Genomic DNA, 60948 nt, shown 5'->3' on the forward strand with positions numbered 1-60948 from the left:
ACACAATAAACCAGTGTAAAAGAGAACAGGGCCAGGCATGGTGGCTCCTGCCTGTAATCTCAAAACTTCAGAAGTCCAACGTGGGCAGATGGCTTGAGCCCAGGAGTTCAAGACCAGCCTGAGCAATGTGGTGAAACCACATCTCTACAAAAAACACATAAATTAGCTGGGCATGGTGGCTCGTACCTGTGGTCCCAGCTACCCCGGAGGCTGAGGCGGGAGGATAGCTTGAGCCCGGGAGGTTGAGACTGCAGTGAGCTGAGATCACACCACTGTGCTCCAGCCTGGGCAACAGAGGGAGACTGTCTCAAAAAAAAAAAAAAAAAAAAAAAAAAAAAAAAAAAAAATCCCATTCTTCACCTATTAGTGCCCTAATGTTCTCATAAGAACCTTGGTGACACAGTGAATTCAACTGTCCTTCTAACTCAGCAACCCACACACTTAAGTTTGTGTTTGATTTTCAATAATATCGCCCTGGGGATACAAGAAATAAGGAATTGTGTTTGGGCTATCTTGGAAGTTCTCTGGATCTTAGACCATGACTTATGCTGAGAGGTAAAAACTTGAGCTTTTTGTTTTTCTCTCTGTAAGTGCTCAAGTGCAGCAGTCCCCAATTTTTTTGGCACCAGGGACCGGTTTTGTGAAGACAATTTTTTCACAGACTGGGGGCAGGGGTCAGTTTTGGGATATTTCAAGCACATTATATTTATTCTGTACTTTATTTCTATTATTATTACATTGCAATATATAAGAAATAATTATATAACTCACCATAATATAGAATCAGTGGGAGTCCTGAGCTTGTTTTCCTGCAACTTCCCATCTTGGGATGATGGGAGACAGTGACAGATTATCAGGCATAAGATTCACATAAGGACAAAGCAAGGTAGATCCCTTGCATGCACAGTTCACAATAGGGTTCATGCTCCCATGAGAATCTAATGCTGCCACTGATCTGACAAGAGGCAGAGATCAGACGGTAACGTGGGGAGTGGCTGTAAATACAGACGAAGCTTCGCTCGCCCACCTGCTGCTCACCTCCTGCTGTGTGGCCCAATACACACCTGTGACCAAAGGATTAGGGGCCCCTGCTCAAGTCATCCAAAAGGACCCTTCCCACACCAGTCTTCATAGTGGTCAAGTGCAGCAGTCACTTAGCTCCCAAGGCATGTGCCTCAGCTGGCATTTCATCACAATCAACAGTAAGTGGTAGCTTGAATCATTGTGAGGTCACTTCCTGGAAATCACCAGCATCCCATTTCCCATTGGCAAGGAGCTCAGCACTGCCCCTTGGATAACCAAACCTATGCCCAAATCCCATCTGTGTGGGTCTATCTCCCAGGACCCTTCCTAGCATCAATTCTGTATTTGTCAGAGTCCAGTCAGGAGACATAAACCACTCAAAAGTTTAAAGTGGTAAAATCTAAAATAAAAAATTTTTAATTATAACAGGGCAACAGCATAATGAGAGACTGGCTACCAAAAAGTAAAGAGAACTCTAGAGAACACAGGACTAGCAGAGGCCAGGCATGATGGCTCATGCTTATAATTCCAGCAATTTGGGAAGCCAACTCATGAGGACTTCTTGAGGCCAGGAGTTTGAGATCAGCCTGGGAAGCACAGTGAGGCCCTGTCTCTATCAAAAAAAAAAAAAAAAAAAAAAAAAAGCTGGGTATGGTGGTGCACACCTGTAGTCCTAACTACTTAGGAGGCTGAGGTGGGAGGGTTGCTTGAGCCCAGGAGATCAAGGCTGCAGTGAGCCATGATTTCACCACTGCACTTCAGCCTGGGCAACAGAGGGAGACCCTGTCTCAAAAAAAAAAAGTATAGGACCAGCCGATACAACGAGCAGTGACCGTCCCTACTGTCCCTATGCTGAGATAGAGTGACAAAGGAAGGGACTCCCCACTAGGGCTGAGATCCAGGCCCCCTTGGAGAGGGCACAGTCATGGGTAATTCAATGGCAGAATTGCTGCATTACCACATGGTGGAACATGCTAGCAATCTGCTCTCTGGAATTCGCTGAAAATCCACCCTTTTGGGTACTAGATTAAGCTATTAATGAACAGTTGTCTCACTACAAAACCATCCAGGCAGGTACAGAGAAACTGCTGGTTAGTGGGTGCTGCTGAGTACCGTGCAAGGCAGGAGCCTGGTGCTGGAGAAGCTCAGCGCCTGTGGAGATTCACAAACCACAATCAGAAAGAAAAGCCTCTTAAAAAGTCCCACTAGCACCATGTACTGACAACATTTAATAATGCACCAGCTGACAGAGGAAGCATTTAAGGAACCCACCTCTATGTTTGCAGAGCAGGCAGTGAAGGACGAATTGGAACTGATGGGCAGTCATTGGATGGACCGCTGGTACATGACATATTTCCATCTACCAAGGAAAAAAAAGGAGAGAGAAAAGAAAGAGAGGACAAGGTATGGTGGTTCACACCTGTAATCCCAGCAGTTTGGGAGGCTAAGGCAGGTGGGTCCAGGAGTTCAAAACCAGCCTAGGCGACATAGTGAAACCCTGTCTCTACTAAAAATAAAAAAATCAGCTGTGTGGTGGCATGTGACTGTAGTCCCAACTTCTCAAGAGGCTGAGATAAAAGGATCACAAGTGTCTGGGAGTTTGAGGCTGCAGTGAGCCGTGATCGCACCACTGCACTCCTGCATGGGTGACACAGTGAGATCTTGTCTCAAAGAAATGTTGGTGAAAATGTGGAGAAATTAGAACCCACATACGTTACTGGTGGAAATATAAAATGGTTTAACCACTTTGAGTGTTTCTTTTCTTGTCATGTTACTTTGATTTTTTTTAAATTGAGACAGGGTCTCGCTATCTTGCCCAGGATGGTATCTTTTAACTCATAGGCTCAAGTGATCCTCCCACCTCAGCCTCTCATGTAGCTGGGATTACAGGTGTGAGTCACCACACCTGACTGGTGTAACCACTTTGGAAAACAGTTTCTCAAAAGGCTAAATGTACAGTATCACAGAATGCAACAATTTCTCTCCTATGTACATATCCTAGAGAAATAAAAATATATGTCCACACAAAAACTTGTACATGAATCTTCATAGCAGCATTATTCATAGTGGCCAATACATGGAAACAATCCAAATGTTTATCAACTAATGAACAGATAAGCAAAATGTGGTGTGTCTCCACCATGGAATATTATTCAGCCATAGAAGGAACGAAATACTGACACATGCTATGACAGGAAGGAACTCTGAACACTGTGCTAAGAGGGAAAAAAAAGCCAGCCACAGAAAATCTCATATTGCACAATCCTATTTATATAAAAGGTCCAGATTAGGCAAATCTATAGTGACAGAAAATAGATTAGTGGTTGCCTATGGGAGCACAGGCACATGGAGGCAGTAGGAGCTAGTGGATAAGAAGTGTGGATTTCTCTACAGGGTAATGAAAGCTTCTAAAATTGATTGTGGTGACAGATGCACAGCTCTGTGAATATTCTAAAAATCACTAAATTGCACACTTTGATAAATGAATTACACGGTATGTGAACAACATTTCAATAAAGCTGTTATTAAAAAAAGAAAATAGGGGGCCAGGCACAGGTGGCTCATGCCTGCCTATAATCCTAGCACTTTGGGAGGCTGAGGTAGGAGGATCACTTGAGGCCAGGAGTTCCAGACCTCCTGAGCAACATATAGCATGATCCCATCTCTACAATAAAAAATAAAAAATTTAAGGCTGGGCACGGTGGCTCACGCCTGTAATCCCAGCACTTTTGGGAGGCCCAGGCGGGTAGATCACGAGGTCAAGAGATTGAGACCATCCAGGCCAACATGGTGAAACCCCCTCTCTATTAAAAATACCAAAATTAGCTGGGCGTGGTGGCGCGTGCCTGTAGTCCCAGCTACTTGGGAGGCTGAGGCAGGAGAATCGCTTGAACCCAGGAAGAAGAGGTTGCAGTGAGCCAACATTGCGCCACTGTACTCCAGCCTGGCAAAAGAGCGAGACTCCATCTCAAAAAATAATAATTAATTAATTAATTAAAAACACAAAAAAATTAAAAATTTAGATTTATGTGGTCGTGTACGTCTGTAGTCCCAGCTACTTGGGAGGCTGAGGTGGGAGTATTGCTTGAGCCCAGGAGTTTGGAGCTACAGTGAGCCATGATCACACCACTGCACTGCAGCCTGAGTCACAGAGCAAGACCCTGTCTCTAAAAAGGAAAGAAAAACAATGCAAGTTTTTATCACTTTGTGAGAGTAACAAAGTTTGAGGACAAACAGAGAAGAACCAAAGAGCACTTAATGGTGAGGGTGGGTGGCTGGTTAGGCTCAGTTCCTAGCTAAGTGGCTTCTGAAAAAGTAATTAGTAAAATCATAGCTCTAGGGGTCAGTCATGCAGTCAAATAATGAATGCTAAATCCATTACAAATGCTCATCGTCTTTCTTTACATGCCTTCTAGTGAAAAATTCCTAACTTCCTAAATAGCAAGTGGTCTGAAACGATAGCAGCTGTTTATTAAAGAAATAACATCTCAGCCAGGCGTGGTGGCTCATGCCTGTAATCCCAGCACTTTGGGAAGCCGAGGCAGGCGGATCACCTGAGGTCAGGAGTTTGAGAACAGCCTGGCCAACATGGTGAAACCCCCGTCTCTGCTCAAAATACAAAAAATTAGCTGGTTATGGTGGTGGGCGCCTGTAATCCCAGCTACTCAGGAGGCTGAAGCAGGAGAATCACTTGAACCCGGGAGGCAGAGGCTGCAGTGGGCCAAGATCGTGCCATTGCACTCCAGCCTGGGCAACATGAACGAAACTCCATCTCAGAAAAAAAATAAAATAAAATAACATCTCAATTTTTAAAAACCATGAGTCATATATTATTTTCCTCCTCCCATTTTACAAGTGTACAACCTAAAGAACAGAGAATTTAAGTAATTTCCTAAGTGGCAGAGCGCAGATTTAAATACTATCACTTTGGCCTCAGAGTTTGTGCTTTATTTTATTTTATTATTTTAAAATTAATATTTTTTATTATTTATTTATTTATTTATTTTTAAGACAGGGTCTCATTCTGTCTCACAGGCTGGAGTGCAGTGGTGCAATCTCGGCTCACTGCAACCTCCGCCTCCCGGGTTCAAGTGATTCTCCCGCCTCAGCCTCCCCAGCAGCTAGGATTACAGGCACATGCCACTGCGCCTGGCTAATTTTTTGTATTTTTAGTACAGACAAGGTTTCACCATGTTGACCAGACTGGTCTTGAACTCCTGACCTCAAGTGATCCACCTGCCTCAGCTACCCAATGTGCTGGGATTACAGGTGTGAGCCACCGCGCCTGGCCAAATTAATCTTTTTTAAAACCAAGAGACTTACACAAAATTCTGCTAGGATTTAAAAAAAGCCTCTTGCTTTTCCTGACCATGGGTGCAGGCAGGGCTCACACTGCATTTTCTTTACTTACGTATGTCCTGCTTGGATGGAGACATGATGACAGGAGCTCCCTCAGTCACCATGCACCAGAAAGAAAAGTGAAGAGAAGCAAAAGGAAGCCAGTCTTACCATCTTTGAGCTACTGAACCAATGTCAGCCTCAGCCTACCTGCGCAATTACTTTTATGTGAGAAAAACAGGCATCTCCCTGTTTGGAAAATCATGACTGGCTGCAGCAGCAAACAATCCTCAAGTTACTCCTGGTTATATTATTCCTACAGCCCCAATTTGTCTCCAAAAAAAAAAAAAAAAAAGATCCTAATGCAGTTATTTCCTTTTACATTTATGAGGTGATAAAAGAAATACCCATATTTGATGGTTGGTTGGCAACTGTCTTTGGTATTGTATAAAGTATTTTAACACTGTAAACACGAGAATCCTGAAGATCCCGCGGGCATGAAGAAAAGGAAGTACATTACGGGGTGTTGTAGGAAATACTTTCATTTCAGGCACTGCTATTTAAACTATGCCTAAACTTTCTTTCCTTAAAATAATAGAAAAAACATAGAGGACAAAAGATCAAGAAACATTCCACGTGACCCTCTGTACCCTTATTTGTTGTAATAAAGGAAAAGCATTTTAGGGATTTTCTTGAGTGTAGTTTATGATGTGATCCAAGTTACTTATTTTCTGTTAATGATTTTCAAAATTTCTATTAAAAACATTCAGAAATTTAGCTTTATCAAACGCAGTTGTTCACATGTACAACTAGTTTGGTTAACCTCATCTGTATAAACATGTAGCTAGTGAACTGACATAACTATTAAACTGGAGAATCAACAGAAACATGCCAAGGACTGGCCCTTACCTTCCGCAGTGACCTCGATTTCAGGAACCTTTTCATTACTCCCAGGGCTTCATGGTCTTTTTGGGGACTGCAAAGCTGTAAAATAAGCACAGACTTACTTTAGTATATTGTAGGAAAAAAAAACACAGAAGGAGATGCTTTATAAGAGCAGAGTACTAAAATACATAGTTTGGCTCTTTTCAAAGAAATCTGCAGAATTAAACTTGTAGTGTAATCCTCCACAGGGGGGGCTCAACAAAGCCATGGAAACATGAATGAACTGGGATTGCAAATATGACACTTCCAATGAAATTAAAAAAAAAAAGAAAGAAAAAGAGGTCCATTACATAAAATACCTTAAAAAGCCAAGAAACTAACTGCAAGTCCCACAAAGATATTGGCCAATGATTCTGTATGATTTAAGGAATGGTGATAAAAAATGTCTTAATGTAGTGAAATATAATACGAAGAACATGTAATCTCTTACCTTTAGTGTTTATTTTACTAGCTGTTCCAGGAGGCAAGTGGGAGGTAACTAGTTCAGGTCTAGAAAGAAAACCAAGAAATGTTACAGTAGCCAGTATAATGGTGGTCTCACAGCTAGTAAAACAGTCGTGATATGACCAGGGTTTTTTCCTAAAGGCATTCAGAGTCATCCTGTAATGTAACAATAATTCCTATCATTTTGGACGAAAACCTTGACTTTTCCTTCCCATGACTGACAAGTAATTATATGAAGAATAAATTACTTCTTTCATGAAAAAGAAAATTCACACTAGTGTACTTTCTTCAGCCACTAAAATTCTGCAGAAACATAGATATAATAAGAAACTCAATCATCCTATCAGGCCAGGTGCAGTGGCTCACATCTGTAATCCTAGCACTTTGGGAGGCCGAGGCCTGAGGTCAGGAGATCGAGACCAGCCCGACCAACTTGGTGAAACCCCGTCTCTACTAAAAACTAAAAAATTAGCTGGGCATGGTGGCACATACCTGTAATCCCAGCTACCTGGGAGGCTGAGGCAGAAGAATCACTTGAACCCGGGAGGCGGAGGTTGCAGTGAGTCAAGATTGCACTCTAGCCTAGGCAATAAGAGCGAAACTCTGTCTCAAAAAAAAAAAAAGGAAAAAGAAAGAAACTCAATCATCAGTATTTAGTCCCTCACAAAACTGACCCAGGAATAACAGAGCAGATAAAACCCAGCAAATTAAATTTCATTCAAGTGCCTCTGAACACCGTGGAGACAGTGGTCACTATTCTTGCACTGAATAGTGCAAGAATTCACTATTCTTGTACTGAATAGTGCAAGAATTCATTATTCTTGTACTCAGTTGAAGACAACTGAGTACAGGGTGGGGGACTGCAGAGGCAACAGAGTGTGCCAGGACTGCAGCTCAGAGCCAGACTTTTCCATCAAGGACTTACAGCCACGCCTGTCACCTCTAGCTAGAAAAAAATTTTAGTAGAAATGTCATTTTATTGTTTTAATTCCAGAAATGACTATGATGACAAATAGAACTTTTTTATTGTTGTTGTTGTTGAGGCAGAGTCTCACTCTGTCGCCCAGGCTGGAGTACAGTACTGTGATCTCGGCTCACTGCAGCCTCTGCCTCCCAGCTTCAAGCGATTCTCCTGCTTCAGCCTCCAAATAGATGGGATTATGGGCGCCAGCCACCATGCCAGGCTAATTTTTTGTATTTTTAGTAAAGATGGGGTTTCACCATGTTGGCCAGGCTGGTCTCGAACTCCTGACCTCAGGTGATCCATTCGCCTTGGCCTCTCAAAGTGCTGGAATTACAGGCATGAGTCCCCACGCTGGCCTAGAACTTACTTTTTAACAACCAACTTGATTTTATTACTCCTATGGACGATCCTTTCAAGTCATGGAACTCCAAACCAGGTAGGGCTTCGAAAGAAAATCCCCTCTCGTAAGCCTTCTACATACAGGAACTCGGGGTTTGATTCAAACACAGGATATGGTATTTTTACTGCCTCAGTGAGTCCAAGAGCTTGAGCTGAAAGTGCAAGAGAATATAATTTGTGGAAGATAAAATTTACAGACATTCTTTTATTTGTATCTGCATCCTCAAGTACATTATGGACAAGTTCCATACAATCGAGCAATATGCACAATATCTACTTCATATTGAGGGCATTTTGCTGAGGATATTGGGCAAATCTGAAGGACAAGCATAAAAGATAAGTACTTCTAGGAGGAACATTTAACACTTTTTCTTTTCTTTTTTTTTTTTTTTTTTTTTTTGAGACAGTCTTGCTCTGTCGCCCAGGCTGGAGAGCAGTGGCGTGATCTTGGCTCACTGCAATCTCCACCTCCCAGGTTCAAGTGATTCTCCTGCCTCAGCCTCCTGAGTAGCTGGGACTACAGGCACGCACCACCACGCCCAGCTAATTTTTTGTATTTTTAGTAGAGATGGGGGTTTCACCATATTAGCCAGGATGGTCTCGATCTCCTGACCTTGTGACCTGCCCACCGAGGCCTCCCAAAGTGCTGGGATTACAGGTGTGAGCCACCGCGCCCAGCCTATTTTAACACTTTCAATCAAAAGGAGAGTTATTAGTCAAAATGACCTCTGTGTTCTAATCAGAAATGACCAAAGGCCATTCCATACAGCAGTGATCCCTGGAAGCCTTTGCATTCTCATCAAGAGGCAGGGTAGCTGTTCAAAGACAGGTGGTTTCTATGATGCAACTAAACACCACTCAGTAAGTTCGAGTCATCAGACGCAGAGTAGTCAGGATTCCCGTTAAGGGACAGGAAACATCAACACCAGGTATTGAGATAATGGACAGGAACGCCCCAGGAATGCTGCGAGCGCCCCCTACTCCTTACTTCCTTCTCCATGACAGACACACCCAATCAACTGAAACGCACCTTCTTGCTGAGCCTCCTCAGAATCGTTCAAGACAGCATTCCAGGAAACCACTGTCAATAAATCTTAAGTATTTGCCACACGTGTGTTAGCCAGATTAGAAGTATAGACAGTGGAATGACACTTATCCCAACACCTCCCTTCCTCTCCCATTCTGACATATGAGAAAGCTGAATCCAAGAGAAATTAAATTGTCTGCTTGGTTTCAATAGCAAGTGTAGTAGTAGAAATAAACCAAAGCCTGGTTTCTAGGACCTTCCTTTTTTTTTTAGGTCCTGAACTTTTATAATTCATTCAGACATGACCCTTCATTGATATGTTATTAAATTAAGGACATACAGTAGGGGAAGGACTATGAGTCCCTTCATGTTCATATGAAAGAGAGAGACTCTTGTCTCCAAAAAATAAAAAATACAAAAATGTTTCAATTAAAAAAAAAAAGTGTGATGGTCTTTGGCAATATTTAAATAGAAAATAAGAGTATCACTTTCAAATAAGCTGATACTTTCTGAACATGTAGTAACCAGGGTCACAGAATCACAGAGGCCAGTAAGAAGATTAAAAAGTACCCCTGTGAGCCCCAGTGACACATATACCATCAGGAAAATTTCCTGTTCCTGTCCCTCCAACTAATCCACGCAACATAATGTCAGCAAGTGGCATGATCTGCCTCCCCTACCTCCAGGCAAGAACAAGAAAAGTGGAGAACAAAGGGATCATTCCTGTGTCACTGATAAGTGAGGCTCAATGAGAAACACGAAGCACGAGGGGCACCCAAAGGTAGAGGACCAGTTCAGTGTCTCTCCTTTGTTTTCCTGCTTCAGGTATTATCTGTATCTTCTGCTCTTTTCATAAGGAAGCAGCAATAGCATGCCTACTGTGGAAATGTGAGACTACTCATCAGGCATCATGGAACTTATTGTAGAAGTTTATACAACCCTGGGAGCTTTCAGAACCTGGTCTCCTAACACGTACATCTAAGTTTTCTAAGGCTCTTGACCAGGCAGTAGACTGTGAACCCGAGTTCACACAGGTTTTCTAGGGTCTTCACACTGCTAACCTCAGTCATGGCAACTCCTTCATTTTCTTTTTAAACAATTGTTTTCCCAATTATTCCTTTAAAATTGGGCACTTTAGGCTGGGTGCAGTGGCTCACACCTGTAATCCCAGTATTTTGGAAGGCCGAGGTGGGCAGATCACTTGAGGTCAGGAGTTTGAGACCAGCCTGGCTGACACGGCAAAACCCTGTCTCTACTAAAAAATACAATAATTAGCTGGGCATGGTGGTGGATGCCTGTAATCCCAGCTGCTCAGGAGGCTGATGCACGAGCATCCCTTGACCCCAGGAAGTGGAGGTTGCAGTGAGCAGAGATTGTGCCACTGTATTCCGGCCTGGGCAACAGAGCAAGCCTCCATCTCAAAAATAAATAAATAAAAATTGGGCAGTTTAGAGCCTCTGATATAGCAAGTGAGAGTGCACAATGATTAGTGGTGATGAGCTAATAAACATCATTAACTAGGCCATGGTGGTTTTAAAAATTGTGATTGGCCAAGCGAGGTGGCTCACGCCTGTAATCCCAGCACTTTGGGAGGCCAAGGCGAGCAGATCACCCGAAGTCGGGAGTTCGAGACCAGTCTGACCAACATGGAGAAACCCCATCTGTAGGAAAAATACAAAATTAGACAGGCATGGTGGTGCATGCCTGTAATGCCAGCTACTCGGGAGGCTGAGGCAGGAGAATCACTTGAGCCCGGGAGGCGGAGGTTATGGTAAGCCAAGATCACACCATTGTACTCTAGCCTGGGTAACAAGAGCGAAACTTTGTCTCAAAAAAAAAAAAGAAAAGAAAAATCAGGCCAGGCACGGTGGCTCATGCCTGTAATCCCAGCACTTTGGGAGACCAAGGCGGGCAGATCACAAGGTCAGGAGTTTGAGACCAGCCTGGCCAATGTGGTGAAACCCTGTCTCTACTAAAAGTACAAAAATTAGCCGGGCATGGTGGTGGGCGCCTGTAGTCCCAGCTACTCAGCAGCTGAGCCAGGAGAATCACTTGCACCCGGGAGGCAGAGGCTGCAGTGAGCTGAGGTTGCACCACTGCACTCCAGCCTAGGTGACAGAGCAAGACTCTGTCTCAAACAAACAAAAAATCAATACCAAGCAGATGGTGAGGCATCGACAATGTGACCAGGTGCCAAGGAATGTCCGTAAGGGTGGAACTGCAGTCAAGTCTGCTGAATTTCCTTCCTTGGGTCCCTTCCCTGGGCCCACCCCTACCCATATAACCACATCCTCACTCTTCTCCCCCAAACACAAATCGAGGGACACTCAAAGCAAGCATTGTACTCACTTCTTAACCGATCCATCCCCTCCTCCATCCCCAACACATGGGGAGAACTTATGTTAGCCTTGTAAATAAGAAACACTTACCACCCCACAGTTATTTTTCCAGTGTGCCTTTTTTTAACCATTTACCTGGCAGAAACTATTATTCTCCTGGCCAGCAGCTGTTTGTAAAACTGGTCTGCCTCCCTATTTTTACACTGAAGATACTAATTTTTTAGTAGAAAAGGCAGTATTCTAAATCAGACAATTGACAAACTACCTAGAATCTCCACCCCCTCCAAAGAGGCACACAAACAAAAGAATTAACCCAATTTGTTGAATATAATAAATAGGATGTTCTACCCACCACTGAGCCCCAGAGGTTGTTACTAGATGACTAATCCCTGGTAGTAATGGCTACAATGGTCCAGTTCCTTATTTTATTACTGTGTGCAGAAATTTTAAAGGCACTCCTCTCCCACCCCCATCTTTCCTTACATACTTTTGCACATCAATCCACTAAGAATCTAAAGTGTAATTTATCTTACTCGCTATTATCCTGTTAAATTACTCTACAGCTGCCATGGGAGTAACTGCAGTGATCAGTGATTCAGACTTCTTGAGCAAAGGGCCTTAAGTAGGTTTCATTATTAAAATTTCCAAAGGATTTATTATTGAAATAAACCTGAGATAGAGCAGTATGCCTCCATGGGGCAGTCATACTAATGATTCTTAAGTTATGAAGGGATGTCAGACTCATCTCAGTGTCGCGCTTCTGAGTACGAGTAACTGGGAATTTGTTAACCAATAAAAACAACTGGCATTCTAAGAATGAAGCCTTTTAAGTAGCATATGCAGTGCTGTGCAATCCTTTAAAAAGCTGCCTTTAGCCCGGCGCAGTAGCTCACGCCTGTAATCCCAGCGCTTTGGGAGCCTGAGGAGGGTGGATCGCCTGAGGTCAGGAGATCAAGACCATCCTGGCTAACATGGTGAAACCGTCTCTACTAAAAATACAAAAAAATAGCCGGGCATGATGGCACATGCGTGTAATCCCAGCTACTCAGGAGGCTGAGGCAGGAGAACTGCTTGAACCTGGGAGGTGGAGGTCGCGGTGAGCCGAGATCACGCCATTGCACTCCAGCCTGGGCAACAAGAGCAAAACTCTGTCTCAAAAAAAAAAACAAAAAAAACTGCCTTTGGTCAGTCCGTCTCCAAAAAAACAAAACAAAACAAAACACCTGCCTATGGCCAGGCACAGAGGCTCAGGCCTGTCAATTTCCAGCACTTTTGGGAAGCCAAGGCGGGTGAATCACCTGAGGTCAGAAGTTCGAGACCAGCCTGACCAACATGACAAACCTCATCTATACTAAAAATACAAAAACTAGCTGGGCATGGTGGCGCATGCCTGTAATCCCAGCTACTCAGAAGACTGAGATGGGAGAATCGCTTGAACCCAAGAGGCAGAGGTTGCAGTGAGCCGAGATCGCACCACTGCACTGCAGCCTGGGTGACAGAACAAGACTCTGTCTCAAAAAAAAAAAAAAAAAAAGCTGCCTTTGTTCACTGAAGTATTGCTTGTAAGAGCAAATACTGGAAATGACTCAAGTGCACATGTATAAGGCACTGATTCAATAAAGCAGGAGGCAGCCATCTACACAATGGAATACTACGCAGCTCTGATTTAAGAATGAGAAAGCTTTCTCTCCCAACAAGGAAAGATCCTCAAGACATACTGTTAAGGACAAAACAGTAAACAATACGTTATATAATGAGCTACCTTTCATGCTAAAAGACCATGAAGGGGGTAAGAACATATGCTCATATTTGCTTTTATTTATATAAAGAAACACTGTATAGAATATAAGGAACTTTTTTTTTTTTTTTTGAGACGGAGTCTCGCTCTGTCACCCAGGCTGGAGTGCAGTGGCGCAATCTCGGCTCACTGCAAGCTCCGCCTCCTGGGTTCACGCCATTCTTCTGTCTCAGCCTCCCGAGTAGCTGGGACTACAGGCACCCGCCACCACGCCCAGCTGATTTTTTTTGTATTTTTAGTAGAGATGGGGTTTCACCGTGTTAGCCAGGATGGTCTCGATCTCCTGACCTCGTGATCCGCCCACCTCAGCCTCCCAAAGTGCTGGGATTACAGACATGAGCCACCGCACCCAGCCAGGAACTATTAAGAGTGACATATAATAAGGTACAGGGGTTCTACAGGGTGCACCAGACAGGGCTGGAAATAATATTAAATATCTCAATATATGCCTTTCAAAATAACTTTTCATATTTTTAATTTACCTTTACTACCTATTTGTTTGGGTCAGGGCTCCATTTCCTCCACTTTGGGACCAGGTAATACGGCTTCAGACTACCTACCTCCACCTGTCAGAAGTCACTAACCTCATGACAGAAATAATTTAGGTTAAAGGAGTAGCAAAGCTATTACTCAACTATTTCCTCAGAAAAAGAAAACCTGGGCCGGGCGTGGTGGCTCATGCCTATAATCCCAGCACTTTGGGAGGCTGAGGCAGGGGGACCACGAGGCCAGGAGACCAAGAACAGCCTTGCCAACATGGTGAAACCCCATCTCTACTAGAAATACAAAATTAGCTGGGAATGGTGGTGTGTGTCTGTAATCCCAGCTACCTGGGAGGCTAAGGCAGGAGAATGGCTGGAACCCAGGAGGCAGAGGATGCAGTGATCCGAGATTGCACCACTGCACTAGAGCCTGGGTGACAGAGCGAGACTCTGTCTCAAAACAAAACAAAAACAAACAACAACAACAACAAAAATGGAGAAACTGGTAAAACATGTGGGTCTCTAAAATTCGAACATTATATGCAAGACTTGGTTAAAATATGTTTAAAACACATCTCCTAAAAATTGTACAGGCCGGGCTCAGTGGCTCACGCCTGTAATCCCAGCACTTTGGGAGGCCGAGGTGGGCGGATCACGAGATCAGGAGATAGAGACCAGCCTGGCTAACACGGTGAAACCCCATCTCTATTAAAAATACAAAAAAATTAGCCAGGCGTGGTAGTGGGCGCCTGTAGTCCCAGCTACTCGGGAGGCTGAGGCAGGAGAATGGTGTGAACCCGGGAGGCGGAGCTGGCAGTGAGCCGAGATTGCGCTACTGCACTCCGGCCTGGGCGGCAGAGCAAGACTCCATCTCAAAAAAAAAAATGTACAAACTGCAGAGGTGTGACAATATGCTAAAAATCTTTGAGGGAAGTGGAAGATCAAGACAGTGGTCCTCCTTCCCTGCTCCTTTTATAGTGTGATTTCATCCTTGGCTTTTCATACTGGTCTTTTGTAAAGAGGGGATTTCCTAAAATCTGTAATCCTGGAAGGTCTGGGATTACAACTATAGATTTTTGTTCGTTTGTTTGTTAAGAGTCTCACTCTGTCGCCCAGGCTGGTATGCAGTGGCACAATCTCGGCTCACTGCAACCTCCACCTCCCAGGCTTAAGTGATTCTCCTGCCTCAGCCTCCTAAGCAGCTGGGATGACAGGCGCCAGCCACCATGCCCAGCTAATTTTTGGATTTTTTTGTAGAAACGAGGTTTCACCATGTAGGCCAGGCTAGTCTCAAACTCCTGACCTCAAGTGATCTACCTGCCTCGGCCTCTCTAAGTGCTGGAATTACAAGCATGAGCCACTGTGCCTGGCCTGGATTACAACTATTTTAAGACCACTTTCCACACAACTGCTTTTTTTTTTTTTTTTTCATTTTTTTAATTTTTGAGATGGAGTCTCACTCTGTCACCCAGGCTGGAGTGCAATGGCACAATCTCAGCTCAATGCGACCTCCACCTCCCGGGTTCAAGCGATTCTCCTGCCTCAGCCTTCAGAGTAGTTGGAACTACAGGCGCCCACCACAACACCCGCCTAATTTTTTGTATTTTTAGTAAAGACGGGGTTTCACCATGTTAAGCCAGGCTGGTCTCGAACTCCTGACCTCAGGTGATCCGCCCGCCTCAGCCTCCCAAAGTGCTGGGATTACAGGCATAAGTCACCACAACCGGCCACAAGTGCTTTTTTATTAAATACTTCTGTTGACACAAGAACTGGAGCGAGCGCAAAGCAGAGCTAGATCTAGGATTAATGTGCTTGGGCCCAGCTCCTCACTACTTACCTATGAGTCCAGTTCTGGAACCCAAGTAGAGGGTGTGGAAACAAGGCTCCCGGCATTTCCCTAATGTCTGCATCTCTTTCACATTTCTCATCTCCTTGCAAAGAAACTAAATAAGCTCGACTAAGATAACTAAATGATTAAACCCTATACAGAGAATCTCCAAAGATTCACAAAACTTCATCAAGAATGTTATACAACCTTGAGGATGACCTGATCTAACAGTGATCTACAATATTTGAGATCATTCGAAATTCCCATCAAGCATCTGCCTATATCAACACGGGAGCCAAGGACCAACCATTCAAATACGCCCTGCTGTCCAGCCTTTTGTTTACAATGCCATCTCTTCATATTGTTCCGTTTAACAAAACTGCAGCCCATCATCTATCCTTAAGTCCCTTTGCAAATGGTACAGAGCCAGAGTATGCTACTCCCTAGCAGGAAATCAACAGGATGACCTACTAAACACCATTCAGAAGATGCTAAGACCCATGAATTACAATAGGAAAGAAAAGACAGAGAATTAGCCAGGTACATGCTGTGCCAAAAATGCACTACAACCCCCACCCAATTCTGCCTAATCCTAGCTGGGCTGACACCAACCTGACGAGACAGGCCTATAAGATCTCAAACTAAAACAGAAACTCCTGAACTGGGTTCTTTCTAACCCAGGAAGCAGGAGTAAACCATTAAAGAACAGATAAGGTCTTGATGAGGTGAGGGAGAGTTTCAGATAAATGGAATGCTGTAGAACACAGGGCCCAAAGGAGCAAAAGTTAACCTAAGCCCAGGCAGAACCTTGTTTACTAGAGTATTAGGCACGGGTTGGGGCAACTGTTCTAACCATAGAAATTGGCTCCAGTGAGGGCAGGTTGGCAATCCAAGGTACAGCTTGCATAGGGCTGGCAAAATTCAGGGTGACTGAAGCAAAAGCTTCAGAACCAAAAAGACCACATCTGGCGGTAGAACACAAAACTCTCAAGAGATGAATCTTTCTAAGAGTGAGGCAGAACTACATAGCAGTTTTAGATCTGTTGGTGCCCAGCAAGAGCTCCAAACAGGCTATATGCAGGGATGCAGGCTGTAATCTTAGGAGAGGAGGTTCACAAAAGTAATTCAGTCCAAAACCCCAAACTGTGTTCTCTACTAAAAGGAATCAAGGCCCCCTAGAGAAATGGCTGACTTCATGTATGGTGCAGAATATAGATCCTGGAACATCTTTTTTGCCAGAAAGCAAGGAAGACATCAAAATCCAACAGGATCACATCAAAAAGACATGAGTCAACTTGAACAGATAATTATTAACCTAGATGAGACAATGTAAGCATCCAAAACAATAAAGACTGCAATGGCCTGAAATACATCAAATGCAAACAATAATCTATGGGTTCATAATGATATTAAAAAAAAACTATTGGTCACTAGAGTGGAGGTTACTAGGTCACTAACTTATTACTCTGAAAAGTGACTTAAAATGGGAGGAGGTAGGGTGGACAATTAGGTATTTATCCAGTTTTTCCTGTACAAACATAAATTTTTAGGGAGATTGAAGCAGATGAAACAAATCTGGAAAAATGGAGGTAACTGCTTAATCTGCGGGTTCGGTACATGAAGGTTCATCATATTTCTTTTGTGTATATTTGAACTCCCTACAAAAAGCACACGACAAAATGTGAGCCAAGCAGCTCAGGGTTTAGGCAAGGCTTCTGCCTACATGAGACACTAGGATATGAGGGGTAGTTTTAGCCCTGATGGGCTGAGCCAACTGGAGGTATATAGGGAGGTGCTAAATTGCAGAGGTATCATGTTGCCCAGCACTTGATCAAATCCTAGATCCTAGGCCCACTTGGTAGCATGTTTCCTAGATGGTGGATCTGAGGCTACCTATAGAACTTCCTTTGCAGTCATAATTCGCTCAGAACTACAAAAGGGCTTGCTCTTGAAAATGGAGCCTGTCTTTGTCCATTTCATGCCGTTATAAAAGAATGCCACAGGCTGCATAATTTACAGAAAGGAAATAAGGAAGGAAGGAAGGAAGGAAGGGAGGGAGGGAGGGAAGGAGGGAAGGAGGGAAGGAGAAAAGGAGGGATAGAGGAAAGGAAGGGAAGGAAGGGAAAGAGGGAAGGAGGAAGGGAGGGAAGGAGGAAGGGAGGGAGAAAGGGGAAAGGAAGGGAGGGGAAGGGAGGAGAAGGGAAAGGAGGGAGGAGAGGAGAGGAGAGGAAGAAATTTATTTCTTACAGTTCTGGATGCTAGAAGTCCAGGGTTGAGGGGCCTGCATCTGGTGAGGGTCTTCTTGCTGCATCATCCCACAACAGAAGGCAAAAGGACAAGAGAGTGCAGGAAAGCAACAGGGCAAAAGGGGCCGAACTCTCTTTTATAATAAGCCCACTCTGATTACTAATCTATTACCACAATAACAACATTAACTCATTCATGAGGGCTCTCTTATTAGGCCCCACATCCCAACTGGTGCATTGAGGATTGAGTTTCCAGCACATAAACTTTGGGGGACACAGTTAAACCATAGCAGAGCACTTATGTAAATTCAACCAAGAGGAGCTGGGAAAATCAAAGGCATGAGAAAGACAGCAAAGGCTGGCAGAGAAATATGTGCAGGTTTAGGAAAAAAGTCACAATGAATCCTGTAGTGCAGACTACTTTATCAAAGACACTTAAAAAAGATCTCATTAACTCCCCCAATTCACCTCCACCCACATCTAAAGAGCCACACACAGCACTACCAAAGGCAGCACAATGAGAACCGTGTTCTCAACAGATGAGGTGTGAGTACCCAAAGAGACACCCGACCTCAAAAGCTCCAGAACAGCCCCAGGAGAGCTCCTCCCTAACCACCACTCAAGTCACCAGCTGGCAAAGTATTCAGAAAACCCACATCCTGACACACCACTACCAAACAACTTGAACAGCAAAGAACAACCCATTTAAACAGCAATGCCAGCTGCCAGGAAAAGGAGGGACAATCAGTAGAGAAAAAGCAGACCTCCTGGGGTCTGCCAAGACCCAGTCTCTCAGCTTCAGCACTTTCAAATGCAGAACCCATATACCTCTGGGGCCTGTGGAGCTCCACGAGGCATGTTGTCCTCAAAGATAAATGAGCAGGCAAGCTGGCCAGAAAACCACTAAGGGTATTACTCTTTAAAGAATCTTTATACGGACAAAGAGGAATGGGTCTTACAGGCTATGTGTATTCCCCACAGATTCTGAGGATGTCAGTATCCCTTTCCAGATGTGTTTAACACTTTGCGGTCACTTGTATTCCTGCAAAGCACTGAGTGCCAGTGCTTTGCTAATTTGAACTGATTCCAGCTCACACTGACCCCAGATCCCTGGATCTGGTTACCATTAGCCAAGACTGTCATCCATACCGTACCCTTTCAAAGAGTCCTAAAAACAGCTCTTCACCTACTCTTCCAAGATGAGTAAAAATGTCTGCCAAAAAAATGGGGAAAAAAGATTGAGAGAGAGAATACAATTAACATACTAACAAGAGAAGGGAGAGAAAAAACTAGGAAAATCATATGTGGGCTCACACCTATTTCCAAAGCTGGGCTAGTATCCTTTCACTTGTGTCTGAATAAAGCGCCAATTTTAAGCTGCTAATGAAAAAAAAGAAAAAGAGAAAGAAAGAAGCAGGCCCAGGCCTGGCCCAGTGGCTCACGCCTGTAATCCCAGCACTTTAGGAGGCCGAGGCAGGTGGATCACCCAAGGTCAGGAGTTCTAGACCAGCCTGGTCAACGTGGTGAAACACCATCTTTACTAAAAATACAGAAAATTAACCAGGAATGGTGGCACATGCATGTAATGCCAGCTACTCAAGAGGCTGAGGCAGGAGAATCACTTGAACTCAAAAGGCAGAGGATGTGTTGAGCTGAGATCACACCATGGCCCTCAAGCCAGGGCAACGAGAGTAAAATTCGGTCTCAAAAATAAATAAATAAATAAAATAACTCAGACTTAATTAAATATAACCCTAGTCGTGAATGAATATTGGCCAACAATAAAAAAGATGTATTACTCAGAACAGAGATAAGAGTCAAATAAGAATCCAAGAGTCTTACCTTTTAATAACAAAACGAATCCCTTCCTTTGAAAGTAATATCCTCTCCAGGCCAGGAATTCCATTAGTAGACAGCCTTCTTAAAAAAAAATTCCTGCTTTTTTTTTTGCTTAGGCCCGCGGCACGGACAGGATGGGCAAGTGTCGTGGACTTCCTACTGCTAGGCAGCTCCGTAGTCACTGATGAGACCAGAAGTGGCATGATAAACAGTATAAGAAAGCTCATTTGGGCACAGCCCTGAAGGCCAACCCTTTCGGAGGTGCTTCTCATGGAAAAGGAATTGTGCTGGAAAAAGTAGGAGTTGAAGCCAAACAGCCAAATTCTGCCATTAGGAAGTGTGTCAGGGTCCAGCTGATCAATAATGGCAAGAAAATCACAACCTTTGTACCCAACGATGGTTGCTTGAACTTTATTGAGGAAAACGATGAAGTTCTGGTTGCTGGATTTGGTCGCAAAGGTCATGCTGTTGGTGATATTCCTGGAGTCCGCTTTAAGGTTGTCAAAGTAGCTAATGTGTCTCTTTTGGCCCTATACAAAGGCAAGAAGGAAAGACCAAGATCATAAATTTTAATGGTGAAAACACTGTAGTAATAAATTTTCATATGCCAAAAAAAAAAAAAAAATTCCTGGCCGGGCGTGGGTTCATGTCTGTAACCCCAGCACTTTGGGAGGCCGAGGTGGGAGACTCACTTGAGGTCAGGAGTTTGAGACCAGCCTGGCCAACATGGTGAAATCCCATCTCCACTAAAAATACAAAAATTAGCCTGGCGTGGTGGTGGGCACCTGTAATCCCAGCTACTCGGGAGGCTGAGGCAGAAGAATCATTTGAACCCAGGAGGCAGAGGTTGCAGTGAGCCAAGGCTGCACCACTGCACTCCAGCCTGGATGACAAGAACGAAAACCCCATCTCAAAAAAAAAAAAAAAAAAAGAAAGAAAAGTCCTTTGGGAAGGCCTTCTACATAAAAATCTTCAACATGAGACTGAAAAAGCGTATGGGATCATCACCGGACCTTTGGCTTTTACAGCTCGAGCTATAAGGACAAAAAAAAAAGGGATAACATTTAAACACAATATGAAGAAAAGAATAATTATTGAATCTGTACTGGTCTTTACCTTTCACACTTTGGTCTTTAATTCTGTTATTGTAATTGAGTCCAAAGAAAAACAGTATGAGTGAAATAAAAACAACACCAAAAATGCTAATATTCTGTTTATCAAAGTCTGCAGCAAAATATCCCATTAAAGCCAGATGCAGTGGACTCACACCCGTAATCCCAGCACTTTGGGAGGTGGAGGTGGATGAATCACCTGAGGTCAGGAGTTCAGGACCAGCCTGGCCAACATGGTGAAACCCCAACTCTACTACAATTGCAAACATTAGGCAGGTGTGGTTGCAGAGGCCTGTAATCCCAGCTACTTGGGAGGCTGAGGCAGGGAGAATTGCTTGAATCCAGGAGGTGAGCTTGCCACGTGCTGAGATCACACCACTGCACTCCAGCGCTGGCAACAGAACAAAACTCCATCTCACAAAAAAAAAATTAAAAAAGATCAGCTAGCAGGTGACATTTGCTATGGGGAGACAAGTGATATGATATTGCTGCAATCCTTCCATTTTAGTAAATCTAAACAGTGTGATTCCATTCTGTTTCATCCCCACTCCACTCCAGAGCCAAAACAAGTAAGAAAATCTATTATTTCTATTTCTTTCAAAACATACCTAACAATTAAAAGATGATACGCATGACTCCATACTCTAAAAGAAAACTTCTCATGTCCTGCGTATCATGGACATTTCATGAATGTTTGTTCAGTTGACTGGTGTAGACTTCAATAACAACCTGTTCAATGCATTATGCCAGATAAATCTTCATCTCAAAAGTAGGACAAACATTGTTCTTTCAGTTCTGTCTACCCATAGATGCAATATTTACATGTATTTATAATGGGTTAATAAAAAGAAAATGAGTTTATCATTCTAGAGAGTATGAGAATTTTGAAAACATGCATTCTCCTGTCCTGGCACATAATTAATACTTAGAGGCATATTATTTCATGTGGAAGCTACCATTAAAAGAAATCAATGTTAAGCATCAAGTAATTATTCCACATAATCTTCTAATTTAAGACTGAAGACCTACCTCACAAGGCTGGCTTATCAAGCTGTACATCTTCACGAGTTGAATTCATAAGTTCATGCCTGAAGACGAGAATAAATACTTAATATTCACTAGGAAATATTCAGCAAAGTAATATCCACTAGTATATATTTAACATTTCATCACCAAGGGTGGGTGTGAAAAGAAAAGACAGGGTGGGCACAGTGGCTCCCCAAGTTGAAGCACTTTGGGAGGCTGAAGCAGGTAGATCATGAGGTCAGGAGCTCAAGATCAGCCTGGCCAACATGGTGAAACCTCGTCTCTACTAAAAATACAAAAATTAGCCAGATGTGGTGGCAGGCGCCTGTAATCCCAGCTACTCGGGAGGCTAAGGCAGGAGAACTGCCGGAACCCAGGAGGCAGAGGTTGCAGGGAGCCAACATCACGCCACAGCACTCTAGCCTAAGTGAAAGATCAAGACTCCATCTTGGGAGGAAAAAAAAAAAAATTAAGACAATCTGGATAATTGTGCACAACTACATCTTCTTTTGAGCTTTCTACAGAGTAACTACACAAAGTAACAATTGCAAATGGTCTCATAAGGTGCTTTGTGGTGCATGTGCCCTCACAAGTAAACTGGTAACTTTGCAACCTGCAGGTCTTTGAAGCATATTACAAAAATCTTAAATGGGATCCTTTTATATCACATTGCATTCAAGACTATCTTCCTCTACACATCTATAAAAACAATCATATATTCCCACATAGGCTTTAAAATCTCAGGCCTAAAAACAAGACATGGATACTATTCTCTTTAGCAAAAGTAGCAGAAAATCATGAAAGAAAATATGAGTTCCATGCCAGTCAGGTGCAGACAGTGTTCATGTTTCAAAAGCTAACACCGGCATGACTGACTCAATGTTGGACCCAGATAAATTAAAAAGTGGAAGATAAAAATACATAAAATAGGCCAGGTGCGGTGGCTCACGCCTGTAATCCCAGCAGGCCAAAGCAGGCAGATCAAAGCAGGCAGATCAAAGCAGATCAAAGCAGAGCTGAGGCCAAAGCAGGCAGATCACCTGAGGTTGGGAGTTCGAGACCAGCCTGACCAACATGGAGAAACACCATCTCCACTAAAAATACAAAATTAGATGGGAGTGGTGGTGCATGCCTGTAATCCCAGCTACTCAGGAGGCTGAGGCAGGAGAATCGCTTGAACCCAGGAGGCAGAGGTTGCAGTGAGCCAAGATCGCGCTATCGCACTCCAGCCTGGGCAACCAGAGCGAAACTCCGTCTCAAAAAACAAAAAAGAAAAAAAAAACCATGAAATAACTCAGACTTAATTAAATATAACCCTAGTGGTGAATGATTATTTGTCAACAATAAAAAAGATGTATTACTCAGAACAGAGATAAGAGTCCAATAAAAATCCAAGAGTCTTACCTTTTAATAACAACATGAATCCTTTCCTGTGAAAGTAATAACCTCTCCAGGCCAGGAACTCCATTAGTAGACAGCCTTCTTACAAAAAATTCCTGGCCGGGCATGGTGGTTCAAGCCTGTAATCCCAATCTGGGATTACAGGCCTGGGGAGGCCGAGGCAGGAGGATCATCTGAGATCAGGAGTTCCAGACCAGCCTGGCCAACATGGCGAAACCCCAGGCTAATACAAAAATTAGCCTGGCATGGTGGTGGGCGCATGTAATCCCAGCTACTCGGGAGGCTGAGGCAGGAGAATCGCTTGAACCCAAGAAGCAGAGGCTGCAATGAGCCAAGATCACACCATTGCACTCCAGCCTGAGCAAGAAGAGTGAAAACCCCATTCCCCCCACCCCCAAAAAAAGTTCCTTTGGAAAGGCCTTCTACATAAAGATCTTCAACATGAGACTGGAAAAAAGGGTATAGGATCATCACTGGACCTTTGGCTTTTAAAGCTCAAGCTATAAGGGCAAACAGAAAAAGGGATATCATTTAAACACAATATGTAGAAAAGAATAATTATTAAATCTGTATTGGTCTTTAACTTTTATACTTTGATCTTTACTTCTGTTATTGTAAGTGAGTCCAAAGAAAAATAGTATGAGTGAAATAAAAAGAACACCATAAATGCTAATATTCTGTTTATCAAACTCTGCAGTGAAATATCCCATTACAGCTGGGTGCAGTGACTCACACCCATTAATAACGGCACTCTGAGAGGCCAAGGCAGGTGAATCACCTGAGGTCAGGAGTTCGAGACCAGCCTGGTCAACACGGTAACACCCCATCTCTACTAAAAATATAAAGAGCAGCCAGACGTCGGGGAGGGTGCCTGTAATCCCAGCTACTCGGGAGGCTGAGGAAGAAGAATCGCTTGAACCTGGGAGGCAGAAGTTGCAGCGAGCTGAGATCACGGCATTGCTTTCCAGCCTGGGCAACAAGAGCTAAACTCCATCTCAAAAAAAAGAAAAAAAGAAAAAACAGTAAGAGAAAACTGGAGCTGACTCCTACTCATTGTATTTACTTACCTAAAATAAAACAACATTTAAAAAAAAATTATGGCCAAGCCCAGTGTCTCATGCTTGTAATACCAGTACTTTGAGAGGCCAACGCAGACAGATCACATGAGGTCAGGAGTTCAAGACCAGCCTGGTCAAAATGGTGAAACCTCAACTCTACTACAAATACAAAAAGAGGCAGGCACTGTGGCAGGTGCCTGTAATCCCAGCTACTTGGGAGGCTGAGGCAGGGAAAATTGCTTGAATCCAGGAGGTGGAGCTTGCCATGAACTGATATCACACCACTGCACTCCAGTGTGGCCAACAAAACAAAACTCCATCAAAAAAAAAAAAAAAAAAAGAACAGCTAGCAGATGCAATTATTCACAATATGTAGAAATTATTCTTTTCTACATATTGTGTTTAAATGATATCCCTTTTTCTAATTGTTCTTATAGCTCAACCTGTAAAAGTCAAAGGTCCGGGGAGACTAGGGATATGATCTTGCTGGCAATCCTTCCATTTTAGTAAATCTTAACAGTGTGATTCCATTCTCTTTTGTCCCCACTCCACTCCAGAGTGAAAACAAGTAAAAAAATCAATTATAATTCTATTTCTTTCAAAACATTTCTAACAATTAAGAGATGATATGCAAGCCTCCATACTCTAAAAGGAAACCTCATGTCCTGTGTATCATGGACATTTGATGAATGTTTGTTCAGTTGACTGGTGTAGACTTCAATAACAACCTGTTCAATGCATTATGCCAGATAAATCTTGCATCTCAAAAGTAGAACAAATATTGTTCTTTCGGTTCTGTCTACCCATAGATGCAATATTTACATGTATTTATAATGGGTTAATAAAAAGAAAATGAGTTTATTGTTCTAGAGAGTATGAGAGTTTTGAAAACATGAATTCTCCTGTCCTGGCGCATAATTTTTTTTTTTTTTTTTGAGACGGAGTCTCGCTCTGTCGCCCAGGCGGGAGTGCAGTGGTGCAATCTTGGCTCACTGCAAGCTCCGCATCCCAGGTTCACGCCATTCTCCTGCCTCAGCCTCCCAAGTCGCTGGGACTACAGGCGCCCGCCACCAGGCCTGGCTAATTTTTTGTATTTTTAGTACAGATGGGGTTTCACCATATTAGCCAGGATGATCTCTATCTCCTCACCTTGCGATTCGCCCGCCTCGGCCTCCCAAAGTGCTGGGATTACAGGCGTGAGCCACCACGCCCGGCCTGTCCTGGAACATAATTAATACTTAGAGGCATATTATTTTATGTGGAAGCTACCATTAAAAGAAATCAATGTTTTTTGTTTGTTTGTTTGTTTTTGAGACGGAGTCTTGCTCTGTCGCCCAGGCTGGAGTGCAGTGGCGCAATCTCGGCTCACTGCAAGCTCTGCCTCCCGGGTTCATGCCATTCTCCTGCCTCAGCCTCCTGAGTAGCTGGAACTACAGGCGCCCGCCACCACGCCCGGCTAATTTTTTGTATTTTTAGTAGAGACAGGGTTTCACCGTGTTAGCCAGGATGGTCTCGATCTCCTGACCTCGTGATCCACCCGCCTCGGCCTCCCAAAGTGCTGGGATTACAGGCGTGAGCCACCGTGCCTGGCCAAGAAATCAATGTTAAGCATTAAGTAATTATTTCACATAATCTTCTAATCTGACTTAAGACTGAGGATCTACCTCCCCAAGCTGGTTTATCAAGTTGTAAATCTTCACGTGCTGAATTCGTAAATTCATGTCTGAAAGGTGAGAATACTTAATATTCACTAGGCAATATCCAGCTGAGTAATATCCACTAATACCTATTTAACATTTCATCACCAAGGGTGGGCGTGAAAAGAAAAGACAGGCTGGGCACAGTGGCTCACACCTGTAATCCCAGTACTTGGGGAGACTGAGGCAGGCAAATCACTAGGTCAGGAGTTCGAGACCACCCTGGCCAACACGGTGAAACCTCATCTCTACTAAAAATACAAAAATTAGTCGGGCGTGGTGGCAGGCGCCTGTAATCTCAGCTACTCGGAAAGCTGAGCCAAAAAAATTGCCTGATCCCAAGAGGCGGAGGTTGCAAGGAGCCAATGTCACGCCACTCGACTCCAGCCTGGGTGAAAGAGCAACACTCTGACTCAGGGAAAAACAAACAAACAAACAAACAAATTAAGAAAAGAAAATCTGGATAATTGAGCACAACTAGATCTTCATTTGAGGTTTCTACAGAGTAACCAAACAAAATAATAATTGCAAATGGTCTCATAATGAAGGTGCTTCGTGGAGCATGTGCCCTCACAAGTAAACTGGTAACTCTGCAACCCGCAGGTCTTTGAAGCATATTACAAAAATCTTAAATGGGATCCTTTTATATCACACTGCATTCAAGACTATCTTCCTCTACACATCTATAAGAACAATCATATATTCCCACATAGGCTTTAAAATCTCAGGCCTAAAAACAAGACATGGATACTATTTTTTAGCAAAAGTAGCAGAAAATTGTGAAAGAAAATGTCAGTTCCATGCCAGTCAGGTGCGGGCAGTGTTCATGTTTCAAAAGCTAACACTGGCATGACTGACTCAATGTTGGACCCAGATAAATTAAAAAGCGGAAGATAAAAATCCATAAAATAGGCCGGGTGCGGTGGCTCACACCTGTAATCCCAGCACTCTGGGAGGCCAAGGCAGGCAGATCACCTGAGGTTGGGAGTTCGAGACCAGCCTGACCAACATGGAAAAACCCCATCTCTACTAAAAATACAAAATTAGATGGGCACGGTGGCACGCCTGTAATCCCAGCTACTTGGGAGGCTGAGGCAGGAGAATCGCTTGAACCCGAGAGCAGTTGTGGTGTGCCAAGGTGGCGCCATTGCACTCCAGCCTGGGCAACCAGAGAGAAAATCAGTATTTAAAAAAAAAAAAAAAAAAACATAAAATAATTCAGACTTAATTAAATATATCCCAAGTGGTGAATGAATATTGGTCAACAATAAGAAAGATGTATTATTCAGAACAGACATAAGAGTCCAATAAGAATCCAAGAGTCTTACCTTTTACAACATGAATCCTTTCCTTTGAAAGTAATATCCTCTCCGGGCCAGGAATTCCATTAGTAGACAGCCTTCTTACAAAAAATTCCTGGCCAGGCATGGTCCCAATCTGGGATTACAGGCCTTAGGAGGCCGAGGCAGGAGGATCATCTGAGGTCAGGAGTTCGAGACCAGCCTGGCCAACATGGTGAAACCCCATCTCTACTAAAAATACAAAAATTAGCCTGGTGTGGTGGTGGGCGCCTGTAATCCCAGCTACTCAGGAGGCTGAGGCAGGAGAATCACTAGGACCCAAGAGGCAGAGGTTGCAGTGAGCCAAGATCATGCCATTACACTCCAGCCTGACCAAGAAGAGTAAAAACCCCATCCCCGCCCCCCACAAAAAAAGTTCCTTTGGAAAGGACTTCTCCATAAAGATCTTCAACATGAGACTGGAAAAAAGGATATGAGGTCATCACCGGACCTTTGGCTTTTGCAGCTTGAGGCTTAAGGACAAACAGAAAAAGGGATATCATTTAAATACAATACGTAGAAAAGAATAATTATTAAACCTGTATTGGTCTTTATCTTTTATACTTAGATCTTTACTTCTGTTATTGTAATTGAGTCCAAAGAAAAATAGTATAAGTGAAACACCATAAATGTTAATATTCTGCTTATCAAAATCTGCGGTGAAATAGCCCATCGCCGCTGGGTGCAGTGACTCACACCCGAAATCCCAGCACTTTGGGAGGCCAAGGCGGGTGAATCACCTGGGTCAGGAGTTCGAAACCAGCCTGGCCAACATGGTGAAACTCTACCTCTACTAAAAATACAAAAATTAGCCAGGCGTGGGGGAGGGCGCCTATAATCCCAACTACTCGGGAGGCTGAGGCAAGAGAATCTCTTGAACCCGGGAAGCGGAGGTTGCAGTAAGCCAAGTTCATGGCATTGCACTCCAAGCCTGGGCAACAAGAGCGAAACTTCATCTCAAAAAAAAAAAAAAAAAAAACAGTAAGAGAAAACTGGAGCTGAGTCCCACTCATTGTATTTACTTTCCTAAAATAAAGCATTATAGAAAACATTACGGCCAAGCACAGTGGCTCAGGCCTGTAATCCCAGCACTTTGGGAGGTCGAGGCAGACGGATCCCATGAGGTCATGAGTTCGACACCAGCCTGACCAACATGGTGAAACCCCAACTCTACTACAAATACAAAAATTAGGCAGGCACTGTGGCAGGTGCCTGTAATCCCAGCTATTTGGGAGGCTGAAGCAGGGAGAGTTGTTGAACTCAGGAGGTGGAGCTTGCCGTGAGCTGAGATCACACCACTGCACTCCAGTGTGGGCAACAAAACAAAACTCCAAAAAAAAGAACAGCTAGCAGGTGACATTTATTTCCTATGGGGAGACTAGCGATATGATCTTGCTGGCAATCCTTCCATTTTAGTAAACCTAAACAGTGTGATTCCATTCTGTTTTCTCCCCACTCCACTCCAGAGCCAAAACAATAAGAAAATCAATTATATTTCTATTTCTTTCAAAACACATCTAACAATTAAGAGATGATATGCAAGGCTCCATACTCTTATATCCTGGGTATCATGGACATTTGATGAATGCTTGTTCAGTTAACGGGTGTAGACTTCAATAATTACCTGTTCAACGCATTATGCCAGATAAATCTTGCATCTCAAAAGTAGAACAAATATTGTTCTTTCGGTTCTGTCTACCCACTGATGCAATATTTACATGTATTTATAATGGGTTAATAAAAAGAAAATGAGTTTATTGTTCTAGAGAGTATTAGAATTTTGACAACATGAATTCTCCTGTCCTGGCACATAATTAATACTTAGAGGCCTATTATTTCATGTGGAAGGTACCATTAAAAAAATTCAATGTTAAGCGTTAAGTAATTATTTCACATAATCTTCTAATCTGACTTAAGACTGAAGACCTACCTCTTGAAGTTAGTTTATCAAGTTGTAAATCTTCACGTGTTGAATTCATAAGTTCATGTCTGAAAGGTGAGAATACTTAATATTCACTAGGCAATATTCAGCAAAGTAATATCCACTAGTACATATTTAACATTTAATCACCAAGGGTGGTTGTGATAAGAAAAGACAGGCTGGGCACAGTGGCTCACACCTGTAATCCCAGCACTTTGGAAGGCCAAGGCAGGCAGATCACGAGGTCAGGAGTTCAAAACCAGCCTGGCCAACATGGTGAAACCCCATCTCTACTAAAAATACAAAAATTAGGGCATGGTGGCAGGCACCTGTAATCCCAGCTACTGAGGAGGATGAGGCAGAATTGCCTAAACCCAGGAGGCAGATGTTGCAGAAACCATGATCACGCTACTGCACTCCAGCCTGGGCGACAGAGCAAGATTCTGTCTCGATAAATAAATAAAAATATAAGGAGGAAGCATTTACTGTGTATTTATATGTCCGGTATTATGTAAGGCACTTTACTATCTTATCAAATCTTCGGGATAGATCTTCAGTTCTCATGACCACAAAAAGAGGATACTAAGGCTCAGACAGTAGAAGAGATGTGGCCAGCCTGTGTCCCCAGGGCCTATGGTCTTACCACTAGGTTACAATGTTTCCAGGTAGCACGTGTTGCGAGATTTTTGCTTTAAAATGAACCAAAAAAAAAACCAAAGGTAAAAAAGGCATAAGCTATTAAAAAGTGGGAGAAACACTAAGAGAACTTTAAGCACATAACTAAAAATATTATGGAAATATTATTGAATTCATTAGCAAATTTAATTCTAGATTTTCATTGAGGAGTAAGGTTATATTACTCATGATGAAGAAAAATGTTCATTTCAAGCATATTAACATAAATATCATCAATATGGTTTACCATGTTTAAATGTTCACTTAAAGCAATTTAGTTAAAATTCTGCGTATCATTCATACAATTTTATAGTTTGCTAGTAGGTTACAAGTAAATACTCATCCAAATAAAAACAGTAAAACACATGATGTTTCTCACTCATTGTTGCTAATTTTAGGTGAGCATTTGATATATACCAACAGAGAGAGGATAATAACAAATTGCTCATTTCTTTCATCATTATATAAAGATGGCTTCAGGATAGAATAATATAAGGGCAATGATGAATTTGAAATCTAATGTCAACTCAGTGATGCATCAAGATAAAAGTAGAGACAATAGGGGCACCTTGGTAAGTACCAAACTTTTATTTATTTACTTATTTAGAGATGGAGTTTTGCTCTTTTTGCCCAGGATAGGGTGCAATGGCATGATCTTGGCTCACCACAACCTCTGCCTCGGGGGTTCAAGCGATTCTCCTGCCTCAGCCTCCTGAGTAGCTGGGATTACAGACATGCGCCACCACGCCCATATAATTTTGTATTTTCAGTATTTTATTAGAGAAGGGGTTTCTTCATGTTGGTCAGGCTGGTCTCGAACTCCCGACCTCAGGTCATCTGCCTGTCTGCGGTTACAGGCGTGAGCCACTGTGCCCAGCCGAATTCTGAATTTAACAGATTAGCAGATTAAGAGAAACAGTTTTAAAAAAATAATATTTGGCCGGGCACGGTGGCTCACACCTGTAATCCCAGCACTTTGGGAGGGCAAGACAGGTGGATCAAGAGGTCACGAGTTCAAGACCAGCCTAGCCAATATCGTGAAACCCCATTTCTATTAAAAATACAAAATTTAGCTGGGCGTGGTGGCTGGCTGGAGCCTGTAATCCCAGCTGCTCGGAAGGCTGAGGCAGAGAACTGCTTGAACCCGGGAGGCGGAGGTTGCAGTGAGCTAAGATTGCGCCACTGCACTCCAGCCTGGGCAACAGAGTGAGGCTCCATCTCAAAAAAAAAAAAAAAAAAATTCAATTAAATCTCTAAGATCCAGAGCTTTGCAATAAATATGTAAATAAATTCCCAATATCCATGCTAAAAGTTTAAAAGAAATGCTAATAATTAAAGAAACACAACTTTTCCTAATTTAGCTTTGCAGTAATCTAGAAACAAAGAATGTTTCTAATATTTAGACAGACACCATAAAGCACCTTACAAGGAGAGACGTGTAAGGATGATATGACTCACCAACAGCCCTGGTCTTATCCACGGTACTCCCGTGATGTAACTCCATTGTGTAAATGCTGATGAACAAAGGATTACAGGACTTTTCCAGTTTAGACATACCATATTTTCTTTCAGACAATTCTTCAACTTGTTTATGAAGATCAGCGATACGATTATTCCATTTCTCTGAAAATTGAGCAAAAGTTGATTCTCAATAAAATATCCCTATGTCAGAGCAGCACTAACACATAATGACTTATTTCCTATATTTTACATTCTAACAGTCCATATCATTTTACTGCTTTCAAAAAAATTTTTCCCTTTTCTGGTGGTTCTTAGAATTGGTTTAATGGGAGACTATTAGAGAAGTTTTAACGTTTAGTACCCCTTTTTAAGCTGTTTAATTTCTGTAAAGCAGGAGGGCAGAAAAGTTCAATCAAATTAAACACGGTAACAGGGAGGCCACAAAGAGATCTCCAGTGGTCTTTTAGAAAACTTCCTAAAACTTGTCTCAACTGGTGGAAATAAGACTTTACAGCAGCCAGGTGTGGTGGTTCAGGCCTGTAATCCTAGTACTTTGGGAGCAGAGGCGGGCAGATCGCTTTGAGCTCAGGGCAACATAGCCAAAACCCCCCTCCCTACCCTCACCGGTCTCTACCAAAAATATAAAACTTAGCTGGGCATGATGGCAGGCACCTGTAGTTCCAGCTACTCAGGAGACTGAGGCAGGAGAATAGCTTGAAGCCAGGAGGCAGACGTTGCAGTGAGACGAGACCGTGCCACTGCCAGCCTGAACGACAGTGCAAGACTCCATCTCAAAAAAGAAAAAAACAAAAACACAAGGCTAAGAGGGACCCCAGACCTTAAAGATACAAGTTTAAGAGGGACCCCGAAGCAAAAAATGCCAACCCTTTTTCTCCCTATCATTGAAACAGCAGGAGGGTGTACCAGTTTTGCAGCCTAGCTGTAGCAGGCTGATGCCCCCAAGATGCCCATATCCTAATCCCGGGAACCGGTGAACATGACCTTATACGGGCAAAAGGGGCTTTGCAGATATAATGAAGTTAAGGGTCTTTGGCCAGCTTGTACCGGCGGGATTGATGTACTCACCAGGATCCTTATAAGCGCAGAGCAGGTGATGGAGAGAGTGGGAGGTGTAGTGATGGAAGCAGGAAATGCCAGTCATTCGAGACGGGCAGCACAAGCTGAGGAGTGCACACCAGCTCCAGGGCCAGGAAACAGATTCTCCCGCAGAGCCTTGGAAGGCACCGACCCTGCTCCCACCTTGCCTCAGTGGGACTGATTTTAGAATTCTGGCCTTCAGAACTGTAAGGGAACACATCTGTGTTGTTTTAAGTCACTAAGTGTGTGGTAATTTGTTACAGCAGCCACAGGAAACTAGTATTGTAGTGAAGCTTCAAAACCCACCTGAAGGGGCCAGGCTCAGTGGCTCATGCCTGTAATGCCAGCACTTTGGGAGGCCAAGGTGGGCGAATCACTTCAGGAGATCGAGACCAGCCTGGCCAACATGGTGAAACGCCGTCTCTACCAAAAATACAAAAATTAGCCAGGTGTGGTGGCACATGCCTGTAATCTCAGCTACTCAGGAGGCTGAGACATGAGAATCGTTTGAATCCAGGAGGGCAGAAGTTGCAGTGAGCCAAGATTGCGCCACTGCACTCCAGCCTGGGTGACAGAGTGAGGCTCCATCTTGGGGGAAAGAAACCCACCTGAAGAAGGTTTCCAGTTCTGTCAGCCGTCCCCCACCCAACCCAACCCCCAGAAGCAGACATTCCTTTGCTGCGGGCCCTGGATAGGAAGAAGGAAGTGTCTCCTCGTGGCAGAGGCCTACCCAGGAGAAACCCAAGGGAAGGCACTGCTGGGCTGGTCTTTCTGCCAAAGCCATTTTCTTTTCTTTTCTTTTTTTTTTTTTTTTTTTTTGAGACACAGTTTCACACTGTCTCCCTGACTACAGTGCAGTGGCACAATCTCCATTCACTTCGACCTCTGCTTCCCCAGTTCAAGCGATTCTCCTGCCTCAGCCTCCCGAGTAGCTGGGATTACACGAGCATAGCATGCCCAGCTAATTTTTGTATTTTTAGTAGAGATGGGGTTTTGCCATGTTGCCCAGGCTCGATTCGAACTCCTCGCCTCAAGTGATCCACCTGTCTCAGCCTCCCAAAGTGCTGGGATTATAGGAGTGAGCCACTGCACCGAGCACTCGCCAAGGCCTTTGATGGCAGGCTTTTTCCAGGTGATCAGTCCTTGCCTGGTCTGCCTCTGCCCCACTCTCTCTCTCACCAAGTTGGAATCCCTAGCTATTTTTCAGTAGAGGAGAGTGTGTACCCCAATCCCAGCTTGGTATGGTTCAGATCTGCATTTAACTCATGGAACCTGGCTGCTCCTCAGGCCTTGAAGAAAAAAAGTCTCTCTGCAGGTATGATACAGGATGGGCCTGTCCCCAGGACCCTAAGAGAGGGAAACCCAATGTCCCACCAGGTTGGCGGGGCTGGGGAAGGGAAAGTGTTATGGTAGCCCCAAGACTATAAAGAGGCAGCAGAGGGAGCAGGACAGCGCTCGCATGGAACTCATGCCACTGTCTCAGTGAGGGGAGGGAGGAGTGCACCCAGTGATGTCAGGGGGCAGAGAGGCGCGGTTCCAGGGTGGCTTTCCCCCTCACTTCCTGCCATGTTACTCTGATCCCCTCCAGGTAAGCCTGCCCACTTTGTGCCCAGGGTTGCCGCTGGGGCCTGTACCCCAATGCAGCTCCTGATGGTTATGGCCCCAGGAGTGGGGCAGAGCAGGGAGGAGTCCTGGACAGAGGAGAGGCAGGGGCAGGAGGGAGTGGGCCTCCAACTCCAGGAGGGGGCCCTTCTCATGGGTCCTTCTTTCTGGCTTCTCCTTCCTTACCCCTGGGCTGATCACCCAGGGAAGAACTGAGGCAAGGTTTCTCACCCTCAGGTCTGAGGGGTTCAATTACCAGGCCCTTAGGGAGGTGTGAGCCCCCTGAAATGATGCAAGGCTTTTTTTTTTTTTTTTTTTTGGAGACAGAGTTCCGCTCATCACCCAGGCTGGAGTGCAGTGGCGCGATCTCACCTCACCGCAACCTCCGCCTCCCGGGTTCAATCGATTCTCCTGCCTCAGCCTCCAGAGTAGCCAGGATTACAGGCACCCACCACCATGCCCGGCTAATTTTTTGTATTTTTAGTAGAGGCGGGGTTTCACCATGTTGCGCAGGCTGGTCTCTTAACTCCTGACCTCAGGTGACCTGCCTGGCTCGGCCTCCCAAACTGCTGCGATTACAGGCGTGAGCCACTGCGCTTGACCACGATGCTAGGTTTTGTTTTGAGAGCGTACACATGCATTTCTTGGGAAACAGTCCACAGCTCTCATTCTCAGCAAGCTCCACAGTCAAAAAAGATTAGAACACTTGCTACAGAGCTATGGGAGCAGCTAGATGAGGGGCCTGCCAAGGGCACTCTGGGGACTATCTGGGCATTCCTGAGCCCACTGTCCCCTAGGCAGGCTGCATTGTTTGATATTTGCAGAGCTGAGGGGGTAGTGCATGCGAGGATTGTGAAATAACCCTCAGATGACCCACAGTCCTCAGCTGGGAAGTGAGGGGTGCGTCTCCGGCAGTATCCTCCATCCCTAGACCGTGGGGCCAGGAGAACTGGCCCTTGGAGCAAGTGAAAAGCCTATTATTGATTCCCTCCCTGGCCATGTAGGCAGTGAACCAAGGGCACTCATATCAGGTAAATCCCTTGGTCTCTGTGACTGAGATCACCAGTAAGCATTCCCAGGTGCAAGGAAGGTCCTCACACCAAGATATGCACCTGGTCACCTGAGGAAAGAGAAAGGACTATCCGAGGGGATGGGGCTGAGCTGGGTGTGGAGTGGTCCTTGTAGCTCTTGGTGCGTGGGAGGGGGAGCAGCATGAGCCAGGCCTCGAGGCAGAAGGACAACCAGGAGACAGCCTGGAAAAAGTGCTGGACCCACAAGCATTCAAGGCTGGCCAGAGAGGGAGGTGGGATAGGTTGCAAAGTCCTGAGGTCTGAAGATTGACCCTGGCAGGAAGAAAGGTAAGGTGGGGTGTTACCTGCACCCTGGGGGCCAGGTGCATCCTTAGCCTAGAGCAGTCACCAAGATTTCTGGGTATGGGTGTGACCTCAGTCTAGGGAAAAGCCCTAACCCCCACCAGGACCACCTGCTCCCTAGACTACTTCAGGTGCTGAGCCCAAGCCAGGGGCACGAAGCTAGACTGACACCCAGGTTAATCCCGACAAAGGCCCTGGTTCCCCCCAGCTATGGGGCTGAAGGGGAATTACAGCCCAAACCCCAGATGCTGACTCTCAAACTAACACTGAGCCCTCAGTGCCCACAGGGAGATACAATCAACACACTTTACAGATGGGGAAACAGGCTCAGGGAAGTGCAACAGCCTTGCCCAATGCCCCTGCCCAGGGCTCCAGGCCCAGAGTGTTCTTTTGTCACTGTGTCCAGAGGGCAGCAGCTGCTCTGATGTACCCACCTGAGCCTGGCAACTTTCTCCAACTTCGGAAGCCCAGGAGCATGGCCCATGTCCACTGATGCACCTGGCATGAGACGCGCCCAGACGGATAGAGGCAGATGAGTTTCACCTCCTCCACTGGATTGTGAGGGCCTAGAAGGAGACAAGGGTCTGCTTGAGAAGGCAGTGGATAGTGAGCAACCCAGGGCGGTTTCCCTCTGGACGGATCTCCAGTGCCTGGATGGGACCTGGCTCAGATAGAGCTCAGTTCTGCAGGTCCCTGAGGCATGGAGAGTTCACAGCTACTAAGTGTAGGAGTCTGAATTCAAAGCCAACAGCATGACTCCAAAGTCCCTGCCCTAGCCCCTGGACCACCCACCTCTTGGGATTCACCCTTGCAGGCTCATCAGATGCCCAGGCCAGCAGCACAGCCGGCCAGGACCAGGGAAACTTGAGAAGCCTTGGAGCACCCCCAGGTACTCCAATCAAATCCTGGCACCCCTGCCTCTCACTACCCTTCTTCCTGCTTTAACCTCACCCCCTACACAGAGCCTGGGCCACTTAACAGATGCCTCAATAAATCAGAGTCTAATCTTCTTAAAAAAAAAAAAAAAGACATAACAAATATACAGTTGCAAGTTAGAATGCTAAAGAACATAAACATAAAACAACTTAATGTACATATAAATTCAATATATATCCAATCATTGTGACTATGACACAGTAAAATATTAAAATACTATTTTCAAAATCTATACAAGCTCAATGTTCTATTTATTCAAACTATTTAAAATACAAATCATCAACATAATTTGCCACTAAAATCTCATGCAGTCCCTTCACAGGACACATGATCCACTGGGAGTTAATAAATTAGCAGCTGGCAGGCAGTGACACACAAAAATGAAAACCAAGAGGTGAAACAGTTCTGAAATAAAGAAGGTTTTAAAGCTAAGAGAAATTACTGAATTACTAAGTCATTAGCACTAATTTTGCGCCAACTAATTAATATCAGATGATACAATGTCCTATGCTTTGGTAAATTCAAACTATGTTTAAACACTGTCTGTAATGTGACTTTCAAAATGCTCCTGGCTTTACAAGGATGAGATTACAATGTAGTAATACACGCTAAAGCATTTCCCCCTGCAGAGCATGTTGTAACTTTCATCAGTCACATTGAGAGTCCAGAAGATGAAGGAAAAGGTCATGGATTTCGCTGAGAACTTATCAGAGTTGAACTCCCTCACTTTCTGTTCCCCAGCATTGGCGGGTTCCAGGACTGGTGGCTGTGGTGGCTCGTTGGTCTTTGGTCTCTTAGAAGGTGGAGAATAATCATCATCTTGAAAAAGAAAATGGTCATTATTGAAGGAACCATCTTAGAGTTACAGCCACCTCCGGGTCAACAACATTCAAAAGCTGAGCGGGGCTTTAAAGCTATTTTGAGTATTAATAATTATTTCTGTATTGTGATCTTCAGCATACTTTTTCTAGTTACATTTGAAATGTTATTCTTTTGGGATGTGCTCAAGTGAATACTGCTTTTTCCTGTCTTGCTTCATTATTTTTTAGTTTGCTTCATTTGAGTCATCATTATAAATCTCCCCTTCTCCTCAAATAACTTTCAAATTGATGCCAAGAACTATATTCTATCTTAAGGCTTTTGAGAAAAAACTTTCAATGAAGACAGCCACCTAAAGCTATACAAATATAGAAGAAAGGGGATAAAATAAAGCTTAGATTGGAAACAAATTTAAGATTATACAAAATTCAAGCATACATAAACAAGGGAAGTTGGATAATTATATGTTCAAATATTTTTAACATGTGCAAAATGTGTAGGCTTAAAGAAATAGGGCTGGCCAGGCGTGGTGGCTCACGCCTGTAATTCCAACACTTTGGGAGGCCAAGGCAGGCGGAGCACTTGAGGTCAGGAATTCGAGACCAGCCTGGCCAACATGGTGAAACCCCATCTCTACTAAAAATACAAATATTAGGCTGGGCGCGGTGGCTCATGCCTGTGATCCCAGCACTTTGGGAGGCCAAGAAGGGTAGATCACCTGAGGTCGGGAGTTTGAGACCAGCCTGACCAAAATAGAGAAACCCCATCTCTACTAAAAATACAATATTAGCCAGGCGTGGTGGCGCATGCGTGTAATCCCAGTTACTCGGGAGGCTGAGGCAGGAGAATCGCTTGAACCCAAAAGGCAAAGGTTGCGGTGAGCCGAGATAGCACCATTGCACTCCAGCCTGGGCAACAAGAGTGACACTCTGTCTCAAAAAAAAAAGAAAACAAAAATTAGCCAGGAGTGCTGGCACATGTAATCCCAGCTACTCAGGAGGCTGAGGCAGGAGAATCGCTTGAACCAGGGAGGCAGAAGTTGTGGTTAGCCGAGATCACACCACTGCACTCAAGCCTGGGTAACAGAGCAAGACCATGTCGAAAGAAAAAGAAAAGGAAAGAAAGGAAAGAAAAGAAATAGGGCTACATTATTTATGAAACAGATACTGTCGACTCAGTCACTAGAAAGCCTGTGTATAAATGAGCAGTGAGATATTCAAGAACAGCACACACACACTACTCAGGACAGCTGTCGTGAGAGTTCCATGCTCATTTCCTTGTGGATACACCAGCAACTCACTCTGCTATGAACCTGCAATACATCTCATGTTAGCATTAGAGACATCTGGGCCAGGCGCGATGGCTCACACCTGTAATCCCAACACTTTGGGAGGCCGAGGCAGGCACATCACCTGAGGTCAGGAGTTCCAGGCCAGACTGGCCAACATGGTGAAACGCCGTCTCTACCAAAAATACAAAAATTAGCCAAGCGTGGTGGCGCGTGCCTGTAATCCCAGCTACTCAGGAGCCAGAGGCAGGAGAATTGCTTGAACCCAGGAGGTAGAGGTTGCAGTGAGCCGAGATCATGCCACTGCACTCCAGCCTGGGCAACAGAGCAAGGATCCATCTCAAAAAAAAAGAAAGAAAGAAAGAAAAAAGAATTAGAGACATCTGGATCATATCAGCTGCCACTGTCATCTTCCAGTCCTGCAAAGAGTCAGATAACGTCCTATTAAGATTGCTGCTCACACATCATCTATAAAATACTGAAAATATCGTTTTAAGAAACGTTTTTTTAATTTTGAGAGGGAGTTTCGCTCTTGTTGCCCAGGCTGGAGTGCAATGGCCTGATCTGGGCTCACCGCAATCTCCACCTCCTGGGTTCAAGCGATTCTCCTGCCTCAGCCTCCTGAGTAGCTAGGATTACAGGCATGCACCACCACACTTGGTTAATTTTGTATTTTTAGTAGAGACAGGGTTTCTCCATGTTGGTCAGGCTGGTCTTGAGCTCCCAACTTCAGGTGATCCACCCACCTTGGCCTCCCAAAGTGCTGGGATTACAGGCGTGAGCCACGGCGCCTGGCCAAGAAATCCTTCTTTAAAAAAAGGCCAGGCTCGGTGGTTCACGACTATAATTTCAGCACTTTGGGAGGCCGAGGTGGGTGGATCACTTGAGGTCAGTAGTTTGAGACCAGCCTGGGCAACATGATGTAACCCCATCTCTACTAAAAATAAAAAACAAAAACAAAAAAAAATTAGCCGGGTGTAGTGGTGGGCACCTGTAATCCCAGCTTCTCAGGAGGCTGAGGCAGGAGCATCGTTTGAACCTGGGAGGTGGAGGTTGCAGTGAGTGGAGATCATGCCACTGCACTCCAGCCTGGGTGACAACAGCAAGACTCCATCTCAAAAAACACAAAAACAAAAACAGACTCCATCTCAAAAAAAAATCAAAAACAAAACAAAAAACAAATGTGGTATGGAAATGAAAATACTGTGTTAAAGACAGTTTCACAGAAAATAAAAGACCACTCAAATACAATAAGCTGTCTTTTTAGATGGGTATAATTGTTATTCTTATTTAACAGCTAAAGAAACAGGCTCAGAGAATGTTATTTGATTGGACTGTGTTGCATCTCTGGACAGTGCAGCTGAGATCAGACTTCATGTGTAACTCCACTACCCTACCAGGATGCTTCTCATAAAGGTAAGAAATGTAAATTTGGCCTAATATACAAAGTTGCCAGGGCAGCACTGAGTCAGTTCTACATATAGTACTTCTACTTTCATCAACGGAAACTTTAAGGGAAGGTGAAAATGCTTCTAGAAGGCGACTGGACACCAGCGCCTTTGGGCTCTTCTTCTAAGGCCAATAGTGACCTAAATTATTGACTGACTGCTCCAATCAAGTGGACAAAAGGGTACCAAGGTCGCCAACATCAGACAAATTCACTTGAGGGCCTATCTATGTGCTTTGAAAGACAAAACTGCTGTTGCGAAGGACACTATTTCAGAAAAACATAATCATATTAACAACTAGTAACACTGTAAAATGCTGATGTATTGAATGCTACTTTACAACAACATGTTAAAATCTACGAAAAAAATTTATAATACAAAACTACATATCAATTATCTGGCTAGCTAACTATCTACAGACATGGTTTCATTCTGTTGCTCAGGATGGAAAGCAGTGGGATGATCATAGCTCACTGCAGCCTTGAGCTCCTGGCCTCAAGTGATCCTCCTGCCTCCTAAGTAGCTGGGGCCACAGGTGGACACAGTTACACCTGGGTTTTTTGTTTGTTTTGTAGAGACAGGGTTTCACTACATTGCCCAGGCTGGTGTCAAACTTTGGAGTCTCGCTGTGTCGCCCAGGCTGGGGTGCAGTGGTGGGATCTCGGCTCACTGCAACCTCTGCCTCCTGGGTTCAAGCGATTCTCCTGTATCAGCCTCCCGAGTAGCTGGGACTACAGGCATGTGCCACCACACCCGGCTAATTTTTGTATTTTTTGTGGAGACTGGGTTTCACCATGTTGGCCAGGCTGGTCTCAAACTCCTGACCTCAGGTGATCCACACGCCTCGGCCTCCCAAACTGCTGGGATTACAGTCATGAGCCGCTGAACACTTTCTTATGCTATTAAATGGCCTAACCAAGGCGGGTCGCGGTGGCTCACGCCTGTAATCCCGAAAACTCGGATGGCCAAGGTAAGAAGATCACTTGAACCTAGGAATTCGAAACTGGCCTGGGCAACATAGCAAGACTCTCATCTCTACAAAAGATACAAAAATTAGGCCAGGGGCACACCACGCTCGGCCAGTTTTTGTATCTTCTGTAGAGACGCGGTTGCGTCATGTTGCCCAGGCCGGTCTCGAACTCCTGAGCCCAAGCCATCCATCCTCCCGCCTCGGCCTCCCAAAGTGCTGGGATTACAGGGCCCAGCCAGCCTCATGTTTTCTTTAAGCAGTCCCTCCCTGTTACACACTTGGTTTTTTTTTTTTTATTTTTTAGACAGAGTTTACCTCAGTCTCTCAGGCTGGAGTGCTGTGGTGGGATCACAGCTTATTGGAGCCTTGAACCTTGGGGTTCCAGTAGCTGTGGGGCTGAGCTAGGACTACAGAGATGGGGTCGCGCCATGTTGCCAGGCTGCTCTTGGCCTGAAGGGCTCCTCCCGCTGGCCGCGCCCGGACATAGTTTTCTATTTTTGACCGACATAAACACTGTGCTAAGTCGGAGTTTGTCAACTATCCTTCTCCAGCCAGCAACACACAGGACCTGGCGGGGAGGTCACAGTTACCAGGCTCCACTCTAAGTAGAAGACTGCCCAGCTCCAAGCACTGTACCTCCCCGGTGACGTCGCCGAACGCCCGCCCCGTGACGATGCCGAACGCCCACCTTCATGACACCGCCGAAGGCCCGCCCCTGTGACGTCGCCGGAGGCGCGCCCTTGTGACGTAGCAGAGGCCCCCCCCGCCCCATCACGCGGAGCCAATCGGAACTCGAGGCGGGGCTGTTGGTTCTTCCTGGAGCGCGCATGCGCGGGTGGGGCCACAGGCTGTCTGGCTGGCGGCCCTTGAACTGGCTGTTGGGTGTCCGCAGGCTTCTGCCCGGCTGCCGCCGCCTATAAGCTACCAGGAGGAGCTTTATGACTTCCCGGCCTGCGGGAAGTGGCGGGCACGATCGCAAGGTAGCGCAGAAGCTTCTCAATGGCCAGCGCCAGCTGCAGCCCCGGCGGCGCACTCGCCTCACCTGAGCCTGGGTACGTGCGCCCCACAACACCTTCCCCAGCCAGGGCCCGGGGACCTCGGGAGCGTCCCCCGCCACCTGGCGCCGCTCATCCTGGGCGGGGTGGGCCCCCTCTGAGGCCGCCACGCATTAGGGAGCTGCACTCCCGAGCTTGACCTCTGACGGCCAGTTGTAATAGCATTAAGCCTTTGAAATTTTGTAGCGGGGTAGAAGGGGCTAGGAAAGGAAGAAAACATCTTTTTAAAAATATAAGCGATCGGCCGGGCGCGGTGGCTCACGCCTGTAATCCCAACACTTTGGGAGGCCGAGGCAGGTGGATCACGAGGTCAGGAGTTCAAGACCAGGCCAGCATGGTGAAACCCTGTCTCTACTAAAAATACAAAAATTAACCGGGCGTGGTGGCGGGCGCCTGTAATCCCAGCAACTCGGGAGGCTGAGGCAGAGAATTGTTTGAACTCAGAAGGTGGAGGTTGCAGTGAGCCGAGATCGCACCACTGCACTCCAGCCTGAGCGACAGAGCGAGACTCCGTCTGAACAAACAAATATGTGTATGTATATAAGTGATCGAACCCGGGAGGTTGAGTTTACAGTAAGCCGAGATTGCGCCACTGCACTCCAGCCTGTGTGACAGAGCGAGACAATGTCTCTAAAAAATTATATGCAAGTGAGAGCTTTTTTTCCAGCGCTCATGCTCAGACTGAAGAAAGTAATTGGGCCGGGGCGTTGGCTCATGTCCATAATCCCAGCACTTTGGGAGGCCGAGGCAGGCGGATCGCTTGAGCTCGGGAGTTCCAGACTAGCTTGGGCAACATGGTGAAACCCTGTCTCTACAAAAATACAGAAAATTAGCTGGGCATGGTGGCATGCGCTTGTAGTCCCCGCTACTTGAGGGGCTGAAGCCGAAGGATCGACCTCCTGGGCTCAGGCAATCCATTTCAGCCTCCCAAATTGCTGGGATTACAGGGATGAGCCATCGTGCCTGGCCTTGCACTATATTTTAATGCTTTTTTTGAAAATGGAAACTTTTACAGGCAATTCACTTTCTTCAAACTAATGATAAGGAAATGATGCTGTTCTGTTCTGTTTTGTTTTTTGGTTTTGTGTGTTTCTTTTTTTTCTTTATTGAGACAGGGTCTTGCTTTGTTGCCCAGGCTGGAGTGAGGCAGTGAAATCATGGCTCACTGCAGCCTTGACCTCCGGGCTCAAGGAATCCTTCCCAGTCAGCCTCCCCAGTAGCTAGGACTACGGGTGCATGCTACCATGCTTGGCTAATTCTTTTTTTGAAATGGAGTCTCACTCTGTCTCCCAGGCTGGAGTGCAGTGGTGCAATCTCAGCTCACTGCAGGCTGGTCTCAAACTCTGACTTCAGATGGTCCACCCACCTCAGCATCCCAAAGTGCTGGGATTACAGGTGTGATCCACCACGCCGAATGATTTTGCTCATTTTAGATACTACAACTTTTTAGTTTAATTTTTTTTTTTTTCCTGAGACAGAATCTCGCTTTGTCGCCAGGCTGGAATACAGTGGCGTGATCTCGGCTCACTGCAGCCTCCGCCTCCTGGGTTCAAGCGATTCTCCTGCCTCAGTCTCCCGAGTAGCTGAGACTACAGGTGCTTGCCACCACGCCCAGGAATTCAAGCCTGCAGTGAGCCATGATCGTGCCACTGCACTCCAGCGTGGGCAACAGAGCAAGACCCTGTCTCCACAAATAAGTAAATAAACATTCTATCTGTACCAGGGTACAGGCAGGCGCCATTATTCCCACTTTTCATCCTCAACTCTGAGTTGAATCATACATCAACTCTGATGACCTTTGTTTCCACTCCCCTTAAGCCATTCACAGGAACAGCTACTTTACATAGAAAAGTCAATCTCGGAGGGTTGAGTAATTTGCCCAATCACTGTAAAAGGTAGAGCTTCAATTATCACCCAGGCCCATCTGTTGCTGGTATTCCCTCTCCACCCCTCCGTGTGGCTTCCCTTTATTTATTTATTTTAATTTTTTTTGAGATGGAGTTGCACTTTTGTTGCCCAGGCTGGAGTGCAATGGCACGATCTCGGCTCACTGCAACCTCCACCTCCCAGGTTCAGGCAATTCTCCTGCCTCAGGCTCCCAAGTAGCTGGAATTACAGGTGCCTGCCACCAAGCCCAGCTAATTTTTTGTACTTTTAGTAGAGATGGGGTTTCACCATGTTGACCAGGCTGGTCTTGGACTCCTGACCTCAGGTGACCCACCCTCCTCAGCCTCCCAAAGTGCTGAGATTACAGGCGTGAGTCACGGTGCCTGGCCTTGGCTTCCCTTTAATAAATCACCACTCAATTTGATGTGGAGGCTCTGTTCATTCCCAGAATATAATGAATGGATTATATATATATTTTTTTTCTTTTTGAGACAGAGTCTTGCTTTGTCTCGCAGGCTGGAGTGCAGTGGCGCAATCTCGGCTCATTGCAGCCTCTGCCTCCCAGGTTCCAGCAATTCTCCTGCCTCAGCCTCCTGGGTAGCTGGGATTACGGCGCTCACCACCACGCCCAACTAATTTTTTTTTTTTTTTTTTTTAGTAGATTTCACCGTGTCGTCCAGGCTGGTCTCAAACTCCTGACCTCAGGTGATCTGCCCAACTTGGCCTCGCAAAGTGCTGGGATTACAGGCGTGACCCACCACCCCCAGCCTCAACATCAAATATATTTAAAAGTTGGTAACAGCCAGGCGCAGTGGCTCACACCTGTAATCCCAGCACTTTGGGAGGCCGAGGTGGGCAGATCACCTGAGGTCAGGAGTTCAAGACCAGCCTGGCCAACATGGTGAAACCCTGTCTCTAATAAAAATAAAAAATAAAAAAAACAATTAGCTGGGTATGGTGGCACGTGCCTGTAATCCCAGCTACTCAGGAGGCTGAGGCACGAGAATCACTAGAACCCGGGAGGTGGAGGTTGCAGTAAGCCAAGTTCGTGCCACTACCCTCCAGCCTGGGCAACAGAGTAAGACTCCATCTAAAAAAAAAAAAAAAGAAGAAGAAATTAGTGTAGTGTGGGAAGTGAAAAAAAGAAAGGAAAAGGAAAAGAAAAATGATTGAATTCATGAATACACTCTTATGTGGCCTGCACCGACTTTGACACAAATTAGATTGGCTTAGTAGGCAAGGGTGGGATCTTTTCATAATTTTATTTGATGTCTAAAATACATTTATCTTTTTTTCTTGTAGGAGGAAAATTCTTCCAACGATGGTCTCCCGCTCAGAGCTGAGGAAGCTGTTCTACTCAGCAGATGCTGTGTGTTTTGATGTTGACAGCACGGTCATCAGAGAAGAAGGAATCGGCGAGCTAGCCAAAATCTGTGGTGTAGAGGACGCGGTGTCAGAAATGTAGGGATAGCAGTTATTCACTTTATGAAATGATAAAGAATTTCTTTTTTTTTTTTTTTGAGACGGAGTCTCACTCTATTGCCCAGACTGGAGTGCAGTGGCACAATCTTGGCTCACTGCAACCTCCACCTCCCAGGTTCAAGCGATTATCCTGCCTCAGCCTCCTGAGTAGCTGGGATTACAGGCGTGTGCAACCACATCCGGCTAATTTTTTTATTTTTAGTAGAGATGGAGTTTCACCATGTTGGTCAGGCTGGTCTCAAACTCCTGACCTCGTGATCCACCCACCTCAGCCTCCCAAAGTGCTGGGATTACAGGCGTGAGCCACCATGCCCGGCCATGAAATGATAAAGAATTTCTAAAGAGTGGCTGTTTTGGATGAAGTGCTAGACCCTGGCTATGGAACATGAGCACTAGGCTTTTTCTTTCACCCCTTAGAGTTGAATTTGATATATTCATTCGTTTATATAAATATTTATGGCAAAAAAATATGGATAAGACATGTTCTTAGCTTGATTAGGGGAATGATGACCATCACTAACCAAAGAAGATGGCCTAGGGGGCAGGGCTCAAGTGTCCAGTGGCTTTGTGTCATGGTTGAAAGTGTGGCCTTAGTGGTTCCCTGGAAAGGTTCAGAGTCTCTTGGTGGATCCTGGGTCAGAGCCCCTCTCTCCCTCCCTCCCTCCTGCCCTCCCACCTCCCGCCCTGCAGCTGAGCACCACCCTCTGCAGCCCCAGTCCCCCAGTCATGCACCATGTCATTTTCTTTTTTTTTTTTTTCAGGACGGAGTCTCGCTCTGTCACCAGGCTGGAGTGCAATGGTGCAATCTCAGCTCACTGCAACCTCCGCCTCCTGGGTTCAAGCAATTCTCCTGCCTCCACCTCCTGAGTAGCTGAAACTACAGGCATGCACCACCACACCCGGCTAATTTTTGTATTTTTAGTAGAGATGGTGTTTCACCATGTTGGCCAGCCTGGTCTTGAACTCCTGACCTCGTGATCTGTCCGCCTCGGCCTCCCAAAGTGCTGGGATTACAGGCATGAGCCACCACACCCAGCCACCATTTTATTTTCAACTCCCTTTCATGGAAGAACGTTTAGCCTTTAGTCTCTTTCTTGATTTATGACAGCTCACGGCTTTCAAGAAAACTACCTATGAATAGGCTGTGTAACTTTTATTTATTTATTTATTTTTTTTTTTTGAGATGGAGTCTCTGTCGTCTAGGCTGGGGTGCCGTGGCATGATCTCGGCTCACTGCAACCTCCCCCTCCCAGGTTCCAGCAATTCTGCTGCCTCAGCTTCCCAAGTAGCTGGGATTACAGGCAGGCACCACCACACCTGGCTAATTTTTGCATTTTTTTAGTAGAGATGGGGTTTTGTCATGTTGGCCAGGCTGGTCTCGAACTCCTGGCTTCAGATGAGCTGCCCACCTCAGCTTCCCAAAGTTTTGGCATTATAGGCATGAGTCACTGCACCCAGCTTGTTAATGTTATTTTCAAGCAAACCTTCAAAAGTTTATTCCAAGGCCTTGCTCTCATAGCAGCAAAGCCTGTCTGTTCCATAGTGGGGCTCTTGTTAGCATCTTCCTTTTGGTGGATGTTGTGTAGACCCGGGGCAGTAAGGCATGTTAACCTCGAGGACATTGGACCTGGCTGGCCTGACTGTTGGGTGTCCCTCCTAGGACATGGCGAGCCATGGGCGGGGCAGTGTCTTTCAAAGCTGCTGTCACGGAGCACTTAGCCCCAATCCAGCCTCCAGGGAGCAGGTGCAGAGAGACTCATAGCAGAGCACCCCCCACACCTGACCCCCAGCATAAGGTAAGAGGAGCCGCTGCTCCAGGTGTATTTCAGCACCAGTGTTGGGGGGCAAGTCCTCCTGAGAGCATCTAGCGATTGCTTTAGAGAGCCCTCTGGGTGGTTTATTTATTTTCATTTTTATTTTTTAATTTCATTATTTTAAAAAAGATTTATTTATTTATTTATTTATTTATTTATTTATTTATTTATTTATTGAGGCAGAGTCTTGCTCTGTTGCCCAGACTGGAGTGCAATGGTACGATCTCGGCTCACTGCAACTTCTGCCTCCTGGGTTCAAGTGATTCTCCTGCCTCAGCCTCCTGAGTAGTTGGGATTTCAGGCACCCACCATGCCAGGCTAGTTTTTGTATTTTTAGTAGAGACAGGATTTCACCATGTTGGTTAGGCTGGTCTCGAACTCCTGACCTCAGGTGGTCTGCCCGCCTGGGACTCCCAGAGTGCTGGGATCACAGGCGTGAGCCACTGCGCCTGGCAAAATTTTATGTATTTATTTTTTTGAGACAAAGTCTCACTCTGTTGCCCAGGCTGGAGTGCAGTGGTGCAATCTCAGCTCACTGCAACTTCTGCCTCCCAGGTTCACGTGATTCTCCTGCCTCAGCCTCAGGAGTAGCTGCGATTACAGGCGCCGGCCACCACACCTGGCTAATTTTTGTATTTTTAGTAGAGATGGGTTTCACCATGTTGGCCAGGCTGGTCTCGAACTCTTCATCTCAGGTGATCCGCCTGCCTCGGCCTCCCAACGTGTTGAGATTACAGGTGTGAGCCACCGCACCTGGCCTATTATTATTTTTTTTAGAGTCAGAGTCTCATTCTGTTGCCCAGGTTGGAGTACAGTGGTACAATCATGGCCCACTGCAGCCTCGAACTCCTGGGGTCAAGTGGCCCTCCCACCTTAGCCTCCTTAGTAGTAGGGACGGCAGGTGCATGCCACCATGCCCAGCTAATTAAAAGAATTTTTTTTTTTTTTCTGAAAGTCTTGCTTTGTCACCCAGGCTGGAGTGCAGTGGCATGAACACAGCTCACTGCAGCATCAATCTTCTGGGCTCAAGGGATCCTCCTGCCTCTGCTTCCTAAGTAGCTGGGACTACAGACATAGGCCACCATGCCTTTTTTTTTTTTTTTTTTTTTTTTTTTTTTTTTTTTGAGACAGAGTCTCGCTCTGTTGCCCAGGCTGGAGTGCAGTGGTGCCATCTCGGCTCACTGCAAGCTCCACCTCCTGGGTTCACGCCATTCTCTTCCCTCAGCCTCCCGAGTAGCTGGGACTACAGGCGCCTGCCACCACACCCGACTAATTTTTTGTATTTTTAGTAGAGACGGGGTTTCACCCTGTTAGCCAGGATGGTCTCAATCTCCTGACCTTGTGATCCACCTGCCTCAGCCTCTCAAAGTGCTGGGATTACAGGCGGGAGCCACCGCACCCGGCCCATCGTGCCTAATTTTTTTAAAAAAAATTTTTTTATAGACACAGCATCTCACTACGTTGCCCAGGCTGGTCTTGAACTTGTGGGCTTAAGTGACCAATTTTCGCAACTCAGCCTCCCAAAGTGTTGGAATTATAGGTTTGAGCCACTATACCCAGCCTTTAAGAATCTTCTTGTAGAGATGGAATCTTGCTATGTTGCCCAGGCTCTTCTCAAGCTCCTGGCCTCAAGTGATTTTCTACCTTGGCCTCCCAAACTGCTGGAATTAAAGACATGGGCTGTGTGGTTATTTTGGCACTTATGCGTGGTCTTGTCTGGCCAGTTGTCTGGTCCTGTCTGTTTCTACCTTTCCTCTTTCTCCAGGGAAAACCTAAGCTTTCCTTGTTTGTCCTCATCTTGTGTTTTTCTGGGTCCATGGGCAGAGTAGAGTTCTGGAACGGTTTCTTAAAGCAGCCAAGCCCTACCCATTGATTTCTAAGTACATTTAGAAAAACACATATAAGGCTGGGCATGGTGGCTCACACCTGTAATCCCAACACTTTGGGAGGTCGAAGTGGATGGATCACCAGGTCAGGAGTTCGAGACCAGCCTAACCAACATGATGAAACCCCGTCTCTACTAAAAATACAAAAATTAAGCCAGGCACGGTAGCTCACATCTGTAATCCCAGCACTTTGGGAAGCCAAGATGGGTGGATCACCTGAGGTCAGGAGTTCGAGACCAGCCTGGCCAACATGCTGAAACCCAGTCTCTACTAAAAATACAAAAAAAGTAGCTGGGCATGGTGATAGGCGCCTGTAATCCCAGCTACGTGGGAGGCTGAGGGAGGAAAATCACTGGAACCTGGGAGGCAGAGGTTGCTGTGAGCCGAGATCACGCCAGTGCACTCCAGCTAGGGCAACAGAGCAAGATTCCATCTCAAAAAAAAAAAATTAGCCGGGCATTGTGGCACGAGCCTGTAATACTCAGGAGGCTGAGGCAGGAGAATCGCTTGAACCCGAGAGGTGGAGGTTGCAGTGAGCCGAGATCGCAGCCTTGCACTCCAGCCTGGGTGACAAGAGTGAAACTCTGTCTCAAAAAATAAAGAGAAAAACATATATAAAACATTAACACCCCAGGCAGTATACCTTGTCAAATATACCTCAGGCAAATGCATTCAGGAGAAGAAAATATATCTTATTTCCCTCTTCATGTTTCGTTTTTTTTTTTTTTTCCTTTTGTATTACTCAGTGTTTGGTATTTTGTATTTTATTTTGCAGGGAGCTGGTAAGTCGCCTACAGGAGTGAAATGTTCAGGTTTTCCTAATATCTGGTGACTTTAGGAGTATTGTAGAGCATGTTGCTTCAAAGCTCAATATCCCAGCAACCAATGTATTTGCCAATAGGCTGAAATTCTACTTTAACAGTAAGATGTTAACGGTAACATGTTCCCTTTCTTAGCAGTTCCATTATTCAGTATTCTGGGTAATGTCTTTTGGAATGCAACTTGAACAGTCACATCAGAGTTAAATATTGAGATGAATGGTTCTCTGAATTGATGTCTTTTGCCGTTTGGTACCCTTTGCTCAGCAAAATAGACTTAGATCATCACCTGTCTTAGCTTTATTATCTATAACATCACCTGTCTGTACATAAATGTCTGCATTTCATGAAACATTAATTCCTACATAGCCCCTGTGACTTTGCTATATGTTATATTTCAATTTTATGGGAGCTTCTATGCATTTGAAGCAATTTAGACTCAAGAAGGAGACTTTTGGCTGGGCATGGTGGCTCATGCCTGTAATCCCAGCACTTTGGGAGCCTGAGGCGGGAGGATCACTTGAGGTCAGGAGTTCGAGACCACCCTGGCCAATGTGGTGAAGCCCCAACTCTGCTAAAAAAAAAAAAAAAAAGAAAAAAGAAAAATTAGCTGGGCATGGTGGCACATGCCTGTAGTCCCAGCTACTTGGGAGGCTGAGGCAGGAGAATCACTTGAAGCTGGGAGGCGGAGGTTGCAGTGCGCCAAGATCGTGCCACTGCACTTACAGCCTGGGTGACAGAGCGAGACTGTCTTTAGAAAAAAAAAGACAGAGACTTTAGAAGGGAGACTTTTGTTAACAGATTACTGAACTACAGCTGCCCTTGGGGAAGCCTCCTATCCCCTCTCTGGTCCATAGTGGTGCCACAGCTGTTATATTATCTCAGATCTCCAGTTATATCAAGGAGTGACTGAGTGATTTTTTTTTTTTTTTTTTTTTTTTTTTTTTTAGACAGGGTCTCACTCTGTTGCTCCTGCTGGAGTGCAGTGGCTCAATCTCGGCTCACTGCAACCTCTGCCACCTGGGTTCAAGTGATTCTCCTGCCTCAGCCTCCCAAGTAGCTGGGATTACAGGTGCTCATCACCACGCCTGGCTAATTTTTGTACAGCGCCCGACCGTACTTTTGTTTTAGACAGTTGATTTGTCCTATAATCCCAGCACTTTGGGAGGCTGAGGTAGGAAGATCGCTTGAGCACAGGAGTTTGAGACCAGCCTGGGCAACATAGTAAGACCCCATCTCTACAAAATAAATAAATAAAATAAAATAAAAACAGCTGATTTAGAACTACATAAGATTTAAAACAGGAGTTAAACAAAAACAACTCTCATTACAAGATAAAAACGAAATAATAAAATCAAATTCAGTCTTGTTATGTCAACTGACTTTGTGCAAACCCAAGAAAAGTTATGAATAAGGAACTAAAAACCTTTTAAAACTTTTAACAACGCCTTATCCCTGTAGCATGGGCACCACCTTTTAGCCTAGGTGTGTGCTCAATAAGTTGATTTCATTTCCCCAAATAATACCATCAACAACTCATAACCGAGATTTTAACATCATTTTATACTTTATATACTAGTTCCTCATATGTTACCTCATTTAATCCTCATAACAGCCCTGTGACGTCAAATATTATGTTTGGTTTTGGTTGTTTTAGAAAGAGTCTCACTCTGTCACCCAGGCCGGAGTTCAGTGGTGCGATCGTAGCTTATCACAGCCCTGAACTTCTGGGCTCAAACGATTCTCCCACCTCAGCCTCCTGGGTAGCTGGGATTACAGGTGTGCGCCACTGCATCCCACACCACCACAGCATTTTATTCCTCTGAACTAACGTCATTTTCTGAGACTAGCAGAGGTTTTATTTACTTTCTTATTTTTTTTTTATTTTTATTTTTTTTTGAGACGGAGTCTCGCTCTGTCACCCAGGCTGGAGTGCAGTGGCATGATCTTGGCTCACTGCACCCTCCGCTTCCCGGGTTCAAGCGATTCTTCTGCCTCAGCCTCTCAAGTAGCTAGGACTACAAGTGCACACCACCACGCCTGGCTAATTTTTGTATTTTTAGTAGAGACGGTGTTTCACCATATTGGCCAGGCTGGTCTCGAACTCCTGACCTTGTGATCTGCCCGCCGTGGCCTCCCAAAGTGCTGGGATTACAGGCACGAGCCACCACGCCCAGCCCTGGTTTTATTTATTTTTTGAGACGGAGTCTTGCTCTGTCACCCAGGCTGGAGTGCAGTGGCACGATCTCAGCTCACTGCAGCCTCGACCTCCCAGACTCAAGCGATCTTCCCATCTCAGCCTCCTGAGTAGCTGGGACTGCCGGCGCATGCCACCACACCTATCTAATTTTGTTTATTTTTTGTAGAGATGAGGTCTCACTATGTTGCCCAGGCTAATTTTGAACTCCTGGCTCAAGTGATCCTCCCACCTTTGCCTGCCAGAGTGCTGGGATTATAGGTGTAACCCAACATGCCCGGCTGGGGATTTTATTTCTAAGCATTTTAAAATCAATGCAGGAAACAAATGCTATATAGCAGGTGTCGTAATATCAAATGTGTCCATTTCACGTAGGGCTTAGCCTTTATCATGTTATTCTAACATAAGGAAAACTACGCCAAAAATATAGTGTAGCCGAGCGCAGTGGCTCACACCTGTAATCCCAGCACTTTGAGAGGCCAAGGCGGGCGGATCACCTGAGGCCAGGAGTTTGAGACCTGCCTGGGCAACATGGTGAAACCCCATATCTACAAAAAATACAAAAAAATTAGCTGGAAGTGGTGATGGGTGCCTATCATTGCAGCTACTCAGGAGGCTGAGGCATGAGAATCACTCAAACCCAGGAGGTGGAGGTTGCAGTGAGCCAAGATCGCATCACTGTATTCCAGCCTAGGTAACAGAACAAGACTGCATCTCAAAACATATGTGAAGTTTTTACCACCTAGTTTCCTGAGATCTAAAAGTAGGGATTGTCTAAAAAATAAAAATAAAAAAATGATAGTCTTTGTGAATGATGAATGAAAAAGAGTTAAAAGGAACCTTTTTGGCTGGATGCGAAGGTGACTCTTGCCTGTAATCCCAGCACTTTGAGAGGCAGAGACAGGAGAATCACCTGTGGTCAGGAGTTTGAGACCAGCCTGGCCAAAAAGGTTTGAGAACCTTTTTGGCTGGGTGTGAAGGTGACTCTTGCCTGTAATCCCAGCACTTTGGGAGGCAGAGACAGGTGGATCACCTATGGTCAGGAGTTTGAGACCAAACTGGAGTTTGAGATCAGCCCCGTCTCTACTGAAAATACAAAAATTATCCGGGTGTGGTAGCAGGCGCCTATAATCCCAGCTACTTGGGAGGCTGAGGCAGGAGAATCGCTTGAACCCAGGAGGCAGGAGGTTGCAGTGAGCCGAGATCGTGCCACTGCACTCCAGCCTGGGCATGATGGAGCAAGACTCCATCTCAAAAAAGAAAAAGGTTCTAGCCAGGCTGGTCTCGAACTCCCAACCTCAGGTGATCTGCCTGACTTGGCCTTCCAAAGTGCTGGGATTACAGGCATGAGCCACTGTGCCCAGCTTTTGAATCTTTTCTTTTTTTGACAGAGTCTCACTCTGTCACCCAGGCTGGAGTGCCGTGGTGCGATCTCAGCTCACTGCAACCTCCGCCTCCCAGGTTCAAACAATTCTCTTGCCTCAGCCTCCCAAGTAGCTGGGATTACAGGTGCCTGCCACCATGCCCAGCTAATTTTTTGTATTTTTAGTAGAGACGGGGTTTTGCCATGTTGGCCAGGCTGGTCTTGAACTCCTGACCTCAGGTGATCCACCCACCTCAGCCTCCCAAAGTGCTAGGATTACAGGCATAAGCCACCGCACTGGCTGCTTTTGAATTGTTAGTTTAGATAATTTATAACCAGTGTTGGGGTTGGCTAAGCAATGAACATTGGCCTAGCTTAGTGAGAAATACATAAAAGTAAAATGAAGAGTTTTCTCAGAGCTCCCAATCTCATTTTCAAGAAATGACAAAATCAGCCAGGAGCGGTGGCTCACACCTGTGATCCCAGCACTTTCGGAGGCCGAGGCGGGAGGATTGCTTAAGCACAGAGGTTCAAGACCAGCTGAGCAACGTGGCAAAACTCCGTCTCTACAAAATTATTCAGGGATTGTGGTGTGCACCTGTCATCCTGGCTACGCAGGAGGCTGAGGCAGGATAATCACTTGAGCCCAGAAGTTCAAGGCTGCAGTGAGCCATGACTGTGCCACTGCACTCCAGCCTGGGTGACAGGGTGAGACCCTGTCTCATAAAACCAAAAAGGAATGACAAGATTGGTTGGGTGCAGTGGGACATACCTGTAATCCCTGCACTTCGGAAGCTGAGGCAGGAGGAGTTTGAGAGCAGCCTGGCAACATAGCAAGACCCTACAAAAAATTTAAAAAGTAGCCAGGCAAGGTGGGGCACACCTGGAGTCTCAGCTACTCGAGAGGCTGAGGCATGAGAATCACTTGAACCCGGGAGGCAGAGGTTGCAGTGAGCCGAGATTGTGCCACTGCACTCCAGCCTGGGTGACAGAGCGAGACTGTCTTTTTTTTTTCTTTTTTTTTTTTTTTTTTTTTTGTCTCGCTCTGATGGAGTCTCGCTCTGTCACCCAGACTGGAGTGCAGTGGTGCAATCTGTGTTCACTGCAAGCTCTGCCTCCTGGGTTCACGCCATTCTCCTGCGTCAGCCTCCTGAGTAGCTGGGACTACAGACGCCCGCCACCACACCCGGCTAATTTTTTGTATTTTTAGTAGAGACAGGGTTTCACCATGTTAGCCAGGATGGTCTCAATCTCCTGACCTCGTGATCCACCCGCCTTGGCCTCCCAAAGTGCTGGGATTACAGGCGTGAGCCACCGCGCCCGGCCGGGACTGTCTTAAAAAAAAAAAAAGTGAAGGGAAAAGACAAGTAACAGAATTTTGTACTTTCAAATGAGTATATGCAGTATTGTGTCTATATCCTGCCAGAAAAAAGGAAATACTATTTTGAAAAATCGTGCACAAAACGAGGGTATCAGTTAGTACAACTAATGAAATAATAGTAACTATAAACAATTTTTTTTATTTATTTATTTCTTGAGACAGCGTCTTACTCTGTCACCCGGGCTAGAGGGCAGTGGCGCAATCACAGCTCACTGCAACCTCGAACTCCCAGGCTCAAGTGATCCTTCTGCCTCAGCGTCCTGAGTAGCTAGGACTATAGGCATGAGCCACTACCCCCAGATAATTTTTAAATTTTTTTTATAGAGATGGGGTCTCACTATATTGCCCATGCTGGTCTCAAACTCTGGCCTCAAGCCATCCTCCCTCCTCAGCCTCCCAACGTGCTGGGATTAGAGGAATAAGCTACTGCGCATGGCCTATAAACAATTTTAACTATGAAAAAGTAGAGTGTTTCAATAAATCACATGAATCAATCAATCAAAAAAAAAAAAAGGTGTAGATTGGGGGCAGTGGCTCACACCTGTAATCCCAGCACTTTGGGAGGCCGAGGTGGGCAGATCACCTGAGCTCAGGAGTTCAGACCAGTCTAGTCAACATAGCGAAACCCCATCTCTACAAAAAACTACAAGAATTAGCTGGGCATGGTGGCATATGCCTGTAGTCCCAGCTACTTGGGAGGCTGAGGTGGGAGGATGGCTTGAGCCTAGGAGGTGGAGGTTGCAGTGAGCCGAGATTGCACCACTGCACTCCAGCCTGGGCGACAGAGCCAGACCCTGTCTCAAAAAAAAACGTAGAGCACTGCCAACAGTTCTCCCTCATCCCAGAATAGAAAATCCCCCACCATTTCTTGTGCACACACTGCGACTCTTGGCCTCCCAGGCAGGGCGGTGCCTGGTCTGGACCAGATCCCAGGTCCAAGGGGATTTCCTCTACACCGCAGACTTCTCTTTGATCTTCCCTTCTTTGAAATTACAGGGCAGGGATGCGATTTCCATCCAGGTATTTTTGTTTGTTTGTTTGATGCGGTTTCGCTTTGTTGCCCAGGCTGGAGTGCAGTGACGTGATCTACACTCACTCCAACCTCCACCTCCCAGGTTCAAGCGATTCTCCTGCCTCAGCCTCCCGAGTAGCTGGGACTACAAGTGCTTGCCACCACACTCGGCTAATTTTTTTTGTATTTTTAGTAGAGACAGGGTTTCACCACATTAGCCAGGATGGTCTCAGTCTCCTAACCTCGTGATCCGCCCGCCTCGACCTCCCAAAGTGCTGGAATTACAGGCGTCAGCCACCGTGCCCAGCCTAATTTTTATATTTTCGGTAGATACAGGGTTTCACCGTTGCCCAGGCTAGTCTTGAACTCCTGCGCTCAGGTGATTTGCCCACCTCGGCCTCCCAAAGTACTGGGATTACAGGCATGAGCCACCACGCCTGGCCTGCCATATAGTTTATTTATTATTTATTTTATTTTTTGAGACAGAGTCTCACTCTCTCACCCAGGCTGGAGTGCAGTGGCGTAATCACTGTTCACTGCAACCTCTGCCTCCCGGTACAAGCAGTTCTGCTGCCTCAGCCTCCTGAGTAGCTGGGATTACAGGCACCTGCCACCACGCCCCGCTATTTTTTGTATTTTTAGTAGAGACAGGGTTTCACCATGTTGGCCAGGCTGGTCTCGATCTCTTGACCTCAGATGATCCTCCCGCCTCAGCCTCCCAAAGTACTGGGAATACAGGTGTGAGCCACCATGCCCAGCTCCTGCCATCCAGTTTAGAACTCAAACATTTACCTAGTGATGTGATTTTTATTTTTGTAGGCATTTGTCTTGGTTATAAGAGGGCAGGGACCACATCTTACTCTCCAGAAGCCCCGACATTGTCCAGCTGAATGGGTCCCCAGCAGTGGTGCCTGTACTGATGCAGGAGAGTGCAGTGAGGGACAGGAGGAAGCCAGGAGGTGAAGACAGGAGGAGGTGAGGAGGAAGGTGCTGTGCACTCAGCAAAGGCACCCTGGGGGAGGCCAGGCTTACCTCTCTTTGCAGGAATAGTTTATGTTTGAAACACTTGGCTGGGCGCAGTGGCTCACGCCTGTAATCCCAGTACTTTGGGAGCCCGAGGCGGGTGAATCACCTGAGGTCAGGAGTTTGAGACCAGGCTGGCCAACATGGTGAAACCCCATCTCTACTAAAAATACAAAAATTAGCCAGGTGTGGTGGCAGGCACCTATAATCCCAGCTACTCAGGAGGCTGAGGCAGGAGAATCACTTGAACCCAGGAGGCGGAGGTTGCAGTGGGCAGAGATCATGCCATTGCACTGCAGCCTGGGTAACAGAGTGAGACTCCATCTCAAAAAAAAAAAAAGTTTGAAACACTTACTGCTCTCTATTGCTCCTGCAACCTTTGTTTTCTGATTTTCTAAAAATCATTTCTCCGCTGGGTGCTGTGGCTCATACCTATAATCCCAGCACCTTGGGAGGCCGAAGTGGGCAAATCATCAGAGGTCAGGAGTTCAAGACCAGCGTGGCCCAAAATAGTGAAACCCCATCTCTACTAAAAACACAAAAATTAGCCAGGCGTGGTGGCAGGTGCCTGTAATCCCAGCTACTTGGGAGGCTGAGGCAGGAGAATCACTTGAACCCGGGAGGCGGAGGTTGCAGAGAGCGGAGATCACACCACTGCACTCCAGCCTGGGCAACAGAGACTCCAAAAAAATAAATAAAAATCATTTATCTCTCTTTTCTTACTTCTTAGGATGCTTTCATTGGATTTGGAGGAAATGTGATCAGGCAACAAGTCAAGGATAACGCCAAATGGTATATCACTGATTTTGTAGAGCTGCTGGGAGAACTGGAAGAATAACATCCATTGTCATACGGCTCCAAACAACTTCAGATGAATTTTTACAAGTTACACAGATTGATACTGTTTGCTTACAATTACCTATTACAACTTGATATAGAAAGTTGGTACAGATGATCTGCGCTTTCAAGTAAACTACAGTTAGGACTCCTCAAAGATTGGTTTGTTTGTTTAACTGTAGTTCCAGTATTATATGATGACTATTGATTTCCTGGAGAGTTTTGTAATCTGAATTCTTTATGTATATTCCTAGCTATATTTCATACAAAGTGTTTTAAGAGTGGAGAGTCAATTAAACACCTTTACTCTTAGGAATATAGATTCGGCAGCCTTCAGTGAATATTGTTTTTTTTTCCCTTTGGTATGTTAATAAAAGTTTATCCATGTGTCAGAACAGATTTGTGGAATTTGCAGTTCTGCCTCTTGGATATTGGAATATCCAATATTTCAGGTACTGTGTTGAAGCATAAACACCCCCCAGGCAAGAAACAGGCTTAAGACTTTGCTTAGTGCTGGGCACAGTGTCCTCACCCCATGAGCCCACTCCCACTTCCTAAAGCCCTGGGACCTGGAAAGTCCTTTTTTTACCTCTTGGAATTTGTCATATATGAAATGTTACAGAGATTGGTTTTTTTTTTTGGCCTCTAATATAACAATAGAGTCTTAAACAAAAGTACTGATTGAAAAATGGATATTTGGGCTCATGCCTGTAATCTCAGCACTCTGGGAGGACAAGGTAAGAGGATCAACTTGAGGCCTGGAGTTCGAGACCAGCCTGGGCAACACAGCAAGACCCTGTCTCTACAAAAAATAAAAACATTAGCTGGATGTGGTGGCACCCACCTGTAGTCCCAGCTACTTGGTGGGCTGAGATGGGAGGATCCCTTAAACTCAGGAGCTCAAGGCTGCACTGAGCTGTGACTCCGCCATTGTACTCCAGCCTGGGTGACAGAGTGAGACCCTGTCTCTTAAAAGGAAAAAAGGATATTTGAAAATCACATAAAGTAAAAGAAATAAAAACAAGTTTAACTAATCACAAAGGCCCGCATTTTCCCCTAAATGAATTAAATATTAATAACTCCTAAGCCTATATAAACCATTTCTTTTTTATAAGTGACTTGGAAATACTTGAAAGCCAGGTTTGTGTTTGTTTTGAGCAGAGCCAAGCAAGGGAAATTTGAGAACATGCTTTAAATGTGTGAGATTCTATACCCTCCCTGGAGGAGAAATGGGGGAGGGGAAAGCCACGGGGTTAGGAAGTGGATACTGTTGGATAATTCAGTAGAAAAAGCCATAAGGTTTTTAATATTGAGAATTAGTTGAAAAACTTACTTAACCAAATTTGGCTATATAATTAAATAAATAATTATTCAGCCACATAAGCAAATCAAATTAATCAAATTTCCTTCCAAATCAGTTTCTGAAGGAGAGACATGAAATAGGTTTGGCACCATTTAAATGAGATTCCAAACAATGAGGCCGTTGTTCCCAACTGTGAATGCCTCCTGGCCACTCTCCTAGAAACCGTTTTGTGGTGTTTGCACTTTTCAGTAGTGCCAAGCTCTGGGCAGGACCAGGCATGCCAGGACCTTGAAAAGTGCTGCAAACGATGTCAGCCTCTATGCCGCCTGGTGCACATGGCAGGAGCAGGCCATTGGTGGGCAGGTGGGAGGACCCATGCCTCCACTGGTTTTCACTGTCTGACTGTCACAGCTGCTACTGCCCCACTAGTTCTTGCCCGCGGCACAGATAGAGCCCATTTCTCAAGACGGGAATTGCAATAGAGAGCTTAATTCATGCAGAACTGGCCAAACAGGAGGCCGGAGCTTTATTCTTACATCAATCTCCCCAAAAATTCGGAGGCTAGACTTCTTCAAGGATACTTTGGCAGGCCACGGGATTCGCTTCTGGGTGGAGCCACAGAACTGGCCATGGGGTGGGGTCGGGTGGGGGCGGGGTCGGGGTTAGTTCGTCCAGGTGGAGCCACTGATGGTCAGAAATACAAAAACCTGGGCCAGGCACGGTGGCTCACGCCTGTAATCCCAGCATTTGGGAGGCCAAGATGGGCAGATCACTTGAAGTCAGGAGTTGGAGACCCACCTGGCCAACATGATGAAACCCCATCTCTACTAAAAATACAAAATGTGTTGGGGCACGCCTGTAATCCCAGCTACTCGGGTGGCTGAGGCAGGAGAATCGCTTGAATCCAGGAGGCAGAGGTTGCAGTGAGCAGAGATTGTGCCACTGCACTCCAGCCTGGGTGACAGAGTGAAACTGTCTCAAAACAAAACAAAACAACAAAACAAAGCAAAACAAGAAAAGAAAAGAAAAAAGAAATGCAAAAACCTGAAAAGACATCTCAAAAGGCCAATCTTAGGTTCTACAGTCGTGATGTAACCTGCAGGAGTAACGGGGATTTGCAAATCTTGTGCCTGCCCTCTAGAATAATAACTAGAAACGGTGTTTATGTGTACACCTTGGCGGAATTTAGGCTTCTCTCATCCTCCTAGCCTGGTGGTCTCTCACTAGCTTTATGAAGGTGGTTGAGTTTTGGGGAAGGGCTATTATTATTATATTTATTTATTTATTTATTGAGATGGAGTCTGGCTCTGTCACCCAGGCTGGAGTGCAGTGGCATGATCTTGGCTCACTGCAACATCCACCTCCTGGGTTCAAGTGATTCTCCTGTCTCAGCCTCCTGAGTAGCTAGGATTACAGGTGCACGCCACCACGCCCGGCTATTTCTTTTTTTTTTTTTTTTTTTTGTATTTTTAGTAGAGATGGGGTTTCACCATGTTAGTCAGGCTGGTCTCAAACTCCTGACCTCGTGATCCTCCTGCCTCAGCCTCCCAAAGTGCTGGGATTACAGGTGCCCACTGCCACGCCTGGCTAATTTTTGTATTTTTTATAGAGACTGGGTTTCACTATGTTGCCCAGGCTGGTCTCGAACTCCTGACCTCAGGTGATCCTCCTGCCTCATCCTCCCAAAGTGCTGAGATTACAGGTGTGAGCCACAGTGCGTGGCCAACTTACTCACCCTTGACACTGTTTCCAGTTCTACTCCCCGACCCCCCAGTTCCTCAGTGTGGTGGATCCAGAAGTCTGCTTTACACAACTGCTCCCCTGTGGCCACCTTCCCATGGGACAGTTCCATGCAGCCTGTTCAGCTGGCCCCTCTGACCCTCACACCCCACACAGACTACGCAGATATGCTGCAGTGCATTCAGTCACTGCAAGACCTCCTGGAACTCGTGACTGCTTGCTTTATATTTTGTCTGTTTTTTTGAGACAGGGT

At 45.5% G+C, this 60948-nt stretch overlaps 1 protein-coding gene, 1 long non-coding RNA gene and 1 pseudogene across 6 annotated transcripts; 2 read left to right on the forward strand and 1 right to left on the reverse strand.

Annotated features, from left to right (window-relative positions):
* The first annotated feature begins 19806 nt into the window (after positions 1-19806).
* On the forward strand, positions 19807-20297 carry LOC100456723 (small ribosomal subunit protein uS12-like; annotated as a pseudogene).
* A 570-nt stretch (positions 20298-20867) lies between these two features.
* Positions 20868-41495, reverse strand: LOC129060641 (uncharacterized). 4 transcript variants are annotated; one of them, XR_010140704.1, is made up of 11 exons: positions 41213-41430; positions 37100-37191; positions 35871-36002; positions 32450-32665; positions 32036-32153; positions 31361-31525; positions 29237-29295; positions 27295-27779; positions 23215-23711; positions 21814-21872; positions 20868-21198 (listed from the first exon to the last, which is right to left on the reverse strand). It is a non-coding gene; the product is annotated as an uncharacterized LOC129060641 (long non-coding RNA). The 4 variants fall into 4 exon arrangements; XR_010140703.1 differs by lacking the exons at positions 20868-21198; positions 21814-21872; positions 23215-23711 and adding exons at positions 23886-24205; positions 32768-32884; positions 35176-35406; XR_010140702.1 differs by lacking the exons at positions 20868-21198; positions 21814-21872; positions 23215-23711 and adding exons at positions 23886-24205; positions 35176-35406.
* A 14-nt stretch (positions 41496-41509) lies between these two features.
* On the forward strand, positions 41510-58051 carry LOC100456377 (phosphoserine phosphatase-like). Of its 2 annotated transcripts, none has more exons than XM_024241324.2 (4): positions 41510-41949; positions 45142-45300; positions 46982-47117; positions 57546-58051. In XM_024241324.2, the coding sequence occupies exons 1-4, from the start codon at positions 41897-41899 to the stop codon at positions 57651-57653; spliced, it is 456 nt and encodes a 151-aa protein (XP_024097092.2). In that variant the 5' UTR covers positions 41510-41896; the 3' UTR covers positions 57654-58051. The 2 variants fall into 2 exon arrangements, with proteins under 2 accessions (XP_024097092.2, XP_054416509.1); XM_054560534.2 differs by lacking the exon at positions 57546-58051 and adding an exon at positions 56612-56767 and having other exon boundaries at positions 41701-41949.
* The last annotated feature ends 2897 nt before the right edge of the window (positions 58052-60948 follow it).

This window comes from Pongo abelii, chromosome 6 (assembly GCF_028885655.2).
Source record: "Pongo abelii isolate AG06213 chromosome 6, NHGRI_mPonAbe1-v2.0_pri, whole genome shotgun sequence".
In the NCBI taxonomy this organism is placed as follows: domain Eukaryota; kingdom Metazoa; phylum Chordata; class Mammalia; order Primates; family Hominidae; genus Pongo; species Pongo abelii.

What these genes read in the sequence shown, in the direction of transcription:
- LOC100456377 (XM_054560534.2), top strand. Translation starts at nt 41,897, where the DNA reads ATGGCCAGCGCCAGCTGCAGCCCCGGCGGCGCACTCGCCTCACCTGAG. An exon ending in GAGGACGCGGTGTCAGAAAT is followed by an intron (nt 45,301 to 46,981) that starts GTAGGGATAGCA and finishes TGTCCCTCCTAG; the next exon opens with GACATGGCGAGCCATGGGCG. An exon ending in CACCTGACCCCCAGCATAAG is followed by an intron (nt 47,118 to 56,611) that starts GTAAGAGGAGCC and finishes TTATTTTTGTAG; the next exon opens with GCATTTGTCTTGGTTATAAG.